The 70,607-nt window shown below is 35.6% G+C and overlaps 8 protein-coding genes and 1 pseudogene across 12 annotated transcripts in view; 3 read left to right on the forward strand and 6 right to left on the reverse strand.

The window, feature by feature from the left end:
- Nucleotides 1-2,550: 2,550 nt before the first annotated feature.
- LOC112508539 (pleiotropic drug resistance protein 2-like) lies at nt 2,551-12,384 on the reverse strand. The gene is made up of 16 exons (XM_025113199.1): nt 11,978-12,384; nt 11,631-11,751; nt 10,971-11,059; nt 10,508-10,883; nt 9,251-10,242; nt 8,411-8,571; nt 8,002-8,105; nt 7,750-7,915; nt 7,470-7,648; nt 6,851-7,183; nt 5,849-6,139; nt 5,671-5,754; nt 5,463-5,596; nt 4,742-4,969; nt 4,220-4,646; nt 2,551-2,820 (listed from the first exon to the last, which is right to left on the reverse strand). The coding sequence occupies exons 1-16, from the start codon at nt 12,382-12,384 to the stop codon at nt 2,551-2,553; spliced, it is 4,362 nt and encodes a 1,453-aa protein (XP_024968967.1).
- Nucleotides 12,385-15,722: 3,338 nt separating this feature from the next.
- On the reverse strand, nt 15,723-19,228 carry LOC112508502. Of its 2 annotated transcripts, XM_025113133.1 has the most exons (4): nt 19,081-19,228; nt 17,195-18,919; nt 16,908-17,025; nt 15,723-16,223 (listed from the first exon to the last, which is right to left on the reverse strand). In XM_025113133.1, exons 2-4 carry the CDS (start codon nt 18,803-18,805, stop codon nt 15,985-15,987), a joined length of 1,968 nt encoding a protein of 655 aa, XP_024968901.1. In that variant the 5' UTR covers nt 18,806-18,919; nt 19,081-19,228; the 3' UTR covers nt 15,723-15,984. The 2 variants fall into 2 exon arrangements, with proteins under 2 accessions (XP_024968901.1, XP_024968902.1); XM_025113134.1 differs by having other exon boundaries at nt 16,213-16,284; nt 17,195-19,228.
- A 5,155-nt stretch (nt 19,229-24,383) lies between these two features.
- On the reverse strand, nt 24,384-28,774 carry LOC112509992 (annotated as a pseudogene).
- Nucleotides 28,775-29,965: 1,191 nt separating this feature from the next.
- On the forward strand, nt 29,966-36,216 carry LOC112509267 (protein SUPPRESSOR OF K(+) TRANSPORT GROWTH DEFECT 1-like). Of its 3 annotated transcripts, none has more exons than XM_025114128.1 (8): nt 29,967-30,149; nt 30,396-30,876; nt 33,013-33,118; nt 33,313-33,511; nt 33,981-34,190; nt 35,423-35,521; nt 35,597-35,752; nt 35,885-36,146. In XM_025114128.1, the coding sequence occupies exons 2-8, from the start codon at nt 30,399-30,401 to the stop codon at nt 36,008-36,010; spliced, it is 1,374 nt and encodes a 457-aa protein (XP_024969896.1). In that variant the 5' UTR covers nt 29,967-30,149; nt 30,396-30,398; the 3' UTR covers nt 36,011-36,146. The 3 variants fall into 3 exon arrangements, with proteins under 3 accessions (XP_024969895.1, XP_024969896.1, XP_024969897.1); XM_025114129.1 differs by having other exon boundaries at nt 29,968-30,876; nt 33,981-34,049; nt 34,116-34,190; nt 35,885-36,216; XM_025114127.1 differs by having other exon boundaries at nt 29,966-30,876.
- A 1,576-nt stretch (nt 36,217-37,792) lies between these two features.
- LOC112510366 (zinc finger A20 and AN1 domain-containing stress-associated protein 4-like) lies at nt 37,793-38,851 on the reverse strand. The gene is made up of 2 exons (XM_025115764.1): nt 38,699-38,851; nt 37,793-38,618 (listed from the first exon to the last, which is right to left on the reverse strand). Exon 2 carries the CDS (start codon nt 38,498-38,500, stop codon nt 38,003-38,005), a length of 498 nt encoding a protein of 165 aa, XP_024971532.1. The 5' UTR covers nt 38,501-38,618; nt 38,699-38,851; the 3' UTR covers nt 37,793-38,002.
- Nucleotides 38,852-39,411: 560 nt separating this feature from the next.
- Nucleotides 39,412-47,614, reverse strand: LOC112509667 (hippocampus abundant transcript-like protein 1). Its single transcript, XM_025114745.1, has 14 exons — nt 47,292-47,614; nt 45,483-45,594; nt 45,057-45,169; nt 44,059-44,181; nt 43,791-43,966; nt 43,076-43,151; nt 42,672-42,758; nt 42,246-42,326; nt 42,033-42,065; nt 41,486-41,539; nt 41,360-41,401; nt 40,563-40,641; nt 40,147-40,217; nt 39,412-39,658 (listed from the first exon to the last, which is right to left on the reverse strand). Exons 1-14 carry the CDS (start codon nt 47,475-47,477, stop codon nt 39,572-39,574), a joined length of 1,320 nt encoding a protein of 439 aa, XP_024970513.1. The 5' UTR covers nt 47,478-47,614; the 3' UTR covers nt 39,412-39,571.
- Nucleotides 47,615-50,671: 3,057 nt separating this feature from the next.
- Nucleotides 50,672-57,741, forward strand: LOC112509822 (R3H domain-containing protein 2-like). The gene is made up of 4 exons (XM_025114997.1): nt 50,672-51,223; nt 54,819-55,530; nt 56,260-56,638; nt 57,486-57,741. The coding sequence occupies exons 1-4, from the start codon at nt 50,935-50,937 to the stop codon at nt 57,543-57,545; spliced, it is 1,440 nt and encodes a 479-aa protein (XP_024970765.1). The 5' UTR covers nt 50,672-50,934; the 3' UTR covers nt 57,546-57,741.
- Nucleotides 57,742-62,641: 4,900 nt separating this feature from the next.
- LOC112509627 (protein YIPF5 homolog) lies at nt 62,642-65,332 on the forward strand. Of its 2 annotated transcripts, none has more exons than XM_025114684.1 (2): nt 62,642-63,401; nt 65,247-65,332. In XM_025114684.1, the coding sequence occupies exons 1-2, from the start codon at nt 62,710-62,712 to the stop codon at nt 65,260-65,262; spliced, it is 708 nt and encodes a 235-aa protein (XP_024970452.1). In that variant the 5' UTR covers nt 62,642-62,709; the 3' UTR covers nt 65,263-65,332. The 2 variants fall into 2 exon arrangements, with proteins under 2 accessions (XP_024970452.1, XP_024970453.1); XM_025114685.1 differs by lacking the exon at nt 65,247-65,332 and adding an exon at nt 63,497-63,753.
- The window catches only part of LOC112509626 (diphosphomevalonate decarboxylase MVD2, peroxisomal-like), a 10,353-nt gene continuing 4,585 nt past the window's right edge, over nt 64,840-70,607 (reverse strand). Inside the window, exons 4-10 of the mRNA XM_025114683.1 lie at nt 69,223-69,286; nt 69,056-69,136; nt 66,849-66,935; nt 66,007-66,164; nt 65,762-65,810; nt 65,272-65,396; nt 64,840-65,183 (exon numbers count right to left, since the gene is read on the reverse strand). Of these exons, the coding sequence (XP_024970451.1) occupies nt 64,961-65,183; nt 65,272-65,396; nt 65,762-65,810; nt 66,007-66,164; nt 66,849-66,935; nt 69,056-69,136; nt 69,223-69,286 (787 nt within the window). The 3' untranslated portion in view covers nt 64,840-64,960. The remainder of the gene's footprint in view (nt 65,184-65,271; nt 65,397-65,761; nt 65,811-66,006; nt 66,165-66,848; nt 66,936-69,055; nt 69,137-69,222; nt 69,287-70,607) is intronic.

Below are 70,607 nucleotides of genomic sequence, written 5' to 3' on the forward strand. Positions count from 1 at the left end.
ATATATATATATATATATATATATATATATATATGTTGTATATAAAATAATATATATAATATATTGTGTGGTTTGAACTACGGTTTGAAAATTCAAAACTACAAACTGCATTGATATTAATGTTTGGTAGAAATGCAAACAGTACTACGAAAGTTTTTACTCACGTTTTACGATACAATAATGAAATGAAAATCCATAATAGAAAACTATAAGGATGGTGCTTGATTGGTTTGAACTTGGCTTCAAATTTTAAAAGTACCAGGAAGTCTCAAGTTCAAATTCAATAAGGAATAAAAATCTCCTTGTGGTCACGGAGATTTAAATGCGATGACTCCAGACTATCTGCAAAACAGATGGTTGGCTTGAGATTAGTCGACTCGCATAGCAGTTGGATATTCAGGTTAATAAAAAATAAAACATAAAATCCATAATAGAATAAGTAAATGACTTCACTAATTTGTTGACCCCTAAAGTCAAAGGCCGGCGCCGACCCCACCACCCCTTCTCCACTCTTTTCGCTACCGTGAGTCAAACTACTGAAATTCCGGTCCAAACACTTGAACCGGGTTGTTTATCCGACAAAATCTCAAAGGGAAATATATTAAGTTGATACGGAATGATTTAAGAGGTATTTATGATATAATATAAAATAAAATATAATTTTTTTATAATTGTTTATAATGAAATTAGGGCGTTGAATGGTTAAGGGAGATCAATGATAGAGACATTTTTTTTGTCAAACAAGATTCACCTCTTAATAATTCAGAGGTTGTATCTTAATGGAACTATTAAGAGGTAAACAAACAACCCCAAAATCACTCATAGGGTTTTAAAACCATTAAGAGACAAACTTTTTTTTGTCAAACAAGATTCACCTCTTAAATATTCAAATGTTGCTTCTTAATGAAACTATTGAGAAATTAACAAACAACCCCTAAGTCTTGATGTTGATGTATATAAAAAAAACCTTACAGATAAGGATACACTTAACAATATATAGGGTGCATTTAGCTCGTCCAATCTTAAATCCAATTAAAAAATGGTGAGCAAAATGCATCCGTACTTGCTAATTTTCTTATTACACGCATCAACATTAATACATACTTTTTACATTTTCAATATATGATTTAATCTGATTCTGATATAAATAGAGGTGTGTATAGCATTACCCTTAAAAATTTAATGGTATAGTTATCCTCTGGTCTTTCAAAAATTTATCAAAAATATAAATCTAAGAGGTCGTTTACCCAAATGATTACCGGTGAGATTCAATACGGCGTTGTATGGAACAATTTATTCGGTAAGCACTAATCGAGTAAGAGTCGTCACCCTCCACTTCAACAAAATTGGTTTTATATAACGTCTAAAATGTCTGAGCGTCCTAATAAAATACTTTATATGACTTAAGTTTATAGGACCAAATCAAAAAGTGTCATATCTAAAAGTGTTACATAGGTTTATAGGATACTTTTAGACGTTTTAACAAATTTTTAGGACGGTTTTAAAATAAAGTGTGGTATTGCAATTTTATACGGCACTATTTGATGAAATGTCTTACAAAAGATAGGTTTTGATTAGACATTTTCAAGAGTAATCTGTAAAATAGCTAATATGACACATTATTTTAAGAATGTTCTAAAAAATCTGTTAAACACCTAAAAGCGTTTTATAAACCTATTGTAATGTTTTTCGTCTATAGGACACTTCCCAAAAGTGTCATAAAAATATCTACTACGACATTTTATTTTAAGAGTGTCCTAAAGAACTTGTTAAAATACTTAAAAACATTCTATAAATCTATTGTAACGCTTGTAGATAGGACATTTTCTAGTTTGATGTTATAAACTTAAGTTCTATAAAGTATTTTAGTAGGGCGCCTAAACATTTTAGGAATCCAATTTGTGGTGATTGATTATCTGATAAGACTCTCGGTTTTTGTCGTTGATCCTACTGGTAAGATTTTCTATCCTTGCCATATTTATCTGATAAGGTAAAGTTACACAATAAACGTTTACCTGGTAAGTATTTGATAAACGGACCCCAAATATCACATTATATATTTGTAAAAGAAACTAAGGGTCCGTTTGACAGACACTTACCCGGTAAACACCAACTGGTAAAATTTCACACTGTCACTTACTTACCCAATAAGATTTTAGTCAACAAAAATGGTACCATATGCAACAATTTATCCAGTAAGGACCAACCCTGGTAAGAGTCGTCGCCCTCACTTACTGGGTAAGACTCTTGGGACTTGTCTTGCTCTTACCGGGTAGGATTCTTAATCCTTGTCATACTCATCCGATAAAGTAATGTGACTTGGTAAGCGTTTATCCGGGTAAGCATCGGGCAAATTGGCCCTTAAGTATATTTAAAAAATATATAACTTTACTAACGATTAAATATCATTTAACTTTTATTTTTATGTAAAATATAAACATACAATCAACATATACAAAATTACAAGAAAAACCCCTCTTTTTCGGTTATTCATCTGAATAAAAAACGTCCTGAAAGTTAAACTGAAGAGAAAACGATGACGGTTTTGGATCAGCGTCTTTGGAAATTCAACGCCTTGATGCCGTATACGAAGACGGCAAAGAACAGTAGAACCCAACCAACATGAGCAAGGGCTACGTATGGGAGGAAATCGTGTTCATATCCTAGGAATTCTTTAAGGTAAACCTTAACCTCGATGTTTCCGTGTTTAGGCACATGAACGAGGGTTGTTTTGTCGCCAACTTGAGACGTTATAAGCCCGTAGATCGTCCATGCAACGGGTGAACCCCAGTAGTACCATCTCCACCAAATCGGAATTTGCTGCAAAATTTGATCAAACGTTTAAAACGAAGGTCATCATAGATAAGTGTCATTCACACTACAACAAAACTGACTTTATATACCAAATGACCCTTGGCCTAGCGGTATGTGAGTCATTGGTCTCTTACGAGATCATGGGTTCAAATCTCACTAAAGGTGAGGAGGGTGTATGAGTTTATTTGTTTTATTTGCCGTATATAAATATTATATACTTAAAAAATTGACTTTACAGTACATCAAATATAAATCGAGTTGTAAAATCTTCAAAATGTAGGTATTAGGTTACTTTTATTTGAACCCAACCCAACCCGATGAACCCAATATCCTTTTATTTCTTATATTTAATATGATTGTTGAGTTTTTATTAATATGTACATCAAACAATTACACTATTACATATTATCTTCATAGACATATATTGTCAATTTATTATCCTTCTCTATATAATTTATTTGTATATATGTTCGGTAACTGTGAACATATATATATATATATATATATGAAAGTTGAGAAAATTAATTGAATGTGATATACTTATAATTTAAGAAGTATGAATAAGTTGTATCAAATATTTGACAAGGAAAAAGAAATTATAAGTAAAATAGAGAAAACAACATATTCAATGTTAGAGAATACTATGATATACCAAAGTATCAACTCGACTAACCCGTACAGTTTGGTTTGGGTTGGGTTGGGTTGGATTGAGATTTTTCAAACTGCAAGTATTTTGAGTTGATTTGTTCAAATATCTTCAACCCGATCAACTCAACCCATTAGGACATTTACCTAGAATGTGTAAGTGTCCTAATAGAATATTTTATAAACTTAAGTTTATAAGATCAAACTATAAAGCGTACTGTTTAAAAGTGTTACAATAAGTTTATAAGATGTTTTTAAATGTTTTAACAATTTTTTTGACATTTAAAAAATCCCGTAAGTTACTTTATAGGACACTTTTAAAAAGTGTCATATAACCCGTCTTTTTATATGACACGTGTTTAGAAGACATTTTTCCATATGGTGTCGTATAAAAAAAACTAATACGACAATTTAATTTAAAAGCGTTCTAAAAAGCTTGTTAAAATGCCTAAAATTGTCCTATAAACCTATTGTAACAGTTTTAGATGAAACGTTTTTTGGTTTGATCCTATAAACTCAGTCCTACAAAATATTTTATTAAGATGCTTAAATATTTTAGGCGTCTATAAAACCAGTTTTGTTGTAGTGAGTATTATAAAAAATTTGCTAAGACGCCAAAAAGCTTCCTATCAACTTATTATAACACATTTACGTCTGTTTGGTCCAACAAATTTAAGTCTTAAGTCTATTAAGACATTTAAACATATTGGAGTAATATAAAGCCGATTTCGTTGTACTGCTAACGGTTCAGTTTACTTACCTCTCTTGGGATGAGAAAGCCGGAAAACAAGTTCCAGAAGCTGAGGAAAAACGACATGACGATGGCCGCGATCTGGTAACTCGGGGTGAGAGCAACAAGCATCATCCCGTATAACGTGAAGTAAACGAAGCACATGAACACGTAATAATAGAACCATAAGAACTTGCCCAACTGCAACTCGAATCCGATCATCGAGTAAAGCAAAAGACTGTAAAGAAACGTTTGGATCCCGACGTATATGGTTTCCACTAGAACTTGAGCGAAAGCGTAAGGCAGAGCTGAATACATTCCGGCAGCTTTTTCTCGATAGAAAACCGTCCGTTCAATCGCTACAACCGATTGAACGGCAGACGTGTTTGTTCCTCCGAGGAACAAAACCGCAGCGTACATGGCTCCCATCAGATTTGACAAATCTTGTTGTTTGGTCCTGTGGTTAAAAACAGTAGTTTTTCTGTTAGGATATTTAAACATATTTGAGGTTTTATAAAGCCAATTTTGTTGTAATGTAAAATTTTGTCTCACATTTTGTTTCCTTTGTCCCAGAAGATGATCCCGAAGATAAGACCGATAACCGTCGTCATGAAGAATCGAACAACGTTGTACTGAGGGTTTCGCCAATACGACCAATGTTGTTTCCAGAAACACGCTTTGAACTGTTCGAATGACGGTTGCGAAAACCGCGTAGCAAAGTGAAGATCGTGCGAATCTGGTGGCGGTGTGCTCAACTCTTTGATAAGCTTTTCGTTTCTCCTATAAATCGATCGCCCGTCGAAAAGAACACCGTAAGTTAGAAGATTTAAACTTAGAAAACCAGAAATTTTGAAATTTCGCTGTAACAAAATTGGGATTATAAGACGCCAAAAATGTCTAAACATCCCAATAAACTGCTTTACAGGACTTAAGTTTATGAGACCAAACAATAAAACGTCTTATCTAATAATGTTGTAATAAGTTTATATGACGCTTTTAGAGTTCAAAAACTGCCGTTTTTGACATTTTTCGATTTCAATTTCGAATTGGTATTTTTTATTTGGAAAAGATACACTGATTCATAACATTTTTTTCGATTCTCTGTTCAAAAACACTGAATTTTATCGGATTGAAATTTCGATTGTACCATCGAAATACTTCAATCTGAAAGTGTTACACGACTTTCAGTGGAATCCAAGCAATCGAAAACCAGAATTTCTAACACTTAAACATTGTTGGCGTTCTATAAGTCCGATTTTGTTGGGGTGCTTACCGATAAAGGTCCGAATTCGCGAAAAGTTCTGCAAAATCGACTCCGATTTGAGCTTCGACTGCGGTAGAACTAACATCTAACATCCATGTTGCTGGATTGTAACCTTCTTTGATCTTGGAAACGCCATCAATAGTCTGCAAAAAAGTTTGAAAAATAAGATCGTAATCCAGTTTTAATGTCGGAATGAGCAAAAAAGATCGTTTCTTACTTCGAAATACTCGACGAGAAGGTGCGAAAAACGCCCGAGAGGTCCAGCATATATCACTTGCCCTCCTCTCTTCATCAAGAACAGCTGCAAAAAGATAAGATTTTTTTCGAGTTTTAAGCGAACCCGAATGGTTAAGAATCGTTAGATCAGTGGAAAATGAAACGGGTATGGATCAAACCTCATCGAAAGCTTCGAAAATGTCGATGCTCGGTTGGTGAATAGTGCAGACTACAGTTCGGCCGGTGTCCACCGTGTTCCTGACCGCTCTCATCACGATGGCGGCAGCTCTCGCGTCTAGACCGGAGGTTGGTTCGTCCATGAATATGATCGAAGGGTTTGCCACGAGCTCGACGGCTATCGTGAGTCGCTTTCGTTGTTCAGTCGATAAACCGTCGACTCCCGGAAGTCCCACTAGCGCATGTCTCAACGGACCTAACTCTACAAGTTCCATCACTTCCTCCACAAACATCTGAGTTTGCGAGCGAAAACCGATTAGAAAGTTCATAAACTTAATGTAACATGTTTCTACAACAAAATTGGTTTATAGTACGCCTAAAATGTTTAAGCGTCATAATAGAATACTTTATAGAACATAAGTTTATAGGACCAAACTATAAAGCGTCCTATTCAAAAGCGTTACAACAAGTTTATCGGACGATTTTAGGCGTTTTAACAAGTTTTTTAGAACGCTTTTAAAATAAGGCGTCCTATTAGCTATTTTTATCACAGTGTCCTATAAACCCATTTTTCTATAACACACTTCTTCAAATAATGTCGTATACATAAAATAGTTAATACGACACTTTATTTTAAAAACGTTCTAAAAACTTGTTAAAACGCCTAAAAACGTCCTATAAATCTATTGTAAGAACGTTTTTTTGGTTCAGTTCTATAAACTTAAATCCTATAAAGTACTTTTTTAGGACGTTTCTACATTTTAGACATCGTATAAAATCAATTTTGTTGTAGTGTTAAATATTTTAATATCTCATAAGCGACTTATTTTATGTAGTATTCATGATGAATAACCTTGAATAATAATGGATATTATTCATCATGAATATTTGTCATGACATTCATCGTGAATACGACACAAAATAGGTGTTTGTGGTTTCTCAAAATATTTAAGGTTCCTAAATAAGTCTGCTTTTTACGAGTAATCTAACATTTTTCTGGATACCTTTCGGGTTGCCTCATCGACATCTGAAGCCAATCGAAGCCACGCAGAATACAAGAGGGATTCGTAAATTGTGACGTGAGGAGAATGTATGTCGTTTTGTTCACAATAACCGCTAACACGAGCGAAAGTTTCTTGGTTCTTTTCGTAACCGGAAATACTAATATTTCCTTCAATATAGCCTCCGGTCTTTCGTCCGGCCAACACATCCATCAACGTCGTTTTTCCGGCACCGCTTACCCCGACTAACGCCGTTAGGATTCCTGGTCGGAATGCACCGCTCACATCTCGTAAAAGCTGCAGTCGGTTCTCCTCTACGCCTTGCCTTTTCATTTCCTGAGGGACGTAACACCACATCAGCCAGACAGAACAATTAGGCCAAGTCTGATAACCATAAGCTAGCTTATTGAAACATTACTTTAAAAACTTGACTTTCTACATAAAGCTCAACCTAGAAGCTTACTGAATAAGTCACTTTCTATATCATTAAGCCATTAACAATTGTATATAGTTGTCCGAATAAGTTGTGAGTCCTATTAAGCTCATTAAGCTGCTAACAAATAAGCGCTAATTATCTGGTAACAGCTGGCTAGTTTATCAGCTATCCGCTACGGGTTCTTACCGCAGGCATATCGACATAGTAGTTCACGTGATCGAACGCAAGAGACAACGGCTTGAAGGGCAACACCATTCCCTTTTTGCTTATTTCGTTTGGTTCAGATTCAGTCGACATAGATACGGACTTCTTCTTCTTCTTCTTGCCATCATTTTCGTCTACAACAGATTTCGAATCCACCATGGCTGCATTTCGAGATTCGAAACACAAAGACGATCAGATACATACGTGACATCTAGATTCAGAAAATCAAGAAATCATATCGGTTTTAGAAAAGTCGTCTTACGGGTTAGAAACGTAAGCGCTAACACGAAGCAGATATTGAAGACGAGAGAGAACCCGAAGAGTGCGAGAACGCAAATCCAGTACCAATGGCCTTCGGTAAACATTCCTCTAGCCTTCAGAAGTTCTTTTCCGACAGTCGATTCTCGATACAATGTGTCAAAATTTTCCTGCACACAATAACATTTGATTGAACCCGTTTAAGATACAAATCGAATCACAATGGCTACGTTCATCGGTCGCTATCTTGACTTACCGCGCCCCACCGTTTGTCGAGAAACTCAACAAGAACGATAGCGTTTTGTCCATACGACATCGGAGAGAGGTAATATGCCCATCTCATCCATGGATGAAGATCATCTAGCAAGAATAAAAAAAAAAAGTACAATCAGTAACAAAATCAGTTTTATAGAACGCCAAGAAATGTCATGTAAACTTATTACAACGCACCTTTAGATAGGACAGATAAATGTTTGACCCAATAAAGTTAAGTCTTATGAAGTAGTCTATTTGAACAATTGGTATCCTAAAAAACCCGATATTGTTGTAGTGGTAACATTTTTATATATAACACAGTTGTTTGATCATATAAACTTAAGTCCAATAAAGCAGTCTATTAGGACATTTAAGCATATTTGACGTCTTATCGTTGGTTAACTACTAACCTTTCGCGATGATGAATCCACCGAGAACGAAAACCAACAACAACGTGAACGTGCCGAGAGTGTTGGCCACGACCTGTGTTCTTCCTAGTGCAGCGATGAAACGGAATAGACCTAAAGCCATCTGATGTATACCCAAGTACGCCAAGAGTTGTCGGAAAAAACTGAAACATTACGGTCATAAAAACATAAAAGGGTTCAAATTATCGACCGAAAAACCCGTTTTTTTTACTCTAGAAGTCAAACCGAATAATAATCAACTTCAAAATTCATATAAATCTTGCACACGCTCGTCGTAAAACTTTAGCTGTAAGCTATCACTACAACAAAATATGGTTTATAGGACACTTAAACGTTTAAGCGTCATATCTAAAAGTGTTGCAATAGGTTTATAGAATGCTTAAACGTTTTAACAAGTTTTTATGACGTTTTTAAAGTCAAATGTCGTATTAGCTATTTTATATGACACTTTTGAGAAATGTCCTATAAACCCATCTTTTTATAAGACGTTTTTTAAATGGTGTCCTATAAAATAGCTAACACAACACTTTATTTTAAAAACTTGTTAAAACGCTTAAAAACGTTCTATAAACCTATTATAACACTTTTAGATAAGACGTTTTATATTTTGATCCTATTGATCCTATAAATTTAAGTCCTATAGAATATGTTATTAAGACGTTTAAACATTTTAAGCGTCTTATAACCCAATTTTGTTGTGGTTTAAGGTCGAAACGAAAAAAAATCTGAGGTTAAATATGTCTAGAAACGTATGAAATCCGAATTCTAGAAGTTTTACGGTTGACCCGAAAAAAGTCAAAGTAGAAGGGTAGAAATGCGTACCTACTAGCGGACGGAGCAAACCCGATGGTGTAATAAGTGAGTAGAATCCAGATTCCGGATTCTAGAAGTGAAAGCGGAAGTCTCAGAAGCCAAATCGGAAGGGCGAAAGCCCAAGCCGGATAAAATAACGAGTCCCGTTGTTTATAGAACACGGGTAGCCGAAAAATTGTCAAAGCAAGCTCGGCCATCCCGTTAAACATAACGTTAATTAGACTGAAAAACAACGCGCCGTAATACTTTCCACCATCATCTAGATCACCGTACTTCATCGTCGTTCTAAAGAAAACGGTCAATGTGAATAACGCCATGATCGTGATTTGGGTCGTCTTGAAAATGTAGACGAACGCATTTCTCTTCATTAGAAGCCATTCTCTCGATAAACATGCCTTAAAGAGATCTTTATTCGAGATACCGTACTTATGGGTCACTAGAGCGGCCGGATGGGCGCTAGATTTGTCGTAAGGAACATGAAGCACGGCCGTAATCTTGAAACCGATGTGAAAGTTGCGGAAAAAATGAACGAAATCATCTACAGAAACATATCGGTAAGCGATACTTTTGTTGAACCAGTACTGTTCTTGATCTTTTCTCGAGGTGACTTCTTGTAGAAAGTCCGCAACTCCTTTTCTCTCGGGGCATTTGAACCCAACGTGCTCGAAGAACTCGAGAACGTTGTTTCTCGGGCCTTGGTAGACGACTTGACCTTCGGCAAGCAGGATTATGTCGTCAAAGAGTTCGAACGTTTCCGGTGCCGGTTGAAGGAGGGAAATTATCATGGTTATGTCCATGATGTGAACCATTTGTCTCATGTACTTTATGATTTGGAAGGTTGTGGAACTATCTAGACCGGTCGAGATCTCGTCCATCAGAAAAACCTTCGCGGGTCCGACCAGCATTTCTCCGGTGGTCACACGTTTTTTCTGGCCACCGGAGATACCCCTCCGCATCTCGTCTCCCACCATTGTGTCCGAGCAAATATCCAACCCGAGCAGCTACGGTACCGTAACACTCGTGGTTAGCATTCAAATTTATCTGATTGCGGAGTTGTAAAGTATTACAACTACGCAGAAATAGAAATATAGGGTTGTAGCTTGTATTCTACAACCCTATAATGCATCTTGGTTTTAAATTACAATTATGATATTTTGACGTATCTGGGGTCCTATGAAAACCGCTTTTTTGGGTAATAAATGCGATTAGGATGTAAAATTAACCTTGCGGTTTATTGTTTATTTGACGGAAAAGGGGAAAACGTACCCGAAGGACATACTCGGTGACCAAACTAGATTCTTGTCCAGAAACCGATATCGCTTTCATGAATGCATCAAGTTCGGCATCCGGTTTGATTCCTTCGGCTTTTTCTCGTCTCGACAATTCCGCCAACATCTCGTACCGTGCCCCGACTCCTAAGCAACGTCCCGAGAAATCCATGGTCTCTCTAACGGTCATTTCTCCGTGGTGTAGATCGTGTTGACTAATATAAGCACAAGTTCTTTGAGGAACGAATTCATCCATTTCATGGCCGCAATACGACACTTTTCCCGTTACTCTCAGATCCGTTTCGAGCTTTCCTGCTAGTGCTTTCAACAATGTGGTCTTTCCCGAGCCCGGAGGTCCCAGGAGTAGAGTCATTCTGGAGAAACGCCGGTTTCGTTAACAATTAGAAACCAAAACTATCGAAAATGTGCTAGAATTGTAGAGATTTACGTGAATTTCTTACCTAGAGGGTGTCACAATTCCGGATACTTCATGAAGGATCTTAACGACCCTTTTCTTCGATGGAAACAGCCTGAAGAAACCAAGAACGTTCTGGAAACACGATAAAAACAGCGAATAAGATCGAGAAGTTTAAAAGGGCTATTTAGCTCATCGACCTTCTTCAGAAACTCGTCTTGCAAAATGACCCGCTAGTGTCTTGCTAAGTTTTTACGGAAACAAACAATTTTTGGACCACGGGCAAATTGTTTTAAACCCGAGCATGCCAGATGAAGTTCATCGAGCTTATACATACATATATAGTGTTGGGTTCCGGTGAGAATGGAAATTATGGTGAGATACGTAAGAAGAGATCTCCACCATTGGATCAATCCTAATTGAATGACAACACTATTGAGGTGCACCGAGATGCATCGAATCAATTCCCTTATATATCGTGTGAAAAAGGAAGTTATGGCGAGAAGCATAAGAAAAGATATGAACTTTGATTACTTTTAATCTCATGTCCACCCATGAATTATGCTTTAGAAGAGAATTCATCTGGTACACCTCACTCGTGTTGACATTCAATTAGAATTGATCCAAGGTGGAAGCCTCTTCTTACGCTTCTTATCATAACTCCCTAGTAATCGAACTGCACATTTCAAGAACATCAGAAACTTGCCTCCATCGAATTGATAGTAGAATTGAGCAAGGTTGGAAGGGCTCTACTCCCAACAAATGCATCCCCTTCGATCGACAAATTCTCGTATCTGATCTCGATCTTCGGAATATCGATTCCGACCCTGGTCACAACAAAAGAACACGAATCAAATGAAGAAACTAATGTAATTTTTTGTCAATTTCGAGTGTTAAAGAAGCCTGTTTATGCCCTCCTGACAACTGTTTTCTAAATCCATGACATTTTGACAAGTTTCTATGTATTCTTTTGTTAAACAATAACATTCTCAAAACTGTCAGAAAAAGTCATAAATTTTTAAGAAAAAAAACTTAAAAGAAACTAGTATTTACCTATCGATACGATCTCTAAGCCGTTCTAGAAGCCGTTCGTTATCATTATCGATCGTTTGTTGTATATTCTTCATTAGATTCTGTCTCTCCTCCGGTCCAAGATTCGTGACATCAATTTGTTCACGAACGACCTTCCCATCTTCCAAAACTTGAGTCAAGAATCCCATTCTTAACCGATCGTAAGTCGGGAGCCGCTCGATGGCGGCCCACATGAGTTCGTCCTCATCGTCTTCTCTCCCGCTTTTCTGGAAAACATCATCGCCAGGTGTCATGAATGCTTCTCGAATACTAGCCGTACCCCACCCCTTCTTGCTTCCGGAAGCCAAGCTACCTTTCCGGCTCATGTTCCGGCTCATACTCCGACTCATCGTCCTCATCAAGTCATCACCGGTCAGTGCCGAAGCCATTTCTAGAACCCAGATAGGAAAGCTCTAGAAGTTTTATATGAACATGAAGAATCTTGATTAGATTTGTGGAGGAAATGTGAGGTTTCTAGTTTTCTAGATTTTAGTTGTTAATTTATAGGGAGTGTGAATGGTGATTTCTAGGAGAAATTGGTGTTTAGAAATTCTAGTTTTTGTCGTTTTCTGAAGGGTCTTGCTTTTAAACTAGTTGACCACATTTTCTTAGGTTCCAATTTTATAAAATAAAGGTAAATTGTAAGAAAAAATAACGTGTTTTAAATTGATTTTTATTTTGATTATTTTTAAAAAAATTATTTTGGTATTTAAGATGTAAAGTTTTAAAGATTTAAGTATTCGGGTTATCGGTTGAAAATTAATTTTAGGTTAAAAAAGAGATTAATTTAAGATTAAAAAAATCATGTCACTAATCATGTCAGCAAATAATATTGGGTTGGATATCACATCACTTGCCACATCAGCATGATAACCGGTTAATGCTTTATCTGGTTACACGGGTACTTAAATGTTTAAAACTTTACATCTTAGGTACCAAAAGTACTTAAATGTTTAAAACTTTACATCTTAGATACCAAAATGGAAGTTTTAAGAGTACGTTACCCAAAATAAGAATAAAGTTAAGGTATGTTATTTTTTCATGTAATTTGTCCTAAAATAAAGAGTAAAATATAAATTTGGTTCATGTGATTTGTCAAATATAACACTTTTTGTCCCTTTAGTTTCAAAATTACATAATAGCCATCGTAGTTTGAAAAAACATTTCAATTTGGTTCATTCTAACGGTTGGTTAAAATTTTCGTTAAGTTAAAAACACTTTAGTTCTTCTATTGACTTTTTTTGTCTTTTACCCAATCAAAAACCAAACGAACCAAATTTATAAAGACTATTTTGATTGGATAAAAAGTAAAAAGAAATGGAGAAAAGGACAAATACGTCCCTTATTTAACAAAATATGTTATTGGTCGTTAAAAGAGAGATCAAATTTGAACGTTTTTAATAACCACGATGACCATCTTATTATTTCTAAATTGTAAGGATGAAAAATGTTATTTTTTACAAACAATAAGGACCAAATTTGTAGTTTACTTTAAAAATAAATAAAAAATTAATTTTGGACCCATTTATTCAGTTTTTTGTCTTCAATATTATGTCACAAGATTCTACAAATTGGATGAAAGCTCTTAATTTTAAATGGCAAAACTCTAACAACGTTGGACCTAAAAAATTTGTACAAATCGAATGGTATCTGATTGGTTTGAGCTTGGCTTTAAAGGTTAAAAGTGTCTGAAAATCTCAGATTCAAATCCAAAAAGAAATAAAATTCCCTTATGGTCACAGAGATTCAAATGCATGACTCCGGGCTATCCATACTTTCCTCGCACATTCCACGGAGGCCCGATATGTCTATTGTATGAAATATGTTAGTTAAACGACTAAAGGTCACTTGTCCAACGGTACTTGGATGACCCTAGAACTCAGTCTTCCTAGAGGTCAATGGTTCAGCAACCGTCGAAATTAAGTACTTAAAAACCGACACTAAGGCCTTGTTTATTTTTCATAAAAAAAAAACTCTTATCAATATCCTATGTTTGATGTTAATATGCAAGACAATTCAGACTGTTTATTTTTTCCAATTTTCTAGAGACATTTATGTCTTATTTTCATCTTATTTGATAAAAGGTAAACCAACATCTTATTTGTCTCTTATTGTTCTCCAAATCTCCAACAACGGTGTTTTTAATCGATTGACCTTAATTGATCATTTCTCTCAATCGATCCTTACCAAATCAATCATTATCTCTCTCAATTAATGTATTTTAATAGGATGTAAATGTGTTAAACACCGTTAATGACATATTTTCGACTAAATGAATGTTAATTATATAATTTAGATGTAAATTTCATAATGATGGTGAATAAATATGTGAAATTGTATAAATTTATCTATAAATCCAACACGATAATTTTTAATGGGTAAAATTAATAATTTAAACAAATTCAGACATTTATCAGTTTTAAAAACAAACAGTCTTATTAATTCAAATTTCAAAATTCAACACCACCTCTTATAAATCAAAAATGAAATAATACTTCAGTACTTAAAAAAAACAAAGGCCACCTAAATGCATGTTTATTACTAGCTTAGGGGCTGTTTACCAAATTTTCTATTAAGTCCTGCATGGATAAATTTGCCTGTCTAGATAAATTTGTCTGTCTGGATAAATTTATGTTGATGTTTACTTTTCTATCTGAATCATCAGTCTGAATAACAGAAATGACCAATTTACCCATGAGAATAAAACACAATAAACAACTTTCATGGCTCGGCTAGGGTTTCTTTGATTCTTTCTAGCAACAAAGACAAGCAAAGAAAAATCGAACAAACATGAAATCGATAAAAAGGTAGCAGCAAACACAAGCAAACAGAAATCGAACAATCATGAAATCGATATGGAAATTTAGAGCAATCGGCTGTCGATGGAGAAGAAGACAGCATCGACTGTCGATGGAGAAGAAGACATCGTCGACTGTCGATGGAGAAGAAGAATAGAGCGTCGTCCGATTAGGGTTCTTTGGATGGAGAAGAAGACAGCGTCGACTGTCGATTGTCGATGAAGAATAGAGCGTCGTCCGATTAGGGTTCTTTGGATGGAGAAGAGAGCGTCGATCGATGAAAAAAGAGCGTCATCCGATTAGGGTTCTTTGGATGGAGAAGAGACAGCGTCGATGGAAGTTTTTGATCTGGGCGAAGGGTAGGGCGAATAAGGGTAGGGAGAGTCTTTTTCATGGCTTAATCTGGACAACTAATGTTTTTGATCTGGGCGAATAAGCCCATTTCTGAGCGAATAAGCCCGAGGTAAACATGCTATTTTGTCTGTCCGAATAAGCCAATTTATCCAGTAAGCTCATTAAGCCTCAAGTAAACACACCCTTAATGAGCTTAATTGGACTCAAAGCTTATCCAGTCTACTATACATAGTTGTTTAATAGTGACTTGATGATACAGAAAGTAGCTTATTCAGTAAGTTTCTAGAGAGAACCTTCATGCAAAAACCCGAGTTTATTTCAAATCCCAATCCTGAACAAAAACTTTCTCAATTATACAGACCGATGAATCTACACAAACAACTTAAGAACTTAACGGAAACCAACTAAACAGCCCGTAAATGACAGATCGCTTGAAAAACCGACACTAAAAAACAAAAACACGCATCGATCGAAACAACATATATCCCTCTATTTATTCATGTTTGTATATATTTTCATCCAAGCAGCAGCTGATTTCAAGTGTTTGTTAAGCCAAATGGGATGAAAACAAGATCAACAAACAGATGGTTTCTAAACCCATATCTCTTTTTCTTTCTTCAGTAAAACTAAACCAAATCTCCAATTGTACAACATTTGGTTGTAAAGGTACTACTAATGATGCAGAATGTACAAGCAATCAAGATCTGTACAACAGTTACAGCACCAGCTTTTCCGGTCACCATCCCGTCCCGTCCCGTCCCAAAAGCGTACAAAAAACCCGATGCAAAACGAGACCCATCTTCTGGTTCGCAAAAATCAAAGCATCGAGCCTGAGCTCTATTCACCGGAAAAAACTTCGTTGGTAACCGATCCAGATGTTGCTCGAGCCTCCTCGGCGATCCCGAGCGCCATTGTCGCCTTGTAAGTTAGTAAGTCGGCATTTTCCATCAACAGTTGAGCTCTTTGCCGTTTGACGATGGCCGCCTGTTCTGCCCTCTTCGCAGCTCTTTCGGTTTCTTCAACTTTGTTGGTCGCGTTCTGCGCATCATCTGCTGCGGATTTCTCGTTTAACGCCGCTGTAAATACATTCAGACCCGTGTCCAATTTAGCAATTTCACATACAATTTGGTAACACTCCTGAAAAACCATCTTACGAGACCAAGTTACACAAAATAAGCGGGTGAGTGCACGGGCACCACCCCGGGCCTAAACCTAAATCCACCCCAGCACCACCGCAGGGGCGGGGGTTAAAACGTAGCACAGATGTTTTCATGAAGACCCTGAAATAGAGAAAAGTCTAAAATGCCCCGAGCTACAAAACAGGGGAAAAGTTTTGAAGTAACTCTAAGATATCGCATGAAACTCGATCTTTCTCGTCAACCAAAATCAGTATAACAAATATTCCGTACAACTGACCACAAGGGCAAACAGGTAAATCTAGATAAACATCGTGTAAAACAGAAAACGTTCCAAAACGGAAATCGTTTTATGGAAGAAACAAGTGCAGACTTCTTTACCACTATAAATACCGAAACCAGTTCAAACACAGACCATGGTGCATAAAGATCCGTCACCGGCCACCGCCCCCATCTAGGCGGTGTTGTGACCTAAAAACAGTGACAAAAACATCTAGAATTTCATTGAGAAGCTAGAATTTTGTCGACCCGATATCTATTATTGGCCTCTAACATGATGAGAAAGATCGATCATATGAGAAAAACAAGCTACAAATCGTGATAGAACGAGCAGAATATACACACCTTTCAAGAAATTTAGCTGTTTTCCTCTTCCTAATTGGTTCCCTCGTTGTCTAAACGATCTCTTCTTGCGTAGAACCGCTTTGATATTAAGTTGTTCCGTTTTTTTCGGTTTGTAAAACTGCCACAAAATATCAATCATTCATGTTTGTTAGAAAAGCACACTTCAGTTAAAACCGTTAACTATTTAAGAACCAACGAACCAGACATTCATAATGAATATTGATATATTCATCATGCATATCAAAACGGAAGGTATTAACATCGGGTATAGCATTTGTTCTTTTCACCTGAAACACGCAAACGAGAGCCGAATGCTTCTTCTTCCGTTTAGACATCCAATAACCATGAACAGCTTCTAAAACGTCCTTCGATGCCAGCGTCAAACACCGGTCAACGGCTGAGATCGCATCAGAATAATCCACCGGACTGGCATAAATCCCTCTTTCGTAAGCATCGATTATTTTCTCAAAAGTATCTTCATCAACACGCGAACCATGCTCTTTGTTAAACTCGTTTAACCACCGCTCGTCATCAGAATCCATATCGTAGACCGGATTACTCGTTTCCAATACCCTCGAAACCTCATCGCCTCTCGAACGGATATATGAATCCGGCATCTTAAACGGAGAATATTCCACATCCGCATACCCCGATACCTCATTCACTCGAGGCACCGGTATTATACTCGCTAATGAGGCCGGCAATCGGACACTCCTTTCAGAACATTTCCGATAAAGTTCTTTGAAAACGAACCAATCTTGTCGATCGGGGAACTCGAGCTTCCAACTTTCATCACCAGTGGCCCAAATTATAGCGTGAGTGATCCGATTGCAAAAGCACGGTCTCATTACGTTTTGAGCTTCGATCCTACACCTTTCCAAGCCATCTATTTTAACGACAAGAAACCATTGTTTAGAATCAGACATTTCCATGGTGATAACAGCTCCTCCATCTCGATAACATCTGTCTGATTCTATCATCAATATATTCGCATTGCAACTTGCGGAATCTATGTCCTGTGTTAGTTCTACAAGCGTAGATTTGAGTTCCTTAAAGTTAGCTCTTCGAATTGACCTTGAAATATCCGGGTTTGATTTTATCGGAAAGAAAGGAACCCCATCTTGAGCCAGACCTCCGCCAGCCGCTTTCAGATGAGCAAAACTCGACGGATTTCTTTGGATTCTTGATCGTAAAGAACTCCGCCTCTTCTGGATACCACGGTGCATGGAAACACCATTTCTTAGCGGCAAATTGATCGCGGTTGTCAGCTTCTTTCTTCTAGATTTAGATTTTGCAGCTAAAGTCGGCTCGACCGGAGATTGGGTTTGTTCGGTGACGGCATTTGGTGGCGATACTTCAGAAACGGATGGAAATGACAATTCTTCAGTGATCGTCTTCTTGTTCCTCGATTGTTTCCGAAAGAACTTCTTCCCGTACTTCTTATCTGAACTCGAAACCTTCTCAAGACTACCGGAATCCACGGATACACTCCTCTTCCTTTTCCTCGAATAAACCACACCCCACCGCCGATTTTCGTTTTCGTGATCACCGGAATCACAAAAAACGTCAACAGAATCAACTTCCAAGGATTCCCCCAATTTAATTTCGGTTTCCGGTTCACCGTCATCAATGTCCGAAACCTCATCATTTCCATTCTTGTTTTCTTCATTTGAATTACGCCACCCGTTTTCTTTAAACTCAAGATCTCTACCGCCACCACCACCGCCACCACCGTGGTGATCAAGCAATTCAATCCAATCATCACCGGCATCTGCAACGGCAAGAGGTGGTCTTCTCAAATGTTTCAGCTCCTCTTGTGTGGTAAACAATCGTCGCCCTGATCTTAAAACCCTAGCCCCGAAAACCCTAGTAGTCCTCCTCATCTCCACCGACGGCATGGGCACCGTCCGTACCCTTTTCCGATGAATTCTCAAACCCCCGCAACAATTTCTCCGGCCGGTTCCCCAAAATTCTAAACCGATTAAGTCAATCGGTAATAACCCCACCAAAATCTTCCAAATAAACTAGAAATTATACATACATATACGCTTATACGATCATAAAATCGAAAATCAAAGTGGGTAAACAAGAGTTTATACACAAATTAGATCTAAAAACAGATTCATCGATTAGAAAAGTTCAAGTCTTGGCGATACGTTTCATACGCACGTACCTGTTGACGGCTGACGGAGTTTAAAGAGGGATTAAAAGAGTGGTGGCGGTGGTGGTGGTGGTGGAATCGGGCGATGAAAGGGGCGGATGATGGAGGGCGGGAGGAAGAAAGGGATGAATGTGGCGGCCGTTAATGGCAGAGAGGGGTAAGTGAAGAGGCTGAAGCGGTGCTGGCCGTTGGATCTGGAACCCTAGGGTAACTGTTTCTAAATTCAGATTATATTATCAAAAATAAATAAATTGGGGGAGTAAAAAAGGGGAAATCAATTTGATTTTTTCTGTTTTAATCCTTACAGTTTTATCTGATTTTTAGTTTTGATACCTCATCTTTGATGTATTTATACTTACAGTCCCTGTATTTGTTGTTATTTGAAAAAAAAAATGTCTTATAAAAATAATTGGTCTGTAAAAATACGTGTTCATATAATACTTCTTAAAAGTGTTATATAAAAAAGTTGATATTATATTTTATTATAAAACTGTTGTAGAAAAACCTGTTACAATTTTCAAGTATGTTATAATATCTTGTTGTAACACCTTTACATATGATGCATAGTTGTTTAGGAGGCAAACTCTGAATCGTTAAGAGGTGAATCTTGTTTAGCAAAAAAAAAAATATATTGCCTCTTAATGGTTCTTAAATTATCTGAATGATTTTGTATCTTAAACCTCTCTTAACCGTTAAGCGCCATACTTTCATTGTAAACAATTATATTTCATTTTGCACTATATCATGAAAGCCTCTTGATTATTCTGACCACTTAGGGGTTGTTTATTTACCTCTTGATGGTTTCATTAACAGGCAACATCTAAATCATTAAGAGGCGAATCTTGTTTAGCAAAAAAAAAATATGTATTTTAATGGTTCTAAAACTCTCTGAGTGATTTTGTATCATGGGTCTCACTTAACCATTCAGCGCCCTAATTTTATTGTAAACAATTATCAAACAATTATAATTCATTTTTCACTATATCATGAGAGTCTATTAATCATTCTGACCACTTAATTATTCTGCATCAAATCATTCACAAAACCGTCAAACAGACCCTTAATCATTCTGCATCAAACCATTCAACAGTCTCTTAGTCTTGTCAATTACTTTATTTGTCCAAAGATAAGCATATATGGTAAAAATGACACGGTTTTATAAATGTGTTATTATTATTACGTTTTTTATTTAACTGGATCTCAAAATTAGCTTTAATTAATGTATCTATCATACTAACTCTTAAATATTTTTATGCATTAATTAAGAATATATATATGTATTTGGAAATTTAGCTATTTATTTTCTAAAGTGAACGCTTAGTTTGGTACAAACATAAATAGAAATGTGGACACTTATTTTAAAACATGATGAAGTAGTTTATAAATAAATTCAGATATATTTAGTTTCCTATAAAATAGATTTGTAGTAGTGATGATGTATTTATTATAAAGTATATTCATGTGCTTAGTAGTTTCATTTATTTGAGTATACCACCAAAGACATTGATATAAGAAATATGAACTTTTTTTATTTATATTGCCGAATCAAAGTGTGTTATTGTCATATTAATTATGGTCAACGCATAAGATCATTAAAACAATGTCACACACACATATATATATATAGAGAGAGAGAGAGTACGTTTCAAATGCAACTCATCATATTTGTACAACCAATGTAATTCAATCAATTAAGATATTTATGGAAATTATGAGAGTTCATTTAGTATGATTTAAATATTTATGAAAGATGACCAGGTTTCATTAATTATGATCAATACTTTATATTAAGAAACAATCTAAATTTTATGAAATCACATGTTCATCAAATTAAATAGACGGTTGAGATTGAGTTGTATCTGTTGTACAAATGTAAAGGGTTGCATAATAATCCACATCTTTCTCTCTCTCTCTCTCTCTCTCTCTATATATATATATATATATGTGTGGGTTCATTTAATGGAGAACTAATTAGTTTGTGATAACTGTGAGATCCAATCACAGTCACAAATCAATGGATAAATCATGAGACTAATATTTTTGGTAATTTGACTTAATTATAGTTAAAGGACATTTTAGGTATTTTAAATTTTTTACCTCTCGTCTCTCTCTCTCCTCTCTCCTACCTCCGGCCTCCGACGAACACCATATGATAACCAAATACACCAATATACTCAATGTGATACCCAAAACACATCAAGTAAAATTTTGAGATCATTGTGATACCAGATGTGGTACCAATGTGATACCAATTGTGGTACCACTATCGCAGGTGAGTGTTTAATGGTCGATCATCGGATACGACGTCTTGGCCAAACAAGATGACTGGAGGAGGTCACCGGAGTGGTAGTGGGTGCCGGAGAAGGCCACTAGATTTGTTCCTTATGTATCCGTGTGCGTGTATATACACATATATTAAAATATTAAACTAATTAAAGAAAATTGAAATATTAAACTAATTAAAGTAAATTGAATAATCAACACAATTTACTAATTTACCTTTTGTTTTATTTTAGTAAATAACATTAATTATCTAAAATGATTGGCTCATATTGGACCTCACATTTACCACAAACTATTTAGTTCTCATTTGATTAAGCCCCTATATATATAAATGTTTTCATAAGACATTTCTCAAAAATGTTCATGTAAATAAAAAAAACAATACGACGCTTTGTTTTGAAAGTGTGATAAAAACTTGTTAAGACATTCAAAAACGTCTTTAGGTTTATATTGCAATACTTTTATAAATAACGCACAGTTATTTGACTCTATAAACTTAAATCTTATAAAGTAGTTTATTATGACACTTATAGTTGTTTGGTTGGTTTTCAATTAAGTTATGTATGAAATAAATTATTTGTACGGGTTAATTTGTGTGTATAAATCGACGAGTTTTTGTTTGGAATGTTTTTTCATAGATGAAATGAGCATGTTTTTTTTAATTGGGAGGGGCAAGTTTGAAAAAAATTGGCTTTCAGTATAAAGTTTTTTGAAGACTGATTCAAAGGTGACTTAGTCATTTGATAGAAGATTATGGGGTAGTTGGCATGTGCTTCTTAGTGGAGTTAGGGGTTGTTCGGTTTTTTTTTTTTTTTGTTAAGACATGTATGGATATAATTGTCTGTATATTTACAGATAAGTTGTTGTTCGGTTGTTGTGCTGAATAAACAGTATGAATGTTATAAATAACAATTTTAACCCCAGACTTTTTTTTTGTCTGAGTAAAACACAGTTTGATAAAAATGTTGAACAAATGACTTTTTCATACATATAAGTTAAAACAGTATAACAAACATAAACAACGCAAGACAAATATTAAATCATCCTCAAAAACCAATGTTTTTCGCTTTTTTTACCTTTTTACTGTTTGATTTTGTTTTTTTACCGTACTAGAAGAGATAAAGATATTAATGGTTGTTTTGGAAAAGAAACAAAATAAAGGGTGTCTTAAAGTTTGTTTTAAAACTATTGAGGGGTGAAAGTAAAACCAAACATAAGTTTAGGGGGTTTAAGTGTAAATGTTTGTGAACTCTATCACACTCTCACTATATAAATTCAGCCCCGAAGCGTACACAACAAGAAAGAAAGAAAGAAAAAGAAAGAGAAAAACAAGGGTAAAAAGGTAATTTCTCGCTCATTAAAGCTATCACAAGTTTCTTTACCAGAATGCCACCTAACCCCAATTTTAGGTTTTCTATTCCAACTTTCTATGTTGGTCCGCTACAGGAAATCATATCTCACATCACTTGGTTGACTTTATGTCCTAAAAATGTGTATTTTGGTTAATGGGATTGTTTATTAAATGTTTATCTGATAAATGTTTATTGGTGTTATTTGAGTGTTGTAGTGTCTGGTATTTGAACATTGGCTCGTAGCCGTAGAATACGACCCGAATCGTAACCTGGAGAAGAAGCAATGACGGTATCTGGGGAATAAGTATCGGCTAATTCTATGCCAGCGGTAATACAGAAAATGAGATTCAATCCTTTATTGCAAATTTCTAAGCCGTTCTTTCACTCATATAACTATCTAGTTTCCTTCATCAACCCCCGAGTAATAAAGAATATATATATATATATATATAGAGAGAGAGAGAGAGAGAGAGAGAGAGAAAGTTTGTTTCAAATACAACTCGTTGCATTTGTACAACCAATGCAACCCAATAAATTGAGATATTTATGGAAATAATGAGAGTTCATTTATTATGATTTGAATATTTATGAAAGATGAATATGGTTCATTAATTATGATCAATACTTTATATTAAGAAACAATCAAAACTTCCATGAAATCACATTAATCAAATGAAATGGACGATTGAGATTGAGTTGTATTGATTGCACAAATGTAAAAGATTGTATAATTATTAATAACCAACCTCTCTCTCTCTCTCTCTCTATATATATATATATATATATATATATATATATATTCAACTAATGACACTTCCTTTCTAGAAAGAAAAGAAGTTGGGGGAAATTTACGTCAATATTCTACCATAGAGGGATTCAAGAATAATTATCATCATAATTTATCTTATTGGGTAGCAGAGTCGTTCACCGGAGGGACAACCCATCCTATCTAGCCCATTAACCAGGCTTAGGTTATCTATTCTTAGGTATGGACTGATTTTTTAAATTAATGGCCGGACATGGATGATGGAACATTTTTTGAGTAGGTTGGCCCACTCGTTAATATTTTATAATAGTACATGTATAAGTTGTGTCATAATCCTTGCGCAAATTTGCATAAAGCTATTTTTCCCTTTTTTTAATATGGAAATAAGTTTTATATAGATGCAAAAGACATTTACGGAAATTCTAACTAAAACAAGAATTTCGTCAAAAAATGGCTAAAAAATGAATTTGATTCGAAAGATCGACTATTTTGATCGATTTTCCCAAAGACTAGGTTAGGTTGATTCTCCTTACTGGAATTTTTCTGACTGATATATTTAGGGTCTTATGAGATTAGTCGAGATGTACACAAGTTTATCGTGCATCCATGATTATCAAGAAAAACGTAGATGGATAGTTTGCAACTCTGCATCCACAACCATACGCTATCCCACACAAATATAGGGTTTAGAATAAGATGTACATAAATCTTTCATTTGATCCAGAATATAAAGTAAATGATTGTTTATTTACCTCTTAATAGTTCCATTAAGAGACAAACTCTGAATCGTTAAGAGGTGAATCGTTAAGTGGTGAATTTTGTTTGGCAAAAAAAAAAATTTGCTTCTTAATGGTTCTAAATTTTTCTGAATGATTTTGCATTCAGGGCCTCCCTTAATCATTTAACGCCCTAACTTCATTGTAAACAATTACCAAACAATTAGATTTTATTTTACACTATACCATAAAAGCCTCTTAATCATCGCTTGTGGTCAAATCCCTACCTAAATTCATATGGAACTCGATAGCCATCGCGAACCTGCTACAACTAATAAGCTCCTACACTATGCCACTGGGCACGTATCCTTCATCGATCAAATGCTCGGTTAATCCGGTCAAAACTTCCGAGACGCAATTCCCGTCCGAATTTGCATCCCGACCTGAAGAAAACGAATACGTTTTGTTCTTCAACTCGGTCCAGCTATATCCAGTATCCTTTTTCAACACCTTCTCCTTCATCAGTTTCCGAATCTTTGCTATTTCGTTCCACATTTTCGACTCGGCATAAATATTCGACAGCATGATATGTGCCGAAACGTCATCCGGATCGATGTCGAGTATTTTCTCGGCAGCGTATTTTCCCAGATCGAAATCTTTACTCGTTTTACACCCGGATAAAAGACACCGCCAAACCACCTTATCGGGTTTTGTAGGAAAACTAGTTATGAAGTCGAACGCTAATTTCGTTTGACCTTTACGAGAAAACAGATTGACCATACAGGCTAAGTGATCGGTCTTCGGAGTTATGCCGTAATCTTTGGTCATAGAACGGAAATGGCGTAAACCGTCCTCGAGAAGTCCCGAATGACCACAAGCAGATAGAGCCCCGATGAATGTAATGCTGTTAGGTTTTACTCCAAAATCTAACATCATATCGTAAATTTCTAAAGCTTCTTTACCATGACCATGGTGGGCGTATCCCATGAGCATTGTGTTCCAAGAAACAGTATTCTTCGAAGGAAAATTATCGAAAATTACGCGGGCATTGGATAATCGTCCACACTTAGCGTACATGTTGATAAGGGCACTGCCAACGACCACATTCGAATCGAACTCGAGCTTAATGATGCAGCAATGGGTCTGTTTACCCCATTCAATAGCCGGTAGATCGCCACAAATGTTCAAAATGCTTGAATACGAGTAAAGATTGAGTTCAAACCCTTTCAATAACATTTCTCGCAGAAGTTTGACGGCTTCTTCATAACATCCCAAGTTCATATGTCCGGAGATCAGTGCATTCCATGTGACGACATCGTGTTCGTTCATCTCTTCGAAAACCTTCAAACCTCCATCAAGAAAACCGGATTTGAAGTAGAAGTCCATAATTGCATTCCCGACGAACGTAAATGAAATGTATCCCAGTTTCAAGATTAATGAATGAAGTTGTTTCCCAATATCGATTTCCTTCACATCAAGAAACGCTCCAAGAACGGTTGCAAATGTTCTTTCGTTTGGTCCATCACCCGAAGCATGCAATTTACGGAAAAGATCAGTGGCTTCCTTACCTTTCCCTTGTTGAACACAACCCCCCATCAGCGCGGTCCAGGCGGTCAAGTGCGGCTTGTCGACCTCCCAGAAGGCTCGTTGAGCCGAGCCCAAATCACCACATTTTGCATACAGATTAACCAATCCCGTCACAACGAACTGGTCCAGTCGGGTTCCACTTTTCACAGCATGGGAATGTACTTGCATACCAAGTCCCGTATTCTCAACGGTAGCACAAGCACCCAATACACTCGCGGAGGCGAATTCATTGACCATCACTCCTGCTTTGTGGGATCTCGAGAAAATCTTCAATCCCTCTAAATTTTCACCACAATGACAAGCACACGAGACGAGTGAAGTCCAAGAAACCTCATTCGGCTCCAAAATCCCGTCAAAAACAGATATTGCATTGCTCAGCATCCCACATTTCCCATAGAAATTAACCAAAGAGTTCTCTACGAAGCTATTTACCTTCTCCTCGAACCTTATGATTCTTGCATGAATTTCTTTACCGATTCTTAAAACCCCTAAACTCGCAGATGCAGATAAAGCGCTGACGTAAGTGTAGTGATTCGGAACAAAACCATCAATCACCATTGATCGAAAACAATCCAAAGCCTCAACCGCCATACCCATCTGAGAATATGATGAAATCAAGGTGGTCCATGAGATAAGGTTTCTTCGAGGCATTTTATCAAACACCTGGCGGGCATCCTTTATACGGTTTGTCTTGCAATACATACTGATCAAATGATTGTACGTATAAACATCCGGTAAAATCCCAGATTTGATAAGCATGGCATGAACTGCTCTGCCTCTGGGAGCTGAGCCTGGGTTGGTAAAAGATCGTATTAGATGAGTAAAATTCATCAGAAGATGGTGGTGTACAGTTGCAGAGGATGTTTTCCGGTGGGGGACGACAGTGTTGCATTGATGATAGTCGTCCGTTCACGCTACTCTCTTATGCAAATCTCCATTTTCTGAGTCTTGCGCAAAACCTTGAACAGGCATACATTCAGCATCGAACTCATCTATTTGAGGTACGAATCAGTCTTCTAAGCTTCAATTGATTGTATATTAACATTAGTTGGCTCTGATGAATCAACGATTGCTTTTCTATTTGTTAAAAATTTATCCACAGTTGTTAAATAACCGAAACAATCTGCAAACACCAGCAAAGCAATTGTCAATTATCCTACAATGTTAGGTAAAGTGTCAATTATCCGACAAATCAAAGTGAAAACGAAGATCCATACCTTGTTAACGACGGTAGTCCGATGGTGAGTTTCATACTCGATTCGACACCCATTAATTGCTCTAGAATGTTGAGAATCCTTAGAATTACTTTAGGAATTATGAATTCAATGCAAATCAGTTCAAATCGTATGCTGTAATGGCTGCAGTCGCCAAGGGATATATTCCGGGTGGAAGGGACGACAACCAAATCCAGATCCGATCCTATTGGATTTGGGTTGCGAGTGGGCCGGATTAAAATGGACAAGTAGGCAATGGATTCTTTTAATGGGTCGACCCATTTGGTTGGGCCGAGATTATATATTGCGATTTTTATCCACATACCACAATTATAGTTATAGTCATGGAGGTTTATCTGTAATAATTCAAAATCATTCGTTGTCATCTAAGAATTAATCAGTATATATAAATTAGTCAAATAAAAGATATAATATCCATACTATATTATGAAGCATTTGATAAAAACTCTTAAAAACCATTTTTTATGTATGAAGTAGGGATGGTGATTTGCCCCGACCCGATGGGGAACCCAGTTCACCCGACTCGAACGAGGATGGGGATTTCCCGCTGAAACGGGTCCTGAGGTCGGGGATCCCCAGTAGACTCAAACCAGGGTCGAGGGATGTTACTTAAATCATGGTTGGGGCCGGGATCTCAGGTAGAATCAAACTAACATAATATATTGTTCATGGGGTTTGACCAGGTTTTGACCGAGGATTGATAGAGGTGTGACCGGGGACGGGATGTTAATCCCATGTCAGTCGGGAACCGGGGCCGGGGATTACAAAACCCGCCTTGTCCTTGCCACGTTGCCATGCCTAGCATGAAGTGCTGTTTATTGATGTATATTACTTAAAATTCAGGATTACAGGTAAATTGTGTATAAGTACAACATATTAAACCTCCATTTTTTAATTTGTATAATTAATTGTAGATAAACATAATCATATACAGGACAAACATCACATTCCAAATATAAAAAATCTAAAATACAATTAGAATAATGGTTGAAATTTAATAAAATACTTAATTATTATCTTTATAAAAAATTATATCATTGGACCAAAAATAAATTAATTCATTATTAACTTAAATTAAATTATAATAAAAGAAATGAATTTAAATAGTTAATTTGATACTAATAATGATATTCTTTTTGAAATTTTAATTACAATATCTTTAAATTTATATTTTATTCAAAATTAAAAACATTATCATTTTCTCAAAACCATATAAAACTGTATTATATCCATTGACGAAAAATAAAAGAAAACAATAAAATCGAGATGTATCTCATTGCATTGTACGAGTATTCTTCTAGTCAGGGCCGACCCTGATAATTTTGGATGCCCACGACGGAAAGTCAAAAAAATGTCCCTTATAGTGGAAAAAAATTTAATCACAAGTATATATGAGGATATTTTTAACTTTAAAACAACATGAATAATGGGTATTCATTTTTAAATAAGGCTTGAAACATAAATAGTTAAGAATAAGAATATGAGAAAGAGACTTTAAGAAATGAACCTCATGCATGGAATTGTCTTTAGTTGTAGAGTTTCGACCAAGTGCAAGTGCAAGTGATTCAGGCATCACATATATCCCAATAGCATCAAGGTGTGTGCTAACACGTCCATGAAATCCACCCCATGGTCCATGACTCGTGCATCCTTCATAATTGGTTTTATCTCCCTACAAACCATCCAAAAGAATAAGAACACATAAATCGGTACCATCGTATATATTCTTCAAGTAAAACACAACAAAAGATATAACTAAAACCTTACCATGAGACTAYTGAGATAGACAAAGGATCGAGMAATGCATAGTAAAATAGACATCAACTGATTCGGGTATGCATCAAATTAAGTGTATAACAACAAACCCATAAAGAACGAAAGACATTCTACATAAGAACAATAGAAACACAATAAAATCATATCACTCATCCAATTTTAACATTTGATCGCACCCCTATCTCCAAAAACAGTCAAATGGGGCTTCTACAAATTCATGATGGTAATTCAGACTCATATGTCAAGTGATTTTCTGATGTAAAAACCTCTTCTGTTAAGCTCAGTATCTTAACCCTTGCCAAGTCGAAAACTATGACAGATGTTTAACACTTTTTCATATAATTCATGTAGTTATGGGATTCAATTTCCCTCACAACCAAAATGCTTGTTGAAAAGTGATTCATGTTCAGCAATACATCTCTCCAACCCTTTTAACAATTAGAGTTGGCCTCCTAAAAGTAAGCATATCTCGAGACACAAACTTCACGTATCAATGGACCAATTTCACAGCTAAAAACGAATAGAACATGTGAAACAGTCAAACAAAGTGAAACAGTCAAACACAGTAAGTCAGTAACAATTGAATAGTGATATAGTGATACCGATACAGTAAGTCAGTAACAAGAATTAGAAACACAAATCACAAACCACAAAGGACCAAATTCACAGCTTCATTATTAGGTTTTGCAATCAAATTAGAAACTTAAAAAATAAAATAAGTAAAGTAAATAAGTAATAACCCTAAGTCCCTAACCTCACAAGTCACAACTCACAAGAGAGAGGCAGACGGGCGACGACAGTGAGCAGGCGATAGTCGAGAGAGGCAGCCGCAGACGGCAGTCGATAGTCGAGAGAGGCAGAGAGCGAGAGCCGATTGCGTCAACTGTCAAGGCCGATTGCGATTGCGATTCGTGAACTAAATCGGATTTCTGTTGTGAGTTCTGTGAGAGCGAGAGGCGGGAGCCGTGAGGGAGGTAGATGGAGGAATGGAAACGGTAATATTCATAGGCCCAATTGAAAACTGAACACATATATATATACATTTGATGCCCCTTGGGTTTATGGGCCGGCCCTGCAGTTCTACTATTAATTAAATAATAATATTATTATAAAAATATTATTATTTGTTAGCCTTGAGAAGAAGCCGCCTTGCGGTTCCTTGAGATTGGTTGGTGCCTTAAGACGAAAGATAGATAAGTGGCATGTTGAATGGTTCTTTCCCTTTGATCCCAAATGACACCATTACTTTGAAATCCCCATCAAATCAAACCCGCGAACAAAACAGGATTCACGATCACAAACCTCCGTTGACCCATTTTTTTCCCCCAAAATTTGAAGGTATATCGATCAATCCAACAAAATTCAAGTAAGTATTGCGTTAATACTGTTTGATCTATTCACGACTAGGGTTTTCTCGATCCTCAATTGGATCAACTCATTGATTTCTCTAGGGTTCAAACTTGTTAACTCTTGATACGATCTGATTCCTATTCTACAGAATTGAGTTTTTTTTCTTGTTCTTCTTGATTTTGTGCATTAAATTACTAGGTTTTCTTGATTGTGGTTTGGATTTTTTTTTTATATATGTATTTGGCTATTTATTTGTAAATAGAAGATGTATAGCAATTTTAAGGAACAAGCAATTGTGTATGTAAAGCAAGCAGTTGAAGAAGATACAGCTGGTAATTATGCAAAAGCTTTTTCACTGTATATGAATGCATTAGAATACTTCAAGACTCATTTGAAGTATGAAAAGAATCCAAAGCTTAAGGAAGCAATTACCCAGAAGTTTACTGATTATTTGAGGAGGGCTGAGGAGATTAGGGCTGTTCTTGAGGATGGTGGAGGGAATAAACCTTCATCTAATGGAGGAGATACTGGGGTTGCCACAAGGCCTAAATCGAATAAAAAGAATGGAGATGGAGGAGATGGTGATGATTCTGAGCAGACCAAACTCAGATCAGGCCTTAATTCTGCAATTATCAGAGAGAAACCGAACGTTAAGTGGAATGATGTGGCGGGTCTTCAGAGTGCAAAGCAAGCTTTGCAGGAAGCTGTAATCCTACCGGTGAAGTTTCCACAGTTTTTTGTTGGTTAGTTTACTCACTTTTGTTTTTCTATCGTGCCATTTGATATATGAGGTCGATAATGCTTGATTATATACGGTGACTACTGAAGCTGTACAGTCATGCCAATGGAGTCTGGGAATAGAATACCTTTGATGCAATTATGTTTACTAATTACTGTTGTTTTTGTTGCATTGCTTCTAGCTTTCAGCTTTTATCTTGTGTTGATGGTGAGTAATATAGAACAGGGAAATTGACCAAATTAGCCATTTTGGTCTAACATCATCACTTTTTAGCCACCTTTTTTTCAGTTTGACCAAAAATAGCCAAGATTTCACAAGTGCCCATTTTGCAACTTGCGAAATGCCGAAATGTACTTTCTTTCTGAATTAAATATGATTCTGGTCGGGTTGGCTTGCGAAATGACACACGAGAAATCATATTTTATTCATAAAAAGTACATTTCTGGAAGTTGCGAAAGAGGCACTTGTAAAATCTTGGCTATTTTGGTTCAAACATGAAAAAGTTGGTTAAAAAGTGAAGATGCTTGTCTAAAATGGCTAATTTGGTCAAGTTCCCTATAAAACACATAGTTTACTGCCAGCAAAGCCAATTCTAGTGAAAAAAATCATGATCTTGATTGCTCACATTTGCTAGCATTAATGCCACGGGCATATCTGTTGCACAAGGTGTTCTATGAACAAATAGATACACGATTCTCTTGTGAAGATTACACAAATTTATATGGATGTCCCATGAAACTGCGGTGTTTCTTCTTTTCTTTGGGCAAAGGTAGACATGAAAGTTCCTTTTTTGGCATAATAAGATGCTGATGTGGTTGTTTTTTGTTCCATAAGATTTTTCTTATCTTGTCATTCACTCGTTTGTTGGAGTCCCACATCGGCTAGATTTAGATTTATTCTCCTCAATATATGTTGGAACCTTCTTTATCTTCTCATGGTCTCTTTTGGAGGGTATCTGATGGGGTTCTACACATCTCACACGGTATATCTGAAAGGGACTTGACACTCTATACCCATATAGCATTCTTTGGAGGGGAATCAAGGCATGTTGGAGTCCCAGACCGACAAGAATTGGACCTGTTTTTCTTAATATATGTTGTAACCTCCAATTTTTCCTCAATGGCTCTTTTGGAGAGTAATCTGATGGGGTTCCATGTACCTCACATTGTTGTTGAAGGGTATTTTAGATAGTAGATAATAATTGAACATTTTTCATAACTTCATATGCAATGAAGGCTGCAATTTTCATGAGGCAAAGGAATAGTTTTATGTTGCATTTGTGTGAGCATATGTCCTCACTATAAGATATGGATGTTGTTGCTTTTGTTCACAAGATTCCTTATTTCGTCATTATTAAAGGCTCGTTTAAACATTAGACTAAAAGTCAAACATTTTCCGTAAATGATGTGACTGGTCAAACTTCACCATTTTAATGGGACCGGGGGAGCAACTTGTTACGTCATCTGTGGTACATTTGTGTCAACATTCCTTCTCTTAGGTCCAACACATTTGTTATTGTCATTGTTATAAAATGTTGATGCTTTTGCTTTAGTTCCACAAGAATCCTCCACTTAATTCATTATGGAAGGTTGTTTAAGACCGTAGATTAATGATCAAGCATTTTATGGAAACAATTAACCAAACCAAACTGGCCCAGTAAATCCCACTCGGAAGTAGGGTTTGGCAGGGGAGATGTACGCATAAATGACCTTTACTCCAAAAGAGTAGAATAACCGTTTCCATGGATGGATGGAGTAACTTGTAGTAGGTTCATCTATGCGAAAATGCCTTCTTTTTAACTTGAACCTATTAAATCTTTTGGCACAATATGGAGCCACCTTCGGAGTATTTGGAAGGAAAGGTCCATTGGTTGTTTGTGCACCATTTGAAGGAAATATGTTGGGTTTTTTTAGCAAGTTTGCATTCTTGAAAACATCCGCTCTAATATTTAGGTAGAGCTGAGGTATGCGTACATTCCACCCCCCAGACCCCACTTCTGGATGGATATACTGGATTTGTTTTGTTTGATTTGGTTTATGTTGGTTTTTGAACTCTTCCAATTCCATTATGATATCAAGCATGAGTTGATTTCGTTCTTGAAACTCACACTTGATTTCTTGATCGTTTGCTTCGTAAAAAGGGAAGAGACGGCCATGGAGAGCTTTTCTATTATATGGACCACCCGGGACCGGAAAATCTTACTTGGCAAAAGCTGTGGCAACGGAAGCCGACTCAACTTTCTTCAGGTACAATTGTCAATTAAGGTTCAAATTTGGATGATTTTTTCCATCCAACATCAAAACTAGATATTCACTTTGAAGTATTTAGAACCTTTTAGTTATAAACAATTTTTGTTTGACTGTATATGCTATCAAAATACGTTCATGTGGAAGTATTCATAGGAGTGTATTGATGATCATCAGATTTTTTGTTTATGCAGCATTTCTTCTTCAGATTTGGTTTCAAAGTGGATGGGAGAAAGTGAAAAGTTGGTCTCGAATCTATTCCAAATGGCTCGAGAGAGTGCCCCTTCCATTATTTTCATTGATGAAATAGACTCGTTGGTTGGCCAACGTGGCGAAGGCAACGAAAGTGAAGCATCTCGTCGTATTAAAACGGAGCTTCTTGTCCAGATGCAGGTATTTTCCGCTTTGTTAAAGCAGTGAAATTCTATCTGGTCGATGTATTATCTTGTGGTATAGGCACCACAAATAAATTTGTTTTATAGAATGCCTAGAATGTCTAAGCTTCCTAATATAATAGTTTATAGAACTTCAGTTTATAAGACCAAACTATAAAGCGTCGTATCTAAAAGCGTTACAATAGGTTTATAGGACGTTTTTAAGGCGTTTTAGCAAGTTTTTTGGACAACTTAAAATAAAGTGTCGTATTAGCTATTTTATAGGACACTTTTAGAAATGTCTTATAAACTCATCTTTTTATAGGATGCTTTTGAGAATGTGTCCTATGTTATAGAACACTTCTTCAAATAGTGTTGTATAAATCAGGTCTGCATACTCCCCCCCCCCTTAAAAGACGTACGCTCGAGTGGGATTCTTATGATGAAATGAAATGGATCTCCAAAATTCTTGTTCGTGTTTGTTTCAGGGTGTAGGGAACAATGATGAGAAAGTTCTTGTTCTTGCAGCCACAAACACTCCATATTCGTTAGATCAGGTACTGTTTTTGGACATCAGAATTGCTCGTTTTCCATTGGCGCAACTGACACAAAATGAATTACAGGCTATTAGGCGGAGATTCGACAAGCGGATTTATATTCCTCTACCGGATGTTAAGGCAAGACAACACATGTTTAAGGTAACATTAGAATTTTCCGGAAGCATCAGTTGGATACCAAAAATCAAACCAAACGAACCCAACATATCTTGCACTAGTAGGAAACAACCGCTCTACTCTTTGGAGCAGAGAACACATATGCGTACATCTTATTCCATACCATACTTTTGACCATCTCCGGTATTTTTCATGATGGCTCCTACTAAGACTATCTCCCGGCATCTTTCGACCTTTAAACACTCACTGCAACAAAATCGGTTTTATAGGACGCGATATTATGTCCAGTGTTCTAATATACTACATAATAGGACTTAAAGATTATAGGAACAACAATTGGGTGTTATATATAAATGTGTTACAATAAATTGACAGGATGCGTTTGGGTGCCCTAACAAGTTTCTTAGGGCAGTTTTGAAATAAAACGTGCTATTAGTCTTTTTGTATGACATTACTTGTAGATGTGTCTTATAAAAACTAATGTCCTATAGAAAATAGCTAATAGGGAACTTTTATTTCAAAAAAAGTAATAAAAAACTTGTTAGGATGCTCATATACGTGGTAACTTCCTATTGTAACACCTTTATAGTACATCAAGATTGGTGGCTATTTGGTTTTTCATTAAGTCTTGTATGGATTAATTTGTCTGGGCAGATTAATTTAGTCTGTATAGATTGAGAAGGTTTTTGTTTGGGAGTTCATACATGAAAAGAGCGTGTTTTTTAATTGGGAGGTGCAGATTTGGAGAAAAAAACTTGATCCATAAAATTCCACTAGAAGTTTACTGAATAAGTCACTCTATATCTTTAAGCTACTAACAAACAGTTACGTTGATTGGATAAGCTGTAAGTCTCACTAAGCTGTTAACAAACAGGCCCTCACAATGGTGTGGCCCTATAAAGTTGAATTCCTATAAAGCAGTTTATTGTGACATGTAGATATCTTTTTTTTTGGATTAACCTGGATGTCCAATCCGCTGTGCGAACCGACTAATCTCAGGGCGACCACCTGCTTTGCAGATAGCCCGGAGTCACCGTATTTGAACCCCACAAGGGGATTTTTATTCCTCCTTGGATTTGAACTTGAGACCTATGAAGCCGATTTTGTTGTAGTGACTTCTAAGGAACTCTTAGAATGTAAAATAGGTTTGTTTATATAAGGAACAATAAAAGCATAATATTGTTGTTTTTGTTATTAAGATTATTGTGACCCCGTTTGGTACTAATCTTACGTCAACCATTAAATGGATACAATAGGTACACCTCGGAGATACGCCTCATAATCTAAACGATCGTGACTTTGAACAACTTGCATATAGAACTGAAGGGTTTTCCGGGTCAGATATTGCGGTTTGTGTAAGTGTTGACGGTCCTTGAGATTTGTGTTTCTGACGTGAAACGGCTAAAAATGTATCTTTCTTCTAATCATAGGTAAATGAGGTCTTGTTCGAACCTGTACGTAAAACACAAGATGCTATGTTTTTTATAAAGACATCTGATGACACTTGGGTGCCTTGTGGACCCCGACATCCAGGTGCCATTGAGATCACTATGCAGGATCTAGCAACACAAGGGGAGGCTTCCAAGGTATAAATCTTTATAAACAATATCAGAATAGTGTTCACTGCTCAGAAGTGAACACTGTTCTGGATGAATCTTTGATATGACCAACCTTGTAAATTTTGAAAAACGAAAGTGGGTTTGGGACGTGTTTTGCAGATCATTCCGCCACCGATATCAAGAACGGATTTTGACAAAGTTTTAGCGCGACAGAAACCGACCGTAAGCAAAGGAGATCTTGAATTGCATGACAGATTTACCAAAGAGTTTGGAGAAGAAGGTTGATGATGGATTCTTGAAAGTGTTCATATTTTCATGATTGTGTTTGAATCAAGATTACTTGAAAATGTATATGAGTTACTCCATCAAGATTATTCATTTCAGTTGAATTTCATTTGCAATTAGTTTGGTTTATTATAAATAATTCCGATTCAAATTTGTGTCGATTAATCGTTAGACGATCGATTGTTATTTAGGGCCCGTTTACCCAACGCTTATTCAGTAAGCATTCACCGGTAAAGAGTAATACACTTCCATTTTACTTGTTGGATGAAATTTTAGTCTATCAAAACGACATTGCATGTAGCACTTTTCAACAAGTGTTTACAAGGTAAGTCTTTGTCACTTTCTCTTATCGGGTAAGATTCTCAATCCTTAATTTAATTCGATAAGGTGATATGATTCGGTATACACTTATAGGGTAAGAATGAGGTAAGCAAGTGAACAAATTTGTAGAAGTTTAAAGGGTTCGTTTATTATTATCAAGGTATTAATGAAAGATAATCAAAGTTTATTCATTATAATCAAAACTTTAGAATAGAAAATAATCAAAATATATTTATGAAACCAAATATTTATTAGTGTATAATAATTAGAATATTCATTTAGGATATAAATGAACGTTTGAGATTGTTTTACATTGTTTGAGTTACCAGATTTACAAATAATATATTTGAAACTCTAAAATAAATACATTTAATAATACTACTCGCACAATGCAGCGAGATACATCTTGATTTTAATGTTTCGTTTTTTTTCCTGTCTCAGTCAACGTTATAATACGGTTTTATGTGATTTTGAGAAAGTGTAATTTTTTATATTTAAATAAAATATAAATCTGAAAATATCATTAAAAACGAAAAAATGGTCGATATTAGTATTAAATTAACTATTTAATATTTCTCCATTTTTGTGTATTTAATTTTTTTTTTGTTTAACAATATAATTTTTTATAAAGATAATAATTAAGTATTTTGTTAGAAGTCAATGACTATTCTAATTATATTCTAGATTTTTTATATTTAAAATGTGATGTTTATCCTCTATTTAATTATATTTATCTGCAGTCAGTTACATGAATTCAAACATGAAGTTCTAATAAGCCGTACTTACGTACAATTTACTTTGTAATCTTGAATTTTAAGTAACATGCATCAATAAACAGTACTTCATGCATAGAAAATGATTTTTAAAAGTTTTTATCAAATTCTTTACAATAATACTAGAAAGGTACTCGCACAATACAGTAAGATATATCTCGATTTTAATATTTCATTTTTTTGGTTTCTGTTGATGTTATAATACTGATTTATGTGGTTTTAAATAAACAATAATGTCTTTTTAATAAAACATAAATTTGAATATATCATAAAAAATTTAAAAATATATATATACATAGATTTTTTTTAAATTTCTTTAATTCAAATTTTTTAATTATAATTTAATTTAGGTTTAATAACGAAGTAATTTATTTTTGTTCTAATAATATAATTTTTATAAAGATTATAATCAAGTATTATGTTAGAACTCAATAATTATCATAATTATATTTTAAAATTTATATTTAAAATGAGAATTTATCTTGTATTTGATTATATTTATCTATAATTAGTTATCCAAATTCAAATATAAAACTTGGTTACGTACAATTTACTTGTAATATTGAATTATAAGTAATATATATTAATAAACAGTACTTAATGCATAAAAATGTTAAATTTTAATGAAACAGAAAATAAATAACCAAAAATTCAGAGCAATATTAATTAATCTAAAAATACCGGACCATGGTTTTTCATTTCCAATTTTTTTTACTTCTTTTTACAAAAATAAAAAAGGGAAGATAAAAAGACCCGACCCACCAAAATGAGCCGATAAACCGAAATAGAAACATTAATCAAACCAACACCCCCATAGGACCATCTCCCATACCCTGTACCCCCAATTCTAACCGTAAGATCAAAACAATCAATAATTCAACCAACGGCTCAGATCTTTTCAAATTTTATCGAGCTTCGCAGCCTTGATCACCGGATTCTCCCTCGCAATGGCTTCTTTCCCCATCGTCTTGAAATCAAACGTACACGCGTGCATCTCAGGGTACCGGTGGGTCCCACAGAAGGTGGTTCCACATCTGCACGTGAACCCCGTGAGCCCCACGCGCCGGTTGCAGCACCCGCAACGGTTTCGTTGCTGCGGTTTTGAAACCGCCGGAGACGGAATCACGGTACCGGAATCTAGATCTGTAGCGACGGAAAGAGATAATAACGTACCGGAGGAAGAAGAAGAAGAAGATGTCACCGGTGATGATTGTTGTGGAGGCGATAGGCTTTTCTCGACGGCGATTTTAGCCTCCGACATCTGCTGTTCTTTCAGGCAATGATCTTTGTAGCATTTCGAGCAGAGATTGAGCGTCGTAGGACTTCCAAAGAACCCGCAGTTATTCGCGCAGAGGACGTGATTGCTTGCTTCGTGCCATTCCTGTTCTTCCGCCATTTTCGTTCTTCTTCAATTTCTCGATAGAATATTCTTCAAACAAACAAAAAAAGTATCGTGAGCGATCGATTGAAATCCAAATCCAAATCAATCGCTCAAATACACGAGATTCCGAAACCTGTAGGAAAGAAAACACAGAATCAGAAGATGCGAAACAAAAAGCGATGGAAATTAAAAAGGGGATGAAGGGAAACGTACGGGAAGATGAAATGAGGCAAAGATGGGGAGTGAATTTGAAAACCCGAGATGGGTATGAGAGGACCACACAGAGGAGGTGGGAGAGAAGAAAGGGTTGGAGGAAGAAATATAGAGAAGGAAAGGGAAATGGGGGCCAGGTGTTTGTGAAAATGTCTAAGCTGCTCAAAAATGAAAACGAGAATAAACGGCAGGAATAAAAGGATCCCACGGGATGGAATGGGTTTCTACAACAAAACAAATCATATTTCAAATAATTATATATATAATCGGGTTTAAATGATAACGACACGTATATAAAGAGCATAAGTAAACGGTCGAATCACATATGATTTTGTGCATGATATTAATGTAAAATCACATGTGATTCATGCGACTTTGCACCGCGACTTGAAAGCGTGACCATAGGGTCGTCCGTACACTTTTTTGACCGTTAATATAAAATCACATGTGATTTTGCACATGATTTGACCGTTCTCGTATTCTCTTAAATAGTTAGCATTCTCGTTTGATCTTTTATATATACACTATATTATAAAACATTTTTTATGCATGAAATATTGTTTAAAACTTTATATATTAGGTACCAAAATAGAAGTTTTGAGTACGTTACCCAAAATATGAATCAAGTTAAAATACGTTAATTTTTAACATTTATCTCGGTCATTTGGATAAATGAGCTTTCAATTAAAAGCAGAAATTTATAAGAAAAGAAATTAGCTCAATAACCTTCGTGTCACCTAACCCTAGTTCAAAACAATATGCTTCTGATCTAAAACAGTCTCCTCCCATAAAAAACATAGAAATACATTTGACGGTCATTTTGCAAAATGAGCTTCTAGAGAAGGTCATTAAGCTAAAAAGCCGTATACATGGTTAAGATACAAGTGGTGCTTCCAAACTATCTCCATCATCCGGTGGCGATTCCAGTTTCAGTGAGCATGCAAAGCATAAGGAGATCACCTGAAATGGTTGAATAAATCCCGTCAGAGAAAGGTGGTTGGTCGGTGGCAGGTGGTGGTGGTTGTGGGGACGGACCCGGGGGGTGGGGTTTCTGGTGGCATGTGCCACCATTTCATTCCTTGTCGTGGTGTAAAAATTTATAGGGTCGTGAAAAGTGCCACTGTACCAATTTGTTGTGTGTCACCATATATATTTTGAAAATACAACAAGGACACAAGTTTTCCTTGATAGAGTTGCTTTGCAAGATTTTTCTTCCCCGTTGGTATCATTTTCTTAGTTTTTAACTTTTAATTTCAAATTTATTATGGTTTTTGAAATTTTTTTGCAATAAAAGACTTGAACAAAGGATCTAACATATGAAAAGCAATGAAATAACTAGACCAATGATGATTTTGTGAAAAATATCCACTATATATGTTTTTTATAGTCAAATGGTGTCACCACTTGAAAAAAATTTGATCCGTCCCTGGGTGGTTGAGTAGACTTACCATGCATAGAGATGCCACGATGATACTGAAGCCTTTGCAGTCGAAAGGCGCATCGGTGGACAAGAACCACGCTGCAAAACCGAAAGTTGATCACAGGTAAGTTACTAGTCAAAAAATTCCAGAACTAGAACGAAACTTAGGGGCCGTTTACTCAAACGCTTACCCAGTAAGAGTTAACACTTTAACTTACTTTACAGGTTAGATTGTAGTCCATTAAAATGGTATTGTATGCAAAAATTTACCCGGTAAACACTTACTGGGTAAGAGTCGTCACCTTTACTTACCAGGTAAGACTCTTCATCCTCTTACCAGAAAAGATTCTCGGTTTTGCTATGTTACCGGATGAGGTAAATGACCGAATAAGCGTTTAGTAAACGGCCCCTTAATATGAAATTGAGAAAGAGATCAGAGCTCACTAGTCAATGGAGTCACTGCCAATGGTGATAACAAACTAGCAATTGATTGCACACCAGCAATAAAAGTTTGTGCTTTTCCCTAAGATTGAATTACATAAACACTGTTAGAATGGTAGACATGGGCTCTGATACCATATTAAAATATGTGGAACCCCATCAGATTACTCTCCAAAAAAGCACTTGAGGAGAGAAGAGATGTTACAACATATGGGGAAATGGTCCAAGTCTACACTACAACAAAATCGAGTTCATAGGACACTAAAAATGTTTTAAGTTTCATAATAAACTACTTTATACGACTTAAGTTTATAGGACCAAACCTTTGTGTGTGCTATCTAGAAGTGCTGTAATAAGTTCATAAGACACTTTTGGACGTCTTAACATGCTTTTTATTACACTTTTGAAACAAAGTGTCTTATTAGCCATTTTATAGGACACTTTAAAGAAATGTCCTATGACCAAAATCTTTTTTATAAGACACTTTTCAGACAATGTCCAATAAAAGGACTAACAAGACACTTTTTTCAAAAGTGTCCTAAAAAACGACGCCCAAAAACGTCATATGAACTTATTACAACATCTTTAGATTGGAGCCACAAGTGTTTGGTCTTATAAACTTAAGTCATATAAAGTAGTCTATTAGGACACTTGGACATTTTTGGTATTCTATAAATCCAATTTCGTCGTAGTGGTAATTGATATAGGACTCTAACAGCTGGTTTGCGGGTACCATTAGATACAGGCAATGGGACCCACAAAATGGAACCGATAATGGGTAAACAAAGACTTTCGCAAACCTGATCGGTTGATCTTGATCCTTTTGATATAACTGCATAAGTCTGTTAAAAAGAGTAATCAAGTCTAGTTACGTACTTAGATAATCGACAGGCATAAAATCAATTTCCATCGAGCGCATTACTTACCGATGGTTTAACTAGGATAAAGATGACTCCAAACGATGCGCCAAGGTAGGGTACCTGTATACGCTCGAGCTTGCTATCAATTACATTTGTTGCGTAATAGTTTACAGTACGTACTTTTAACTTTAGACTATATAAGAACGTTTTTTTGGAAGTAAATCTTCTGTAATTCTACAAGGATGTCTGCCTCCTTACACGGTAGGCTGCCGAGATTGGTAAAAGATCTTGATATAACTAAGGGGTTGTTTGTTGGTTTTCATTAAGTCCTAAACGAATAAAGCTAACTGTGTGGATTAATCTCTCTTATGGATTGAGAGAGTTTTTCATAGATGGAAGGAGTGGTTTTTAATTGGAAGGGGGAGGCGTGGAAAACCTTGGCTTTCTGCATTAAGCCCCCCTTAGAAGCTTACTGAATAGGCCACTTTCTATATAATTAAGCCATTACCAAACAGTTACATATGCTGACCAAATAAGTTGTAAGTCTCATTAAGCTAATAACAAACAGGACCTAAGTTCAATAATATAAAAACTTGAATTTGAAGATCATTACCCAAGAAGCCCATGCCAAGCCGTAAAACAATGCCTGCAAATAAGAGTGGGTAGAGAAATTAACCCTTTATTATGAGATAGAAAGATTCATTGTTGTCTCTCTTGTTAAGGGTAAAATTGTTATTTAGGTAAATAAAACATGTAATAATTATGCAGTTCTAAAATTGTGTGTCTTTTTCATTGTGGGTATATAAGCGAATTGAAGCAAACGTACATAAGCTATTGATGCTAGTAGGCCTGCACACAATATTACTTTCTCTCCGACCAACGGATTAGCAAGCGGAAGCACCACCAACTAGAAACAAATGATGATCGAACGAAAATTAATGAATACAAAGAAGAAATTTTAAACATTATATAAGCGCAGTGGGAGGTTCAAATAAGAAGGCTAAATATCGTGATAAGGTAAGAAAGGAAAGTTCGTATGTGAATCATTGAAAAAATTCATTTGAAGATACATATGTGAACTTATATGAACAATCTCTAACGTCGGTTCACATATGCATCTTCAAATAGATTTTTTTCAATGATTCACATATGAACCTCTCTTTAATCTTCCGTTCTTACCTTCTTCTTACGATATTTAGTCTTCTTATTTGAACCAACTCCTACAAGGGTGTATATATACACAAGAACGAACCTGGGAAACAATCGAACCTACACCGACCATGCTCAAGATTTCTGAAAGTTGATTTTTGTCGAAACCAAATGCTGCTTTCAGGTAATACTTTCGAGAAGAAAAAAAAAATGAAATGAGTTTGATTATTCAGGACAGTACAAAAACTTATCGTCCCACGATATTAGACTGAGATGGGACAAGACCTGACTGAGTAGGACAAAAATGCTATTTTTTCTGTCGCGACAAAATACGTAGAACAAAAATCAGGAAGATGGGACAAGATTAGTAAATTACTAAATTATCATGTCAAATTAAAACCCTAAAACTTCCTATAATTCTTTCACCCGCTAAGTCATTCTTGTCCCATCCAGTCCTGTCTGTATACCAAACACAGACTTAATACAATTTGGCAAATATAAATATACCAGTAAGACGGTGCTGATTCCCGACATTCCCAGTTCATAGAAGAAAGAAATGACCGAAATACTACTCAGCATCGGACTGAAACGAAAAGCATTCATGTTAGAATAATAGTATAACATATAAAGTCAGGTTCAGGGAAAGTCTGAAAAGAAAATGAAAAAAATGAGGAACACCTTAGTTACCATTCATCACATGTGCATATAAGTTAGTGTAAATTTTTCCAGTATGCACATGTGTATAACATGCACATCTACAAGAGATTAGGAAACATCTTCAACTACTACTTGTATACTCATGTTCATACTGTACAAATAAACGGTTATTAGGGTATTCCTTAGTTTTTCATTTTTTTGGGTTTCCTCTTAACCTCACTCGAGTGTTTCACCATGTTCATTAAATGTCCACGATGAAAAATGTACACAGTTTTTAGACCGAAAAGTAAACAGTATAAAGACAACCGTAGACTGGAAACTAAATGACAATTGTACCCTTAATAACACAGGAAGTAATGAATTTCCCATCTCATAATTAAGAGTAGATTGGAAAGTAGACACTTCTGAAAGTGGGCATTTTGGGACAAATAAAAATAGAAATATGAACTGTTGTTTTGTGACGGATTGAGTATAAAGATTAAAGATCAAGGAGAAAAGAGAAAGAAACGAGACGATGAATCTTGAAATCCACACAAGTTTATGAACGCCGAAGTGACGGACATACGTGCTCAAAACAATCTTAGCGGCATATTTCATCGTTCTATAACGTTTCTGAACAACCGTGAGTGTTTTACTCAAATAAGATGCATGCCGGTCCATCTTTGGAGTAGTCGACTCAACCGTTTCGGCTAGAAAGACTGCCATATAAACCGGACAGAAGATCAAGAGAGCTATTGAAACCTGAATTAGAAGAAATCTAATTCAGAAAAATATAAAAAGAATCGAAAGGATATCACGAATAGCGTGTTATGTTATACTCGAACTCATCGTACTTCAAAGATGTACTTTTCGGGAAGAAAACGAGCTAAGAGATTTCCCAAGACGTGCGATGCCGAAAAGAGACCTGTTATCCAACTAAAAACAGCTGCCCTCTTTCTATTATCAACAATGTCTGCCTGCAAAAATTGGCAAATTATAAGCCTTCCCATGATGTATTACCGTGTAAATATCCTAATAGACTGCTTTATAGAGTTTATAGGATCAATGTGTGCCCTATGCAAATGAAAAGGTGTTACGTAAGTCGATATGAGGCTTTTGGTTGTTATGACAAGTTTTTCAGGACACTTTTAAAATAAAGCGTCTTGTTAGTATTTACTATATGGCATTATTTGAAAAAGTATTTTGTAAAAACAAGTGTCGTATAAGAAGACATGTTCATATGACATTTCTCAAAAGTGTCCTATAAAAAACATAATGGTACACTTAGGGGATGCTCGGTTGGTTTTCCATGAAGTCTTCCATGGATAGAGCTATATGTGTGGATTAATCTGTCTGTATAGATTAGGATTTAGGAAGGTTTCTGTTTGGGAGGGCTTTTTCATAGATGGAAGGAGCATGTTTTTTAATTGAGAAGTGACTGGTTTGGAAAAGACTTCGCTTTCTGCATAAAGCTCCCCGCTAAAAGCTTACTGAATAAGTCATTTTCTATATCATTAAGCCACTACCAAACAGTCACGTATAGCTGAGTCCAATTAAGCTCATTAAGCTGCTAATAGATAGGCCCATAAAAAACTGTTAGGACGTCCAAAAGCGTCCTATCGAGTTACTATTACACCTTTACATATGACGTATTATTGTTATGTCATATAAAAGCAGTCTATTATGATATTTAGACATATCTAGCATCCTATAAAACCGATTATGTCATAGTGTGGACTACTGAGCATCTAAAACTTACACGAGCTCTTTGAACGTATTGATCAAGTAAGTGATACATCAAACTTCGTTTAATTCGTAAGCAAAGTAGAATCGAGTGGAACATATATCTTACCACATAAGCAACGGCAATGCAGAAAATGCTTCCTTGACTAATAATATATGAAATCGTGCGAAGAACATAATAAGCATACACAAATGCTTTTGACTCATTGATGGCGAGCAGGGCTGAACGATAATAAACCAACACGACACTTGTGAGCGAACATGAGGCTTCAAGCTTCCATATATTCAACAAAAAAATGGTTGTAAATTGCATATGATGAAATAAGAAGGCTAAATAGTGTAAAAAGGTAAGAAGGAAAGGTTCATGTGTGAATCATTGAAAAAATCCATTTGAATATGCATATGTGAACCCATATGAATAATCTGTAAAGTCAGTTCACATATGCATTTTCAAATATGAACCTTCCTTTATTACATTCTCACGATATTTAGGCTTCTTATTTGAATCGCCTCCTGATCGTGAAATAACACTTACCGAAGGGAACTATGCTTGTAGATACGGTAACGAGAAGCAACGGTTTACGGCCATACTCATCTGAAAGCTGGCCTAGAATTGGAAGCATGACCATCTTGAATATGCCTACAACCTACAAGTTCACAAGAAGGCATCATAAACCATCGATGAATCCAAAAATAAAATTCATTTAAGAAAAGAAAGTTACGGAACCTGAATTCGAGTTGGTTGTGTTTGATTTAATCTGTTTCTTTTCACTTTCTGGTCGTGTTGTGACGGTGGTTGATGGTGGTGGGCCGTGGGTGTCGGTGGGTTGAAAAACGAAAAGAAAATAACATATAAATATTTTAAGACGAATGTTAAAATAGAAAAAAAGGGTAAATTGGTCATTTTGCTCTCGAGCTTGACATAGATATGGACGGATGTCGGGGTGAGAGACCTAATCCAAGACAAAATGCAAACCTTAAGGGTTTTCTTTGAAACATACAAAGTTGAAGGACCAGTTTTATAACTTCGCACTAGTGGAAATATAATATCGGAAAACAGCAAGAGTGAGATATGGGGTGAAAAGATTGTAATTTAGTAATCTATTAATCTTGTCTTGTATAACTGATTTTTGTTTCATTTATTTCAATGAAACAAATAAATGCACTTCTGTTTAAGAGGTTGTTTGGTAGGTTTCATTAAGTATTGTATGAATAAAATTGTCTGTATGAATTAATCATTCTGTATAGATCGATAAAGTTTTTGTTTGAAAGGGTTTTTCATGATGGAATGTTTTTATTGGGAGGGGCAGGTTTTTTGAAAAATAATGTTCGATCTTCTTAAAATTAAGAGTAAGTTATGATTTTCGTTCTTGTGCATATTGTCATTTTCGTCTTTATGGTTTACAATTTTATTGTCATTTTCATCTTTGGATTAATTCTTATCTTTAAATATAAAGGACTAAAACAGTAAAGAATTATTAACTATAAGGACTGAAACAACAATAAATTATAACTTATAAGAACAAAAATAACAATGAAATATAAATAATAGAGAATAAAACGCAATTTCTATACCATATAAACAAAAATCTTAAATTTAACAAATCATAAGGACGAAATCGTAATTTACTCTAAAATTAATGATATTTTTATTAGGGTAAGTAGCAGGATGGATGGTTTAAGCATTTTTTATGGACAAATTAGCATTAATTAACAGAAGTTGACATCAACTCGATTAAACCATCTAGGAAAAAAAATGATATAATTCGTTTAACGAAAAAGTTTGTAAAAATCCAATAAATTATCTCATTTTAAATGATTAAGTTATTAAATTGTTTTTTTTGAATGAATAAAATAATTAATTTTTTTTTTTATTTTAAATGATTAAGTTTTTAAATATTTTTTTATAATAAATACAGTAGTTTTACTTTTTTGGATTAAAACGATGTAAGCAATCAACTTTTAAGAGTTTTTTAAGAGTTTGATGGTTTATTTTATTGAGAAAAATTATATTTAGGGACTTAATAAAACTTAATGGTTTTTTCGTTAAAAAAAATAGTTCAAAAACTTAATCATAAAAAATGATAAAATTTAATGGTTTTTTAATTAAACAAATATTTATAAATTAATCCTGAGATATTTCCATGGGTGTTTTTTTAACTTTTCCCCTTAGCTAAATGATCATCCCAATCTGTTAAAATTAATAACATGAATAAACCCTTGAAATCAACTGATCATACATGTGATGATAGTGATGCAAAATCCAAAATTGACCATACATATGATGATAATGACGAATTGATGATGATGATGATGATGATGATGATGAAGAAGAAGAACGTACAGTTTGTTGAAGACCATTGAGGTAGATAGCTTGAGAGCAGGTGTTTTGACCTGGACATAGAGCTTCGGTGGTGACATCAACGAGCACAGAAACCGTCATTTCTTCAGCGATCCAGTGAAAACATAGCGGAAATAGCAAGTGTAGCAATGGTCGTAGCTCCCGAACACTCTCCCACCATCTCGCCATTAATTTTATGTGTTGCAGGTAAGGTGTTTGTAGAAATGATTTGTTGAAGGAAGTTAACCAATAACCATTATTTTATTGTGGATTTTGGCATGATTCACGCTTCCGTAACTCGTCGGAATCCTCGCTTCCCCTGCTTTCTTTTATCTTAATTTTAAATATGCTATTTGGATATGAGATTTGGTCCCTTTGGTTTAAAGAAAATTACAACTAGAGTCCTTAAACTTAAAAAATTACAGATTTGGTCCTTGTGATTGTTATTTTTGTAAGACTATAGTCTTCATCTTCGATTGGGCAAATTGCATGAAAAAATTGTGTACTTTAACTTTATTTCTATTTTGGGTGATGTAATTTCAAAACTTCCATTTTCATACATATGGGATGTTTGGGATTGCTTATTTAAAACAACTTATGTTTTTTTGTAAAAGTGCTTATTAACTTATGTGATATCAAATCGAAGTTAAATAAAACAAGGTTAAAATTGTAAACTGGTAATAAACAATTTTTCATAAGTCATGAAGGATTAACTTATCAAAAACAGCTTATTACCGGTTTGGCACCTGTATAAACAGTTTTTTTTTTCTTATCCAAACACCAGAAAACAACTTGTCACCGGTGTCAGACTGAAATAAGTTAAAAAAACAGCTTTTATAAGCAATCCCAAACACCCCCCCTATGATGTAAAGTTTTAAACATTAAAGTACCCGGGTAACCGGTTGAAGTATTAACTCTTTCTTCTAATAAACCAAAATTAATTTTAAATTAAGATATTTATGTCAGCAAATAATACTGAGTTGGATGTCTCCACATCAGCATGGTAACCGATTAATGTTTCAACCGGTTAACCGGATACTTAAATGTTTACAATTTTACATCTTAGGTACCAAAATGGAAGTTTTAGGAATACATTACCCAAAATATGAATCAAGTTAAAGTACGTTATTTTTTCATGCAATTTGTCCTTTTTTTCGTTTCTAACATTTTTATAGGTCATTGATGTATTAAAAAAATCAACATATTTTATTATTATTAAAAATAACATTAAATTATGGAAATGTTAATAATTTATATAAAACCATTTTCCGAATATTCCTTGACCCAAAATTAGCCAATAATTATTTCTAATATAATATTATCTATCATATCATTTATACATAGCATCGTCAATCCGTTCCACTATAAAAAAAAACATCATTTGGGGTCACCATGTTGACTATTTTGAGTAACACTCTATGTAAAAGTTAGTTGTGTTTTCATCTCGCCTCGTGTTAAAGGTTTTTTATCATCATTTTAACTTTTGGGGTTAAAACAAACTTTTTGAAAACCATCAATCTTAGAATAAAAAAAAACACATGTTGGATATGTAACTTGAGATCTGTTCTTGTACTATAGATTGGAAACTTAAGATTCAGGCATTGAATATTAAAGTAATAAGGAGTCAACATAGGGTAATAAGTCAATAATGTATGATAAAATAGGGGTAGTTTTGGAATTATAAATGTATGTTATCGTATGCCCACAACACGTGTCACACAACAATATTGTTAAGGAGTATGTAAACCTATAGGATCGCACACAAAGAATACGTTTGCTTCCATTTGAAAGCAACCCAAAGTCATGATCGACAATTAAATATTATTCTTGAAGAATGATTATAGAATATGTGTTAAAACGTAAGTGTAACAATTCAGGGTATTATCTGTAAATAAACATAATTATTTAAAGTTTTATGTAATTATATAATTATTTACATATAAATATCAAACCTTATTTAAAGTTATAGGGTGACTATGATACCAGCAAATATAAATAGGGTATCAGGCCAATTCAGTTGAGGTGAATTCAATTCCCTAAATTTGGTTAATTAGTCCACATACAAAAACAGAATGCATGCGAATTCAGTTGGCTTGTCTCGTATGGGTTGTGATTGTTTTTTCATATGTAAAAGTTTTCTTAGTTAATAACAAAAAATCTACTATATTTTAATACAAAAACAGAATTCATGCGGATGAAATAATCAAGAAAGAGTCGACGAGAAACAAAAATGAATTTTAAAAATTGTATTAAGCTATATTTGGCAAACTAGCTGATAGCTGATAAATAAATCATGTTTGACAAAAAACTAGTTGATAAGTATGTAAACATTATTAGAATTATTATATTTGTTTTCTGATAATTAAATATATTGAATAATAATTAAAAAAATATAAAAATAATTGATATATTTAATAATAGTTCTAAGTAACTGAAAATTGATATTAATATATAATGTAATTAAAGTTAATTAATAATTTTCAACTAATATTGATCACAATCAATTAATATTAGTAATAATTAATTTATATTTATTGATAATTAATAGTAATAAATAATATTTAATATTATGAAGGTTATAATTGAAAAAAAGTGCAAAAAAACTCCTTATAAGCTGCTTCAATTAGCATTTCAATAAATTAGCTTATGTCATCAACGTGTACTTAAAAAAATAAGCTCACTTATAAGTTAGCTTGTGAATTAGTTTGTTTACCTCTTAATAGTTTCATTAAGAGGCGAGCTTTGAATCCTTAAAATGTGAATTTTGTTTGACAAATAAAAGCTTCTTAATGATTCTAAAACCCTCTAAATGATCTTGTATGATGAGTCTTTCTTAACCATTCAGCACCCTAATACCACTGTAAACAATTACCAAATAATTATATTTCATTTTGCACTATATAATGAGAACCTCTTAATCATTCTGCATTAAATCATTCAGCAACTGCCAAACAACACCTTAATTTAGGGGTCGTTTACCAAACACTTACCCGGTAAATGCTTATCGGTAAAATTCAACACTATTATTTACTTTCCGGATATGACTTTAGTCCACAAAAACGACATCGTATGCAACAATGTACCCCGTAAGCGCTTACCGTGGTAAGAGTCGTCGCCTTCACTTATCGGGTAAGACTCTTGGTCCTTGTCTCATTTTTATCAGGTAAGATTCTTGGTATTTACCATATTCATCTGGTAAGGTAATGTTGCTTGGTAAACACTTACCCGAGTAAACGTTTGGTAAACGGCCCCTTAATCACATAATGATTTTTAATAGTTAATAGGGCTATAATGTAATACCGGAGTAGTATAGGGGGTGTAAGTATAATTTCCATATTTCCTTTTCATAACTAGGCGTAGACGATACGTGCGAAGGCACACACAATCGCAGCTAAAGTAATCCTTCTACGCACTCTTCCATCGTCAAACCCTAACGTTTTCCCCCATCTCCTCCCTTCAATCCATATCCGATCACCGTCTTTCTCTCATGAAATCCTTCAAAACCTTCCTCGACAGGCCTCATTCTTCAATCTCAGATCACATGAGGCCGCCGCCACCAGAATCGTTGATTTGTTGTTGATTTTTTTCCTCCTATACTCAACCCTAAAATCGTTGTCAATCGCTCCTTACAATAGCCTCCACTGCGATGGCGGGTTCAGTAGATGATGTTGGAGGGGGAGTTGAAGCAACTCCGCCGGATTCATGGGAAGTTGCCGACTTGGATGCAACCATGAGCAGGTTAATGCTCTCCTCCAAGAGGGAATGCAACAACTCGTCCCCTAATTTGACTACTACTTCTCCTTCCCTTCTGGAATTCACCTCTGCTTCTTCAGCTCCCGCTAGGTCGTCGTCTGGTGGTATATTGGAGGACATGGTGAATTCTGTTGATCAGTTCCTTCGTGAAGCGTTGCAAAACCCCAGGGAACGTCTTTCAGGTGTGTGCCTTGTGTTGAATTATTTTCAATTTTGTATTCCGTTCACGTTTCATAATGCTTTTTTTTCTTCCAAGAGCCATTATCAATGTCGCTTTTAAGTTATATATATTTCACAGACACATAATTTATATGTTCGCGTGCTGTTTGCTCTTAAATTATCGACTTGAATTTTCTGCGCATATGGCGTTAACGGGCAAGTTTGATGGGAGAGTATACGGAAAGTGAACAATGATGGTTTTCCTATAGTTAATGATGATATCGAGTATTTGAGTTATTAAGGGTAGGTGTTCCATCTATATCTGATAATTGACTTAATAAGCAATAGCGTACAACCGCAAAATCATAGAAAGGCAACAATCAACTATTTGACTGTTTAGCTCGGTAAAAAGAAGTCTAAATTGGGATATCGCCTACCGGAATTTGTTGTGTCAAGCCTAGGTCCACCAGTGATGCTGTATAATATGTTCTCCTCTAGAGCCTTATACCACACCCTGTTCAATGTAAGATGTTTGAACTTTATGAAACTGTCATTTGGGACCTGGGTTGAGGTTACTTTTGGTAAGTGACCATAAATGATTGACGTAGTGTCTACTACCACACATGATTCATTTGTTTGAACTTTATGAAACTGTCATTTGGGACCTGGGTTGAGGTTACTTTTGGTAAGTGACTATAAATGATTGACGTAGTGTCTACTACCACACATGATTCATTTGTTTGCTATTTCTTGTGCTATGTTATATGCCTAAACCTGATGCACTGGTCACTCAGTGATGCCTTCTATCTAACCAGGCAATTGAAGACAGGCAGAGAGCATTTAAATGTTTGATCAGTTAGTGTAGCTTTGCGCATCCTGCCAATGTCAAATTGGCATGATGGCATCATTGAACTTGAATTATAGACATGGGCATATCGTTCCTGCAGTGCTGTCCAATCGTATATCCAAATAAGTATAACAGGCGGTTTGATGCAAATCTTGACAGGAATCTCTAACACAAAAATAAAAAACGAACTTAGCCCCCCTGACAGGGAAAAAGGAAAACGTCATTGATGTACTGCTCATTACAATCACAATTCACACTAGCTCTTCTTGTGGCTTGGGATATTTATCTTGATCAAGTTCAATGCAATCAAATGTTTACTATTGTTGCATCTATGAACACTTTGGATGTTCGATATATGTACATACACCATATCCGGCTATGAGTTGGATAACTGGCAGTAATACGTAGCTGATTTTTATCTTTCTTCGGCTTGTGCAACGCTTTTTCTTTCTAAATTTCATGGCTACTTGATTATAAGTTCTGCCAATCTCTGTTTTTGTTCTAAAATTCTAAATGTATGTGTTTTGGTACATGAATTTGATCTTTCTTTCCCTCCCTATGGGTCTTTGGTTCTTGCCTACTAGAATATTCTCATATCTACAAGGTTTTACAGATTGAAATTCATAGTAGGAGGCTAGGAGCATGCTTGTAAACATGTCTCAAAGTAGTTGCATGCTGATATAATCTTACATGCTTGGAGTTTTCCCCTTGATGATGACAAACAGTTGCTACTAATAATTATTTGGAATTGCTACAAGCCATCATCTTATCCTCCCACCAATATCTTTTTTGTTATGTCATTTGCTAAAACTTTTAATAGGGTAACCTAAAGAATGCTCTGTAATAGGTGTGGGAAGGTACAACAGTATTCATGGGTTTTATTTTGTTTTATGTTGGTCATTGGATAAATATACTTGCTAATTAGGAAAATGGTGATGGTTTATTTGTTTTATTTTAGCTTTTGTTTCTGTATAATTTATAGCACAACAGAGTTGAGTAAATTGAAGTATGTATTTTGGAAATCATGTACAAACAAATTGTTATAAGCTTACAAACATTACTATGCTGATAAAATATGCACACTGTGTGGCCATATTAATGGAACATTTGGCTCTTCAAATTAGTAGAAAATTTAGTATCAGATTCTCTAAAGATGAACAATACCAAGTTCAGAAAGCATCATGATAATGCAGAATTGTCTTTTGTGTTACAGTTGTGAACAAATAATTTTATGTGGGGTGCCAATTTTTTTTGTTTATATAGTTGGATGGAAGTGATGGTATAATGTACAATGTACTTCAAAGGTTGGTACTGCAGGATTATGGGAAAATATTGACTGCAATGAAGTGGTGCAAGGGGTTGTTTCGGTGTAGATGCTTAGCCTGAGAATGGTTTCATAATCTCAGAACAGTAGGTCTTTCTATACGTCCTTGGATAAGTTATTCTAGAGGTCTCTAGTCCTGGATAATGCATGTAAAATTTTGAAAAACCCAAACAAAAATCAGAAAAGGAAAAAGTGATTCATGAATCATGATGGTTTTATTGGTGCATTTCGTACTTCTTGAACCAATAATCTGGGCAATTAATCACGGTGGAGTTGGTGGTATAGCGGTGTTAATGCGGGTTGACATATCGTAGTACTGCTAATAGTGGCTCTATTTGCTGCGATTTCAGTGTTTTGTATATGAAATTGCCGTGTGAAATCCACAACTGTTTTTTGGGCTTTTTAAATGATTTGGATCATTAGGATTTAGGGCTTCGATTGCCAACTCGCCAACTTGTACAACTTTCATCAGACCTTCCCTTTTTCTCTCTAAATGGCAATGAGCACTTTCTTCTCTTCTCTCCAGCCTCTCAGTTGACTTTTCTTCTGCTAAATAGCAGGGACTTCTCGTTGTTTCTAAACAGTGGGACGTTTTTTTTTCTTTCCGTCTCTTGATGGGTGGGAGTGTGAATTTACCTTTTATATTTTCACTAATTAAAAAACTAGATTACAATGTTGTTACTAACAAATAAAAAAATAATATCTTACCAAAGGGCCTTTGGCCTAACGGCATCCGGTAACCCAACCTTCCTATAGGTCAAGTATTCCAACCTCACCAAAGGTGGGGAGTGTATGTGAGTTCCATTTTCAAAAAAGTATCTTCAAATATTAATAACATATATTGAAATATCTGAGTTTTTATTAAACCATTGTGATTTAAAATATTACTATTAGACAGGACGGACGAAATGGCTGTCTACTGGAGCTCAGGTCCAACTCAAATGAGTTTGTGTGTATGCCCCCTGGCCAGAGATAGCCTCAAAGAAAGTTCAATGAAAATGATTGTCACCCTTCGGGCTCCTTATACCAGCGCTGTTCTTTATCATGACTCTTTTGAGGCTTTCCAACCAACTCTGTTTCAGATATTCAACCCCCGGTTGGGTGTTTTTTTGTGGGGGCGGGGGGAGGGGGGAGGGAGGGATTAGTAACTCCACTGGAGTCGAAGGAGCAGAGTTTATAATATCTTTCGGTTTTTAGCAACTCCACTAGTTTATGACATTTTCAAGGGGGAAACTTCATGTAGGCAAAGAAGCAGAGTTTATAATATCTTTCGGTTTTTAGCAACTCCACTAGTTTATGACATTTTCAAGGGGGAAACTTCATGTAGGCAAAGAAGCAGAGTTTATAATATCTTTCGGTTTTTAGTAACTCCGCTGTAGTCATTTTACTATGGACATGCCTTGTTCATATTATAAGTAAACACAAATTCTTATTATGTTCTTTTCAGTGCTACGGATGGAGCAGGATGTGGAGAAGTTCATTAGAGATCCTTCACAACAACAAATGGAGTTCCAACAGCTGCCTACTTCTTATCTACGATTAGCAGCGCATCGTGTGGCTCAGCACTATTCTCTTCAATCTGCGGTCTTACTGGACAATAACCTGCCTGATGGTTCTGGTTCCAGAATTATTGTTCGTAAAACTTCTGAATGCCGTCTTCCTCTGATACGTTTGGCTGATATCCATGTAAATTTACCAACCGATGACTCTAGCAGCAGTATTGTCAAAGTTGCAATCAAACAGAGGCCAAATAAGAGATCACAGATCTTTGGTGGAGCAAATTCAAATTCACTGAGGAGCAATAGCTTGAAAAGCGTCGAGGAAAGAAAAGAAGAATATAATCGGGCACGGGCTAGAATATTCTGCTCTGGTTCTAGCTCTGGTGGGGTGTCTGGTGGGAAGCAAGAGAGCGAGCCGAGGATGCGGGAAGGGTTCCACCATGGCTCATTAGGGGCATCAAGGACAGAAGAAGTTTCTGCTTCAGGAGCGGATGTGAACGGTGGTAGGGGTTCGGTTGACTCCTTAATGGGTACGAGTAGATCGGGTAGAAGTAGGATGGAGGAGCCAATTGGTAGGTCTATGAGTAATAGCAGAGTGGCTATTTTTCGGGACCGTGAAGTTGAAAAGAAGGATCCTGATTATGACAGGAGCTATGACAGGTATACTTCTCCCTCTCTCTCTCTCTCTCTATATATATATATATATATTTTTGCACATCAGAGTATATTGTTGTATTCTTACTCTTAGGAGGATTTTTATAACATCTTTCTTATTGTACATTCGTTGCCAATCTACCATATGCCATATTGTAACTATGATAATTTAGACCAGCCATAGATTTGTGGCCTCAGTTTTCTTATCATCCCAGTTTGGTTGGTTTTCCATCAAGGTCCTGTATGGATAAAGTTGTCTGTGTGGATTAATCTGTCTATATAGATTGGGAAGGTTTCTTCATAGCCGAAAGGAGTGTGTTTTTTAATTGGGAAGGGCAGGTTTGGAAAAAAACTTGGTTTTCTGCATAAAGCTTCCTCCTAGAAGCTTACTGAATAATCATTTTCTATATCCTTAAGCCACTACCAAACAGTCATGTATAGCTGACCGAATAAGCTGCGAGTCCCATTAAGCTCGTTAAACTGCTAATATTGTTGTTTTATGATTGCACTGTAATCACTTTATCATTTTCTTGTAAGTGTCCATTGACCATGTTTGAAGTCAAGTGCGGGTTGTTTCTTGCATTAAAAAAGATCTAATTTGTTACTTGTATATATTTCCACAATAGGCCTTCTGCATACTTGGAAGAACTGGTTGATATATTAATTAATTATTATTTATTACTCATTAGCCATGCTTAAATATGAAACAATAGTAATAGGTCGTTTTTTCGCCAGGTATGCACAGAGATTTGATCCAGGCTTTGGGTTTAACGGGGGCTCATATCCCGTACAACCTATGTACACACCTGTCTTGAACTACAACACCGAATTTCCGCAACTTGGTTCAGCGGCTCACCGGCCTCCTTCATCTATATCTGTCGATCACCAATCTCACACACTCTCTCAACATTTACCTAGACCATGGGTTGCACCATCTTCACCCGCTACAGGAATGGGTTACAGACTCCCGGAGTCAATGGTGACTCCTTTTAGTCCTAACCATGCTGCCACTGCTCATTCTGGCTCCTCCACGCTATACATGCAGTACCCTTCTCAGCGGTCGGGGATGGCATACGTTCATCCTCATGAACAGATTCACCAACAATTTGCACAGGTAACGGATTTTTATTTGCTTATATTCCACTTTCTGGTATCATAGGGGTGTAAAAGAGTCGATCTTTTAACGGATTACTTGAGCTCGAGCTTAATAATTCTCGAGATTGAGTGAATGTCGAACACAAAATAGGACTCATTTAATTTAACGAGTCGAGCTTCATAAAACCAATGTTCGACTTGGCTCGTTCGAAAGCTTAATTAAAATTTTTGAGGCGAGCCGAGCCAAACATGCTCATATGTTTGTATAAAATTACAAAAATCATTAACCTCGAGCCAATAAATGAGTTAATTGATCGCGAGTACGAGCCCATAAATGAGCATCGAGCCCAAACTTGATGATTAAAAAAAAAAATCGAGCTTGAGCTCGAGCCCTACATTGAAAAAGTTATTCGAGCTCGAGCCTGGTGTAATAATTTTTTCTAGCCGAGCTCGATTAACCTACTAGATTGGCTCGTTTACACCTTACTCATTCCTCATTGTTGTTTGTAGTAATAAAATTTCAAGTGGTGGCATCATTTGATTATAAAAAACGAAGCTATTATAAAAGTATATTGGTTAGCTAATTGCATTTTGTATGTGTGTCTTTTATCCCAAATCTTTTCAATTACATATCTAAAAACAAAGAAAATGATTGAAACGTGATTTGAGCCCGAGGGGGAGAAAAAACGGTGTAAACCAACTCTATCAAGATAAACTTTGTGTTATTATTGTAGTTTCAAAGAATATACGGTTGCACCCAAACATAATATTACAATGCCACCTTAATGCACCATAGTGGGGCTGCCCCCACCATATATTGTGCATCTTTTGCATGTATGATGATCGATATTCACATGTGATTGCAGTCTCCACAACAGCAGCAGCAATCGGAAGGAAGTTTTGGACTGGGGCGGACTTCTCGATGAGGTGACGGGTTAAGGTAGTGAATCTCGATCATGTACACGTTTTAAAAGATCCGTTGTTCTACGATGAGACGTGTGTGTGTGTGTGTGTGTGTTTTTCTGGTATAGCAAGTAAGGGCCAAGGTAACAAAATCTCTTCTCATTTGATTATTATGAGATATATACAAAGTTTATATGATGATAATCCATTGCCAGCCAAACTCTTGTTCTCAATGTCTGCTTCAATTTTGTTGGGTTGCAACATACAGCAGCATATTTGGGTTACCATATATGGGGCTGGGGAAGGGGCAGGGGCAAACGAAAACGAGAAAGTTAAAACGTTTTGCGAGAAAGCGAAAAGTTTCAATATCATATAAGATTACATGTATGATACACAAGATTAATCATATATGATTAAGCACATGTTGTGTTGACAACACATAGATGCTTAATCATAACACACACTCAAAGAAGTGTAATCATATATGATTTTTAAACTTCTCGTCTAATCGCAAAATGTTTAATTTCTTGCATCATCTTTCTTTTGTGATATATACATGGGCGAAGGATCGTGTGAGAAGAAGAGTTAAAAGTGAGAAGCGTAAGAAGGGATCTGGATCCCTGATCACCTTTAAATCTCAAACTCACTCATGAAAGCGCGTTTGATACGAGGATTGATCAGGTGCATCTCACTCTAATGTACATCTAAGGGTGGAGATCCCTTCTTACGTTTGTCATAATTTTTCATTTTGTTCATTTTTTGTAATTATAAGAGGTTGATTAATCATTTTTATTGTGGAGGATGTTAATCATTTTTATTGTGGAAGATGTTAATCATGATTATTATCATCTTCATTATTTTAATTTTAGAGAAATATATGAAACAGTTTCATTAAGTAGTATATAAAACAGTTTTATAACCATATATGAAACAACTTCATCAAAAAAAGTATTATATGAAACAATTTCACAATATTAAACAATTTCATGAAAAAAATTCATAAGATTAAACAATGAAATCGACGTATGAGGGTGGTTTGTACGGTTTTTACAAATGAGGGTGGTTTTCGGTTTTTACAAATGAGGGTGGTTTTCATTTGAACGCTCATCTTTATATATATATATATATATACTTGGGTTCACGTGAGACCAAAGGTTTTTCGTGAGACCCGTAAGACCAATTTATGTTTATTGATCAACTTTATAAGTTAATGATCTAACGATCCAAAGTTGTACGGTGACAATTTTGTAATTATTGAGAAGTCTCGTGGCAATTTTGTGATTATGAATATTGAGATTGTAGATCTAGTCCAAGAGTTGAGAATTAGTTTTACGGGTCTCACGAAAAAGCCTTGATCTCATATGATCTCAAGTCTATATATATATATATATATATATATATATATATATATATATATATATATCAAGAATCACATATATAATAAATATGCAATTGCTGTGGGTGGTTTCCTTAGACATATGACATATGACATATCACATATGACATATGACATATGACATCAATTCTTTGGGGAATAGTAGAAATACGTGTACAATCGCTTTAAAATTTGTGTTTCTCTACTCTCCAATTATACAAAGGATGATCTGAATGTAACTATATTAAAAGACATTTTTTGAATTGTTAAGAGGTGAATTTGGTTTGAAAAAAAATTCTATTTTTTAATGGTTCTAAAACCATCTGAATGATTTTGTATCTTGGGCTCTTTTAACCATTCAACGCTCTAATTTTATTGTAAACAATTACCAAACAATCATATTTCATTTTGTACTATATTATGAGAGCCTCTTAATCATTCTGACTACTTAATTATTCTATACCAAACTATTCAGCAACAGTCAAATAGTCTCTTACTAATTTTCTTCTAACATGTTATTATCAAGATTTAGAAGACATTTGTTTTAAAAAGAACTCTTATCTACTTCTTATGTTTGAATCAGTAAGAGGTAATTATACCTTATTTTTGATAATTATACAAAGGATTCAGACATTTATCAGTTTACTAAAACAAACAGTCTTAATGATTCTGCTTTCAGACTTTAGCTTCATCTTTTATCAATAAAAAATAAGATGAAATTTTATTATAAGCACTTCTCTTTTGCACTTTTTATCGTTACCTCATTTCTAACTCATCAAATTAAGAATTTATATGAAAGTGGACGAAATAGTTCTTATAAGAACCTCCTTTTTATGGGTCTCATGCATTTTTTCCAACATCAGTGATTACTATAAAGTCAATAAAATATATAAAAAACCTAGGAAGCTGCCATTTCACATAAAATTCATGGTAAAAACCAAAGTTCCTGTGCAAAACTTAAAGTGGTGAGGTTCTTATAAGAACTTTCCACAATGATAATTTTTACAAGTCACTTCACTTTTTGTTTATAAGAACCTTGCATTTGAGATGCTAGCTTGTTTTAGTTCTCTAACAAATTCTCTAAAAAATAAGGATATTTATTTTTATATTGTTTTTAGAAGTAGAAAAAATTAAGGGCGCGTTTGGTTTGCGGGATTGGAATGGAATTGGGGGGATTTGGATTTGAAATCCATTCCAATCCTGTGTTTGGTTTGCCAAATTGGAGGGATTTGGAATCCTGAGATTTCATTAAAATCCATTAGACGCCGGTTTTGGAAATCCATTGCAAACTAGTGGGATTTGAAATCCAAATCTGGGCTTCTCCCCCATCGATTCCTGTCGAATCCTTCACCCACCTTCCTCCCGCTTCCTTCACCCATCGCTTCCCTCCCATCGCTTGCTCCCGCCCTAATCAATCCTCCTCGCCGATGCTCCCTTCCTGTCCCGTCCCTTGTGAAGCGGTGCCCTAATCGGTTTGCCTCCTCGCCGGTGCTGTCTTCCTTTCCCCTCGCGAAGCTGCTCCCTAAACCGCCCTTCCTGTTTGCCGGCGTCTCCCATCACTCAGTAGGTAAATCATATTACCCCTTTTGTATAGCATTAGACATGCTCGATTCAATTATTTAGAGGACCCAAATTATCTCAAAGTTGTGTTTGCACTTTCCCCTTCTTGAAGACAAAACAGTAACCAATTGTTAGGGCACAAATCCATCTTTGTAGCCAAAGTTATTTACAAACAATTTCTGGATAAGCACCTTAGAATGAAGCACAACACAAAGGTGTAGTAAAGATAGAAAATTACTTGAAAATGCACAAGGGTTCTGCCCTAATTTGCTGTCATGCATTATAGTATAAACAGGGGCGTGTAAAGGTATCCAGAAAATTGTTGAGTTTGTTTTTGGGAGAGTCTAGCCTCTCAACTAGTTTCCTACTGTTCTGCCCTATTCCTTTTATTTTAGTTGTTTAGTAAATCTGGTTCATAACATTTTCCCACTCCCCCTTTTCCCTCTAGCCTCTATCCATTTGTTATCTTGTGTGTTTTACCATAGCAGTTAACCAAATTCTGATAGTGTTTAATTGGTTCCATGTCTTTGATACTAGAGTTTAACCAGAATCATTTATAAATACCTCAACCCTCAAGTAGTGTTTAACTGGTTCCATGTCTTTGATACTAGAGTTTTTGTTCAAAATGCCTTTTTACATCAGTGATGRCYGTTTGATCCAAATGCTTACTGCTTAATTGTTTTCACATTGTGCCTCATCAATTTTTAGGTTTGATTGTTAAATATGCATTATGGATGAAAAGGTTTGATTGTTAAATTTTTAGGTTTGTTGGTTAAATAGATAGATTTAAGAAAATGAAAGAGATTTGGTGATTAATATTATTACAAAAAAAAATAAAATCTAAATCCAAATCCTACAAACCAAACAGAGGAATGAATTTCAAATCAAATCCAAATCCTGCAAACCAAACACATGAATGAATTTTAAATCCAATCCAATCCAAATCCTATGGAATCCAAATCCCTCCAGGAATCCAAATCCCTCAGAAACATTCCTGCAAATCAAACGCACCCTAAGTTTAAAGAATTATCTAAAATTTAATGTAAAAACAAAGAAGTGATTTTTATTTATTAAAAAGGTGTATTAAAATGATAAAACTACATAATATTTAATCATTTATAATAAATTCATAAGTCTTTCAAATAGAGTTAGAGTTGCAAGTAAAATTTATTTAAAAAAGTTCAACTTTAAATTCTTTATTTAAACAAATTTATAAAAAAATCAAACAACCAACATGTATACCAACCGTACCAATTTAGTTGGTATCAATTACAGTCGGTTGATAGTATTTTACCAACTATGTAAACTCGGTTCGTACATAATATTGGAAGTCCCGTGCCAAAATAGTACTATTATACCGACTTATAATTAGTTATTAGTTTTTTATTTTTGTATTTTTTATTTATTAAATATTAAACACTTTAATTTTAACTATTTTATTTGAACGTTGAATATTTGTAAGTTTTATTCTTTACATTAAAAACCATTAAACATCGCATATGTTACTTGAAAACTCAATATATCATTCAAAATTTGAATAAAATTATAATTCTTTTTTTTATTAACATGGATATCTAACTCGCTATGCGAGCCGACTAATCCCAGGACGACCACTTGCTTTGTGGGTGGCATAGAGTCGCCACATTTGAACCTCTAAGACCACAGAGGATTTTTATTTCTCCTTGAATTTGAACATGAGACCTTCAGACACTTTTGAAATTTGGAGCTCAAACTCAAATCAATCAGACACCACCATTTTATGTATGTAACTTGAAATTGGTACAAAACCAGCACTAACCGAAAAAAATTCGTAGCAATCAAATTGATACAAAATATAGTTGGCTAATATGTAGTATAATATTTTACGTACCAATTATAATTGATTGATACACAAATAGACTTGAGATCACGTGAGACCATCTTGTTTTCTAAAACAATTTTTTTACACTTGAAACTTCATAGTAAAATATTGTGAAGATAATTTCATAGTATTTTTCAGTGAAAGTTTAGATTTTTTTACCATCGTATTAATATTTTGCTATGAAGTTTTAAGTGTAAAAACATTGTCCCATGCACAAATATTTGTGAAAAAAACCTTGATACACATATACTTTGAATTATGAATTTTGTTTTGGTGAATATAATCCGATTTAAGATCTTTTGTAACCCTAATTTTCAATCAATCTTCGTCTAAATCTTCTTATTTGGGTGAAGATTCTGATGTTCAAATCCATTTCACGATTTTCTTCACCATGTCGAAGGAATTCAACGTTCCGCCTGTTGTTTTCCCGTCCGGTGGAAACCCCAACACCGGTCCTCAACAACGTCGTCTACCAACAGCACCGTTTCAGCCGGCCAGATCTGCAAATTCCAGTATCCCTTTTATGTCATTCGATATCGGATCATCTCCGGCATCCACATCCTTCGTCACTCCTCAATTCGGCACCGTCATCGGCGGCGCCAGTGCAAACTTCGACGACGAGCCGCCTCTCCTCGAAGAGCTAGGTATAAACACCAAACAAATCTGGAACAAAACCGCATCGATTTTGAATCCGTTTAGAGTTAAAGCCGATCTTCACGAAGACGCAGATCTATCAGGTCCAATTCTCTTCATCATGGCGTTTGGTTTGTTCCAATTACTCGCCGGAAAGTTGCATTTCGGGATTATTTTCGGGTGGACCACCGTAGCGTCTCTGTTTTTGTACGTCGTGTTTAATATGCTCGCCGGACGAAACGGCAATCTTGATTTATACCGGTGCTTGAGTTTGATCGGTTACTGTATGCTTCCGATCGTGATGTTATCCGCACTTTCCTTGTTTGTTCCTCAAGGTGGAGTTCTGATCTTCGCGATGACGGGGGTTTTCGTGATTTGGGCGACGAGAGTCTGCACCAGTTTGCTGGTGGAGCTGGCTTCTTGCGGTGATGAACACCGTGGTCTAATTGCGTACGCTTGCTTCTTGATCTATATGCTTTTTTCATTGCTAGTAGTATTTTGATATCATCTGATTCATCATAGCTTTTAGTCGTTATTAACTCCAGGTTTCATGATTAACGAAAATGGAAGTATTTGTGTGTTCATCATGCTCTTGCTGCTTCCATTTCTGTGTTTACACAATCGATCGATTTGGAGAAGATGTATAGATCAAAATATTGTTTGAGAAATGCGAGTTTATCGAAGAACAGTAGGTGAATCCATCTCTGATTTTCAGTCACGGTTCCGGCAAAATCGTTCCATATGAAACTTAGGGGACGTTTACTAAATGCTTACACGGTAAGGGCTCACCGTCACCGAGTCACTTTACCTTATCGGATGGAACATGATAAGAATCGAGAATTTTATCCGGTAAGAGCGATAACAAGGACCGAGAGTCTTACTTGGTAAGTAAGAGTGACGACTCTTACCCGGTAAGCGCTTACCGGATAAAAATGTTGCCTATGATGTCATTTTAATAGATTAAAATCATACTCAGTAAGTTAAAGTTAAAGTATTGAATCTTACCGATAAGCGTTTATCGGGTAAGAGTTGGGTAGACGGCACCCGATATTTTTTTCACTTTGTTTACTCGGTAAGATCTTAATCTATTAAAACGACATCGGATGCTACATTTTTATCCGGTAAACGCTTACCGTGTAAGAGTCGTCACTCCCACCGGGTAAGACTCTAGGTCATTTTTTTTAATTAACCTGGATATCCAACCTGCTATGCGAGCCGACTAATCTCAGGACGATCACCTGCTCTGCGGGCCCGGAGTCCACCGCATTTGAACCTTCGTGGCCACAAGATGATTTTTATTTCTCATTGGATTCAAATCTGGGAACCTACAGACACTTTTGACCTTTGGAGCCAAAGCTCAAACCAATCGGGCACCACCCTTGTGGTTGACTCTAGGTCCTTGTCGTTGTTCTTAACAGGTTAAATTCTCAATCTTTGTCATGTTAATCGGATAAGGTACTTACCGGTCAAGTGTGTAGTAATCGACACTTACCAAACACTTATTAGTGAAATCGAAAAATTAGGGTTTAGCTTCTAGTATTCTTTAGACACCATCCGATTCTTTGTAGTCGTCATTTATTTTTTGTTATGGTTAGGTTTGTGTATGTCTCATCTATAGACACTTCTTTCGAGTGCAATATACTGTATCGGTTCGGTTTTACTAACATACAAACCAAACAAAATGGACGCAATAAATCCTATTTGAAAGTAGGGTTTGGTTGAAGTGACATGTACTTAGAGCTGACCTTTACCTAAAAGAACGTGAACAAACAAGTAGCAGATATAGAAAAGATATACAACTGTATTTATGTCCCACTCAGTCCATCTTGTCCTTGTCCAAAAAAACACGAGACAACATGTTTTCGTTCTGTCGCAAAGAATAGAATTTGTAAATGGAGAATGTTGTATTTGTTATCATGTAATGGGTACATGACCGTAATGGAACACTAAAGATGCACAAACATACAAGAGGTGTTATTAGGGGAAGTTGGATCACAAAACACTCTTTTTCAATTGGGCAAGCCGGTGAGTGGGTCGAGGAGAGCATGAATTTCATCGGAAAGCACCACCGGACCGCCCCCGGGTCTTGTGCAAATGAAGTAACTGACGTCGCCCTTTGATTTCTCGCCTACAATGTTATCTTTGGTTTCTGGGGGCGGTGCCAAAGCTTCCACGTCCTTTATATCCTTAACTCCAGCATCTTCTAGTATCGACTTGTCACCGATTACGTAGCTATTTGGAAAAATAGGAGAAATATATAACATAAAAGCATCGTTGTTAATGAGTAGTTTGCAGGAAGTGTTGTTGTTGAGTTATGTACCTGTCCAAATCTGTACCGGGTTGTGGAGGGAAGTTATAAAGTAGCCGTTGGAGGAGAAGGGCGGCGGTTTTCCGGTTACGTGTGATCATAACAGCGTTTGGCCCTGCATCGAAGGTATACGCCACCTGCACGTGATTTCAAAGTTCTCAAAAAAACCGAATTACTCGACTATCACTATTGAAATAGGATGTACTCCCTATTTTCCAAAACACGAAAACGTTTTACTAGACACATAGTTCAACTAAATTTTTCTAAAATCCGTCTCGGTATAAGCCTTCATGAAAAAAATTAGTGATTATTTCATATGTGATTTTATTTTTCTTGTGGTCATAAGTTGCATCTATCTCCATAGGGTTGGATTATGACAAAACATTGTGAAGGTACGAAAAATACCGAACCTTCAAAGCAAAAATATTTTACTGTGAAGATTCAGTGTTATTTATGTGGTCTTACCGTGATTCCTAAGTCTTTGCATAAACATAATACAAACCTGAGGCGTTCCTTCTGCACGATTCCATTTCTCCACACAGCTGATTATTCTGTAAAAACGTTTTGATGTATATATAAATATTTATTTACGGCAAATAATCACACACACTTTTCACTTTTTGTGAAGTTTGAACCAGTTTGGACCTTTGACCTCTGGGGATTTACCATTAAGATAGGTACTGTTGGGTAAGCATTAGTGGTAATCTGCAACATCAAATATGGTATGGATAAGAAGTAGAAACTTACCTGTGGGATGTGTCATTCATGTAGAATATAGGAGGGTATGTATCCAGGCAAACTGCATGAAACTGATTACTGTCTGTACAGGCTAGCTTTGCAAAAGATGGGAAATCGCGGTTTTGTATCGCGTTTTCCATTTGGATTATGCGCTCTGGTACAACTTCCTGTGCCATTTTAAAGACACAAATGAAACTTAGGGAATGTTTGTTAGTAGTTTAGTGAGCTTAATGAGACTTGCAGCTTATTTTGCTAGCTATACATGACTCTTTGGTAGTGGTTTAATGATGTAGAAAGTCTCTTATTTGGTAAGTTTCTAGGGGGAGTTTTATGCAAAAAGTCAAGTTTTTTCCGCACTTGCTCCTCCAAATTAAAAAAAATGCTCCTTCCATCTATGAAAAAACTCTCTCAAACAAAAACCTTAACAATCTATACGGACATATTAGTCCACACAAACAACTTTATCTATATAGGACTTATTGGAAAACTAACCAAACAGCTCCTTTTAGGACTGTTTACTTGGGGCTGATTGTCATTAGCCTCTTACCTGCCAAGAGATGGTATTGTTTACCTACACTCCTAACTGACAGAGGTGCTAACTGAGTCAGCCATCGATAATATTACTGACCAAATCACACAATGCTTACCCAAATTGTATTTCTCAGTGAGTACTTGTTACAAAATATTTGGTAAGCAGCCATTTTCAGTCAGGGTTGTACAAAACCAAACCTCTTACCCGGTTAGCATTTACCCAATTTGAATTGGTAAACGGCCTCTTAGATTGGTTCTACATTTGGAGAAAAATCAAATGAAGAAGACAAGAAACAAACAGATGGATTGTAAAGATGCACCTTTGCTCTATGTTGTATAAGTGCACTTGTTTCAACGGTATCGCGCATTCCTGAAGTGCTACTTGTTTCTTTCTGTCGTGCACTTACCTATTAACGACATAAACACCATTAAAAACAAATTAGAGATTCATCAAGAGGCAGATGTATGTTAATCTACTCAATGTTGTTTGTATTTTAGTACAACTTGTACAAAAACTAATACTTCTCCATCATAGAATTAGAAACCAATGTAAACTATAGACCCGTGAAAACATGATCAAGAGACTCGGTGTTATTACACATTTGAGTGCTACCAATCAATTAGGTTAAAGATTCAGGAATCAAGATTATGTTCAATTTTTTCAAGAAACCAATCAGTTATGTTAAAGATTCCGAAAGAAGATTGTGTTCGAAACTGATGTTCAGCTCAGAAGCAAGAGGCTGCAAGTGCATAATGGGTGTCATTGTGGGGTTGACACAATACATTGGACAAGACAAAACAAAATAAGAATCATTATGTATTTTGTTATAAAAAATATTTATTTTATTATAACTTAAAAAATTAAATAACTTGATCAAAATATATAAATAACTCATTAAAGATAAATCGGTCGTTTTATATGTTAATATTTTGTCCAATTCTATGTTACCTCTGGATACCAAAAGCACCTTTAGGGTCTATTATTAGCAAGAGTTTAATGCACCTTTAGGGTCTATTATTAGCAAGAGTTTAATGCACCTTTAGGGTCTATTATTAGCAAGAGTTTGATGAGACTCACGATTTATTCGGTAAGCTATATGTGATTGTTTGGTAGTAGCTTAATGGTATATAGAAAGTGACTTATTTAGTAAGCCACTTGTCTTTGAACAATGATTAAAAAAGGATATTGGAAATTCGAGTGGCTGAAGTTGAAGCAACTACTTTTAAGGGGGAAACTTTATACAGAAAGTCAAGTTTAATCTAAACCTGCCCTTCCGTCTTTGAAAAAACTCTACCAAACAAAAATCTTCCAATTTATACTAACATATTAATCCACACTAACAACTTTAACAACTTTATATATACATGACTTAATGAAAAAAACTGTTTGGTAGATTGAATCCCTCAACCTTCATGGGAAGGGAAAAACATATTGTCTTCTTGAGTTACGAGTGGGTAACTCAGTGGTCGATCTGAGGTATGCTTCCCACACTTAGGGTCGTCTTTGGGAGAAGGCGTGTCGGGCATATGCCCATGGCCCATAAGAAATATAGGCCTCATTTTTTTTCTATATATTATGTAATATACAGTAGTAGTTCAAAAAAATTAATAAATAAAAAGAGAGTTTTTAGCATCTAATATGATCCAAAAACAATTTAACATTATATTAAGAGCCCAAACATGTATTAATTAATTATATTGTGTAAGAAAATATGTAAAAATAATAATTGATTGTTCGTTTTATAGTATTGTTTCTCTAAAACTAAAACTACTTTGTCTAGAAAACATTGATACATTCTCCATCATTCATCTCGCGAACCGCATGAATTCTATTTTTATATTACATTATAGTAGATTTATTGTTATTAACTAAGAAAACTCTTAGCTTTTGGGAAAAAAATGTTAACCATATGAAACTATTCAACTTATAGTTATATCTCGGATTTCAAAACTACTACCGTCTTTTCATACATTATTTACTCCTTACCTAGTACTGAGTGCATGAATCTTAAGTACTCTCATATTTCTAAAACAACAATAAGATCTCCAACTATAATCAAAATGGACTTTTGATTCTAGATTGATGTTTCCAAAAGAATTTGTTTTAACCTTAACGTTTAAAATGGTGATGAAAACATTAACATGATCTGACATGGAAACTCAACTGATTTATATAAAGTGTTATTATAACATTGAGACCCCAAATGATGTCAATCTATATACCAAAAGTACATCATAGAATGTGTTTAGTAGTGGAACGGATTTACGATGCTATGTAAAAATGATATGATAGATGATATTCCATATAGAAGTAATTATTGATTGATTTTGCGTTCAGGAAGCGGTTATGAATTATTAGTATTTTTTTATTTCAATGCTATTTAAAAATTCAGTATAATTGGTGTTTAGAAAGCATGCATCAGGTTATAACAAGTATGTCCTACATTGGTAGCTTTAAGATAAGAGGGTTCAAGCTTTTTATAACAGGCTGTTGTGTGTGTGGCAAATCGAGGGAAAAGAAAAATACCACAGCAATGATGATTACGAGATCATCCCAGTGTTTCTCATCTGCAAGTTGAACGGCAAGGCTGTCGCTTCCATTTTCCTCCTAGAAACAAAACACAAAAAAGTTACAACATTTGGCCTCGATATGACACTTAATTACGCTAATAGGAAATAACTCATAGAACCTACTTTCCCCATGATCCACTTGACGAACCCACCATATAAACTGCGGCAAGCGCTGCCTGAACCTTGCCTGCACATAATTCATATGTTAAACGAATTGTTGCCATCAACATTCACTTGGTTTAACTTCCTGATGTGTGTGGGAATCAATATAAGCTCAAGCAGAGACAACAATATATAGCAGAAAGGAGAGGAAGGTAAATCGGTAACACCACGAAGACATTTTCCCCAATATCTCATCTCTAGTCACCTAAAAAGATCTTACAAAAACCACAAGGCTGGTGCCTGATTGGTTTGAACTTGGCTCCAAAGGTCAAAAGTACCAGGAGGTCCCAAGTTCAAATCCAACGAGGAATAAAAATCCCCTTGTGGCCACGGAGGTTCAAATGCGGTGACTCCGGGCTATCTGCAAAGCAGGTGGTCGCCCTGGGATTAGTCGGCTTGCATAGCGGGTTGGACATTCAGGTTAATAAAAAAAAAAGATCTTACAAAACCACAAAGGTTGTGGCGTAGTGGTTGAGGCCCAGGGAGGATATGGTGGAATATCCCATCTGTCCTGGGTTCAATTCCAAGCATCCACAACAATTGTAGCCACTGAGTTTATCAGGTCTGATGTCTTAATCTTACAATTTGTACATGGGTACAGTGGACTTTGACCCACAAGGGAATGGAAGGGGCTATACAAAGTACCACATGAGTGTCAATGTACCACATGGGAGCCATGTTTAGGAATTTTCTTGCAATCGAAACTCAATACTGCTTTGTCGCATTGAAAAGACGATGATTCTAGTTGACTAGGTATGTAAATTATCGTGAAGTTGAAGCTTATATCACAATGTCGCATATTAACATAGCGTACCAATATCTATGAACCAAGCAAATGCTTGGATCTCTACACTTGGTGTTCTAAGGCACTGTAAGGACTGACATACTATTACTAATTGGCAATTCAATTAGTCAGTAGTTCTGTTAATGGTTATTGTGTGTAAATGATTGTATGTATCTTAACAAATGCATAGTTGTAAAATGCACTATTTAACTATCCACTCTTTAGTCCGTGAGCTTGGCGGACCGATATGTTTGTGGATTGTTGTTTTCATATGTCCACAAATCATATTTAATGTGCGTTTGATACACTAGACATGACAGAAAAAAAGGGATCGATGTACCAGGTTTGGCAGGACTTTTATGCGGAACAGACTGAAACAGAGTGAGATAAAGTGGAACAGCCGTGTTCCACCCCCACCCCATGGAGCAAGGCGGAACAGACCTAAATTTTACCAATAAAACTCAACTCTCCTCTAAAACATCAAATATGCCTCCATCTTTACATTTTGTGCATTTTTTATATTTTATTTATCGTATTTTATGCTCTTTAAATTTTTACTTTA

Source organism: Cynara cardunculus (genome assembly GCF_001531365.2).
Source record: "Cynara cardunculus var. scolymus isolate 2C chromosome LG 3, CcrdV1, whole genome shotgun sequence".
NCBI lineage: Eukaryota > Viridiplantae > Streptophyta > Magnoliopsida > Asterales > Asteraceae > Cynara > Cynara cardunculus.

Coding starts and splice junctions, on each gene's coding strand:
- LOC112508539 (XM_025113199.1), bottom strand. CDS start 12,384: ATGGCTTCGGCACTGACCGGTGATGACTTGATGAGGACGATGAGTCGG. Junction 8,106..8,410: donor TGGATTCATCATCGCGAAAG/GTTAGTAGTTAA, acceptor TATTCTTGCTAG/ATGATCTTCATCCATGGATG. Junction 7,649..7,749: donor AGCGCTTACGTTTCTAACCC/GTAAGACGACTT, acceptor CTCGAAATGCAG/CCATGGTGGATTCGAAATCT.
- LOC112508502 (XM_025113133.1), bottom strand. CDS start 18,805: ATGCCGTCGGTGGAGATGAGGAGGACTACTAGGGTTTTCGGGGCTAGG. Junction 17,026..17,194: donor CTCTCGTTTGCGTGTTTCAG/GTGAAAAGAACA, acceptor ATTTTGTGGCAG/TTTTACAAACCGAAAAAAAC. Junction 16,224..16,907: donor ACAGCTAAATTTCTTGAAAG/GTGTGTATATTC, acceptor ATGTATTTACAG/CGGCGTTAAACGAGAAATCC.
- LOC112509267 (XM_025114127.1), top strand. CDS start 30,399: ATGTATAGCAATTTTAAGGAACAAGCAATTGTGTATGTAAAGCAAGCA. Junction 30,877..33,012: donor GTTTCCACAGTTTTTTGTTG/GTTAGTTTACTC, acceptor CTTCGTAAAAAG/GGAAGAGACGGCCATGGAGA. Junction 33,119..33,312: donor GCCGACTCAACTTTCTTCAG/GTACAATTGTCA, acceptor TTGTTTATGCAG/CATTTCTTCTTCAGATTTGG.
- LOC112510366 (XM_025115764.1), bottom strand. CDS start 38,500: ATGGCGGAAGAACAGGAATGGCACGAAGCAAGCAATCACGTCCTCTGC.
- LOC112509667 (XM_025114745.1), bottom strand. CDS start 47,477: ATGGCGAGATGGTGGGAGAGTGTTCGGGAGCTACGACCATTGCTACAC. Junction 42,759..43,075: donor GAATCAGCACCGTCTTACTG/GTATATTTATAT, acceptor TCTTCTCGAAAG/TATTACCTGAAAGCAGCATT. Junction 41,540..42,032: donor GCTTGGCATGGGCTTCTTGG/GTAATGATCTTC, acceptor GAGCGTATACAG/GTACCCTACCTTGGCGCATC.
- LOC112509822 (XM_025114997.1), top strand. CDS start 50,935: ATGGCGGGTTCAGTAGATGATGTTGGAGGGGGAGTTGAAGCAACTCCG. Junction 51,224..54,818: donor CCCCAGGGAACGTCTTTCAG/GTGTGTGCCTTG, acceptor TGTTCTTTTCAG/TGCTACGGATGGAGCAGGAT. Junction 55,531..56,259: donor TATGACAGGAGCTATGACAG/GTATACTTCTCC, acceptor TTTTTTCGCCAG/GTATGCACAGAGATTTGATC.
- LOC112509627 (XM_025114684.1), top strand. CDS start 62,710: ATGTCGAAGGAATTCAACGTTCCGCCTGTTGTTTTCCCGTCCGGTGGA.